At 43.2% G+C, this 72,089-nt stretch overlaps 2 protein-coding genes across 3 annotated transcripts; both read right to left on the bottom strand.

Annotated features, from left to right (window-relative positions):
• Nucleotides 1-39,769: 39,769 nt before the first annotated feature.
• Nucleotides 39,770-55,298, bottom strand: LOC106612968 (homeobox protein BarH-like 2). The gene is made up of 4 exons (XM_014214719.2): nt 54,856-55,298; nt 44,919-45,234; nt 41,729-41,813; nt 39,770-41,410 (listed from the first exon to the last, which is right to left on the bottom strand). Exons 1-4 carry the CDS (start codon nt 55,040-55,042, stop codon nt 41,111-41,113), a joined length of 888 nt encoding a protein of 295 aa, XP_014070194.1. The 5' UTR covers nt 55,043-55,298; the 3' UTR covers nt 39,770-41,110.
• Nucleotides 55,299-63,434: 8,136 nt separating this feature from the next.
• LOC100195238 (RNA-binding protein 7) lies at nt 63,435-66,020 on the bottom strand. 2 transcript variants are annotated; one of them, XM_014214720.2, is made up of 5 exons: nt 65,751-66,020; nt 65,113-65,275; nt 64,935-65,016; nt 64,741-64,816; nt 63,435-64,514 (listed from the first exon to the last, which is right to left on the bottom strand). In XM_014214720.2, the coding sequence occupies exons 1-5, from the start codon at nt 65,841-65,843 to the stop codon at nt 64,164-64,166; spliced, it is 765 nt and encodes a 254-aa protein (XP_014070195.1). In that variant the 5' UTR covers nt 65,844-66,020; the 3' UTR covers nt 63,435-64,163. The 2 variants fall into 2 exon arrangements, with proteins under 2 accessions (XP_014070195.1, XP_014070196.1); XM_014214721.2 differs by having other exon boundaries at nt 63,435-64,496; nt 65,751-65,952.
• Nucleotides 66,021-72,089: the final 6,069 nt, after the last annotated feature.

Below are 72,089 nucleotides of genomic sequence, written 5' to 3'. Positions count from 1 at the left end.
CACTGTATTTCTGATCAATCTGATGTTATTTTGATGGACAATAAATTGCTTTCTTTCAAAAACAAGGACATTTCTAATTGACCCCAAACTTTTGAACGGTAGTGTACCTCAATAGGCCCAGCCATGATTTATTTGCAGCAGAAGTTTAGCATTTCTGTCCCTCAGTGCACTAGCAGAAGATTGATTTACAAACTCATGTTCACACCCAGCCAGGGCCATCTATTATGTGTTGGCAGGCTTCCCGAAATGTCAAGCTTCACACAGATGCACAAGCATTGTGTTTTTTCAACCAATGCTGTAATTGTTTTTAATTTATAGACTTAGGATGCCTTTGAGGTGAATCCCAGGTTGCCAAAAAAAACTGTGAGGGGGTTCAGTGACGAGGGATTTGATTCCACGATCCAGTACATATATATTTTTTTATTTAGCTCGGCAAGTCAGAAGACATACTTATGCACAATGACGGCCTAGGAACAGTGGGTTAACTGTCTCGTTCAGGGGCAGAACAACAGATGTTTACCTTGTTTACCTTGCAACCTTTCGGTTACTAGCTCAATGCACTAACCATTAGGCTACCTGCCGCCCCATATAAGATATGTACTGTCTCATCCCATTAAGGTATGATTGAGGCTCTCTTAAAAAACATATTTACAGCCAGACAGGTGTCTCTATCCCCATGAATTCTTACACAAATGTTGCTATCTCTGTATGGTTAATTGGCCTTATGGTGTTTATCCCAGAGCTACAGACACACTTCTCTGTGTGTGTGAGTTAAACCTGGAGGGAATATCAATGTCACCCTCTGTCCGACAGTCTCTAGCACAACTCAATCTGAACAGATCCAACACAGCGTTGTTTTGCGGCTAATGTTGTTATGTCATAGTAGAATATACCTTGGGTAGCAGATGCATGTCTCTTCACCACTTGATGGGAAGCGCATCAACTATTTTGTCCCAAAAAAAGCAAATGGCCTTCAACTGCATTGCAGACCATTGTTGTCATCATTGCAAAATTGGCAGAGAGTAATTAACTTCCATTGGAAAAATGTGAACTTCACTATAGATGTCTTTCCACATGATAGCAATGCAGTTTCAAATATGTTTAATTACCAACTTTGCTGCAGTGGCAGTTATTGCAATATCAAAGCCAATCAAAAGCCACACTAATTAATATAATGACCGTATCAGGAGCTGTTTTCCTCCTGGAAAAAAAGATACTGTTGGTTGTGGTTTAGTTAGTGTACATGCAAAGTAAACGTCCCATGCACCTGCACGTGCTGGCATGCTTTGAAAGCCGCCCTCCCAGTGCATAAATGAGTGATTGAGCAGTGAAAGTTACAGTTGAAGGATACACCTAGGCATTTTGGAAGGGAGAACGTTTCATGTATTCATGAGCAGCCCCATGAACCTCGGGAGAAGCCCTCTCATCTGAATGGCTTTATTAGTGCCTTTGCGGTCATTTTAGCCCCCTTTTAAATGGAGCACCACTTAGCCGTGTGATGAAGTAGCTCTGAGCGCTCCACACCACGGCCGTGATGGTGACGACTGACATCGGCAGCAGCTGGGCCGACCGACGACATCCAGCCAAAAGCGTGAAGAAAGCAAGCGGGTGATGAGCTATGCACCTTCTCCACTTCTCTATGTTCAAGAGTATTGTCAAAAGCTCTTGAGAGGGAAGGACTTATGTCTGGTTAGTTAGAGCCAGCTGTTAGTTTTTGGCATGTTTAATAAGATGTTATTAAAGATGCTGTTTATGTCAAGAGCCTAACAAGTCTATTTATATGTTGTCCTGTTAATAGGAGGAAAGTATTTGTGAAATGACAAATTCCTTAAAAGTTTTCCTTGTTGTGCTACTCCCTTTGATCATTTGGCCTTGAGCACTTTCCTTGAGTATCTCACCGTGAGTGTCAATTTTCTTTATGATGTGAATGAATGAATGAATAATTGAATAAACAAATTAATGAATAAATTAATGAATGGGTTGCAGGCATTGGGTTATTTAGGTTATTTAGTTGGGTTGTTTTCTTTCAAATCTGCTGGGTTATTGAGATGTGACCCAGCGGATCAACTCAGAAGACTGGAGGCGTGGCTTAGTAGTGGCGTGTCATTCAGATAGTTATTTTTGGCCACCCGTGAGAGTAAATGTCATACCAGTTCATCTGTATCTCAATGTTGGTGTCACATCCTGACCCTAGAAATATGTCATTTTCTATAGTAGAGTGGGTCAGGGAGTGACAGGGGGTGTTTGGGTGTTTTTTTTTATGTTTTCTATTTCTATGTTTAGTTATAGTTTTCTATTTCTATGTTGGAGTTTTTTGGGATGATCTCCAATTAGAACCAGCTGCCTCTAATTGGAGATCATCCCAAAAAACTCCAACATAGAAATAGAAAACTAGAACTAAACATAGAAATAGAAAACATAGAAAAACCACCCAAAACACGCCCTGACCAACTCTACTATAGAAAATGACATCCTACTAGGGTCAGGACGTGACAGTTGGGATATATAAATAATAATGTTTGAATTACATAGAATATGTAAAGTGCAAAAATATATTCAAGGAAATTTAAATTTGCACTGCAGTGTACAAACTTAACATCCTGAATGGGAATGACATTTACTCTTACAGGTCCCTCCCCACAAAAAAAAGATCAAAAAGTTATGCCCTTAATAGGCCATGCCTCCTGAAAACAACATATGGATTAAATTAAAAAGACCCAGCTGCTAGGTCAACCCAACTGATGGTAAAAAAAGGATGGTTAAATTACACCATGTTTGGGTATTCCAAACAACCCAATATGTTGGGTTATTCACGCAACCCAACTGGCATAGGTTAAAATAACCCAGAGTTTGTTCGGTCCGATATTTACCCAGCGCTGGTTGGGTTGTTTTTACCACAGGATTTTCTTTTGAGTAGTATCTTACTCATGGCAGTCTCCATTACTGATCATGTTTTGCAACAGTTTGAAATAGCTTCTTGTCATGCTACGTGCCATGTTACCATTACCATTTTCATTGAAGTTGTGGAACATGGAGGGACTTGAGGAACTGTGACACTTGCATTGCAAGTGTTGAGGTGATTAAGGTCAGTCAGCTCTTGTCAAAGACGAGACAGAGGTGCTGAAACACACACATCTAAGCCTCTGTAATGATCTCTGTGGTCATACATACTCATTCCACCACTTCACATGTTATGCAAAGAAACACATCACAGGATGCTGTCCCTGTGTGTATGAATTTTGTGGTGTGACAGGGTGTGTGTGTTCTGTAAATGTGGCCCTGCACTTCTAAGGAATATCCCTGGTCTACCCGGTTGAGTGAAACTGCATCGAAACTGGAGCGCAGGTATCACTTCAGCAGAACAGGGAGACCTGCAAGGCCATGGTAACCAAGGACAGATTTCAGCACCACACGTTCAACTGCTTGACTCTTTTAGCATGTCTGTCATAAAAATTACACGCTGTAAGGAAGGTTGAAGGAACTCATGAAGTTAATATTTTATGCTACCAGCAGTAGTAAGAGCAAGGCCGTCTCAATTTGTTCTATAACTGTACAGGAAGGTCTTTTCCTGCAAAAGGTCAAAGTATGCAGTTAACCTTTCATTAGTAGACATGAACAATTTGTTGTCAGACAACAGGGGACAGGTTATTAAAACAGACATAATCATGATTCAGCAGTTTAGAGTGGCAGGTTCAATTGCAGACACCTCATTGTAATTTCCCCTCTACCTTTCCATAGATACGAACATACAGTAGTTCTGGAAATTATTCAGACTGTCATGATTCCGTAAGGCAGGAGGAAAAGGCAGAGTCAAATGCAGGAGACGTAGTCCAGTAGTGCCGTAGAACGGTATATTTATTTCACCGAAAAACCACTCGGCGTAACAAAAGGGCATAGAGTGTGCCCAGAGACCACACGGGAACACAGTAAACCCCGAGAAAACAAAGATACGCACGGGGCGCAGCCCGGCAACTATAACATTCCTCTAGCGAGAATCCGCTGGGGAAAAATGTGCAAAAACACAGAACGTTCACAGACCTGCCCGCTGACGAATAAACAATCCCGCAGAAAACACAAACCAAAAGGAACAAACTAAATACCCCCCCTACTAATTACAGAAAAGGAAACAGGTGCGGACTAAAACAGACAAAACACAACGAACACAGAAACATAGATCGGTGGCAGCTAGTAGACCGGCGACGACGACCGCCGAGCGCCGCCCGGCCGAGGAGGGGCACCATTTTCTGTGGATATTGTGACAGTACCCCTCCCCTGACGCGCGGCTCCCGCAGCGCGCCGATGCCGGCCTCGGGGACGGCCCGGAGGGCGAGGCGCCGGCCGGTCTGGACGGAGACGATGGAACTCCTGGAGCATAGTGGGATCCAAAATGTCCCCCACCGGAACCCAGCATCTCTCCTCTGGACCGTACCCCTCCCAGTCCACGAGGTACTGTAGGCCCCCTACCTGACGCCGGGAGTCCAGGATGGCCCGGACTGTGTACGCCGGGGGGGGCGGAGGGACCTCCCGCACCTCAGCGTCCTGTAGTGGACCAGCTACCACCGGCCTGAGTAGAGACACATGAAACGAGGGGTTAATACGGTAGTATGATGGGAGTTGCAACCTATAACACACCTTGTTAATTCTCCTCAGGACTTTGAACGGCCCCACAAATCGCGGACCCAGCTTCCAGCAGGGCAGGCGGGGGGGCAGGTTCTGGGTCGAGAGCCAGACTCTGTCTCCCGGATTATAAACGGGAGCCTCACTGCGGTGGCGGTCAGCGCTCTCTTTCTGTCGATCTATCGCTCGCCTCAGGCATTCCTGGACAGCCCTCCAGGTCTCCTGAGAGCGCTGTACCCATTCCTCCACCGCAGGAGCCTCCGTCTGGCTCTGCTGCCAGGGCACCAGGACCGGCTGATAACCTAACACAACCTGAAAAGGTGACAGGTTAGTAGAGGAGTGGCGCTGAGAGTTCTGGGCCATCTCGGCCCATGGCACGAACCTCGCCCACTCCCCTGGCCGGTCCTGGCAATACGACCGCAGGAACCTGCCCACATCCTGGTTAATGCGCTCTACCTGCCCATTACTCTCGGGGTGAAAACCCGAGGTCAGGTTGACCGAGACCCCCAGCCTCTCCATAAACAACCTCCACACCCTGGAAGTAAACTGGGGACCCCGATCAGATACGATGTCCTCGGGCACCCCGTAGTGCCGGAAGACATGGGTGAATAGGGCCTCCGCGGTCTGTAGGGCCATAGGAAGACTGGGTAATGGGAGCAGGCGGCACGACTTCGAGAACCGATCCACAACAACCAAGATGGTAGTGTTCCCCTGAGATGGCGGGAGATCCGTAAGGAAATCCACGGAGAGGTGAGACCAAGGTCGCTGTGGGACGGGGAGGGGCTGTAATTTCCCCCGAGGCAGGTGCCTAGGAGCCTTGCACTGGGCGCACACCGAACAGGAAGAGACATAGTGTCTTCCATCCTCAGCCAAGGTGGGCCACCAGTACTTTCCTTTCAGGCCTCGCACTGTCCGTTCCACTCCAGGATGACCCGAGGAGGGTAGAGTGTGAGCCCATCGGATCAGGCGATCGTGAACACCAAGCGGAACGAACTTCAGACCCGCGGGACATGAAGGGGGAGTGGGTTCCGCCTGAACCGCCCGCTCGATGTCCGCATCCACGTCCCATACCACCGGTGCCACTAGACAGGACGCTGGGAGTATGGGAGTCGGATCGATGGTCCGCTCCTCAGAGTCGTAGAGACGCGACAGTGCGTCGGCCTTCCGGTTCCGAGACCCCGGAATGTAGGAAAGGGTGAATTGGAACCTCGTAAAGAACATGGCCCACCTGGCCTGACGAGGATTAAGTCTCCTCGCTGCTCGGATGTACTCCAGGTTACGGTGGTCGGTCCAGATGAGAAAAGGGTGACGTGCCCCCTCAAGCCAATGTCTCCACACTTTCAAAGCCTTGACCACGGCCAACAACTCCCTGTCCCCCACGTCATAGTTGCGCTCCGCCGGACTCAGCTTCTTAGAAAAGAATGCACAGGGGCGGAGCTTCGGAGGAGCACCCGAGCGCTGCAACAGCACTGCTCCGACCCCAGCCTCGGACGCGTCCACCTCTACTATGAATGGCAAAGAGGGATCCGGACGCGCCAGCACCGGAGCGTCGGTAAACAGAACCTTCAAACGACGGAAGGCTCTGTCCGCCTCTGCCGACCACCGCAGTCGCACCGGACCCCCCTTCATCAGTGAGGTAATCGGAGCTGCCACCTGACCAAAACCCCGGATAAACCTCCGGTAATAATTGGCGAACCCCAAGAACCGCTGCATCTCCTTCACCGTGGTAGGGGTCGGCCAATTACGCACGGCCGTACCGCGGTCACATTCCATCACCACCCCTGTGGTGGAAATGCAATATCCCAGGAAAGAGACGGCTCATTTGGAGAACTCACATTTCTCAGCCTTGACGTATAGGTTATGCTCCAAGCACTTTGCGCACCAGAGCCACATGCGCGGCGCGTGTGGCGGAGAAGATCAGAATGTCATCGATGTACACCACCACACCCTGTCCGAGCATGTCTCTGAGAACCTCGTCCACAAAGGATTGGAAGACAGCGGGAGCATTTTATGACGAGGTACTCATAATGGCCAGATGTGGTACTAAATGCGGTTTTCCACTCGTCTCCCCCTCGGATACGCACCAGGTTATACGCGCCCCTGAGATCTAGTTTGGTGAAGAAGCGCGCCCTGTGAAATGACTCCACCGCCGTAGCAATGAGAGGTAGCGGGTAACTGAACCCCACTGTGATCGAATTTAGACCTCTATAGTCAATGCACGGGCGCAGACCTCCCTCCTTCTTCTTCACAAAAAAGAAGCTCGAGGAGACAGGGGATTTAGATGGCCGAATGTATCCCTGTCTCAAGGACTCATTTACATTTACATTTAAGTCATTTAGCAGACGCTCTTATCCAGAGCGACTTACAAATTGGTGCATTCACCTTATAATATCCAGTGGAACAACCACTTTACAATAGTGCATCTAAATCTTTTAAGGGGGGGGTTAGAAGGATTACTTTATCCTATCCCAGGTATTCCTTGAAGAGGTGGGGTTTCAGGTGTCTCCGGAAGGTGGTGATTGACTCCGCTGTCCTGGCGTCGTGAGGGAGCTTGTTCCACCATTGGGGTGCCAGAGCAGCGAACAGTTTTGACTGGGCTGAGCGGGAACTGTGCTTCCTCAGAGGTAGGGAGGCGAGCAGGCCAGAGGTGGATGAACGGAGTGCCCTTGTTTGGGTGTAGGGCCTGATCAGAGCCTGAAGGTACGGAGGTGCCGTTCCCCTCACAGCTCCGTAGGCAAGCACCATGGTCTTGTAGCGGATGCGAGCTTCGACTGGAAGCCAGTGGAGAGAGCGGAGGAGCGGGGTGACGTGAGAGAACTTGGGAAGGTTGAACACCAGACGGGCTGCGGCGTTCTGGATGAGTTGTAGGGGTTTAATGGCACAGGCAGGGAGCCCAGCCAACAGCGAGTTGCAATAATCCAGACGGGAGATGACAAGTGCCTGGATTAGGACCTGCGCCGCTTCCTGTGTGAGGCAGGGTCGTACTCTGCGAATGTTGTAGAGCATGAACCTACAGGATCGGGTCACCGCCTTGACTCAGCGACATATGTTTCCATAGCCACTGTCTCCTCCTGAGACAGAGGATACACGTGGCTTTTAGGAAGGACCGCGTCAGCCTGGAGGTTTATCGCACAATCCCCCTCTCGATGGGGTGGTAATTGGGTCGTCTTCGTCTTACTGAAGGCGATAGCCAAATCGGCATATTCAGAGGGAATGTGCACAGTAGAGACTTGGTCTGGACTCTCCACCGTGGTTGCACCGATGGAAACTCCTATACACCTACCTGAGCACTCCCTCGACCACCCCTTAAGAGCCCTCTGTCCCCACGAAATCTGAGGGTAGTGAGTGGCTAGCCAGGGGATACCCAGTACCACTGGAAACGCCGGGGAGTCAATGAGGAAGAGGCTGATACGTTCCACATGACCCCCCCACGTCGCCATAACCAGTGGTACAGTAGCCTCCCCCACTTGGCCGGACCCTAGTGGTCGACTGTCTAAGGCGTGCACAGGGAAGGGGTGGTCCAGCTGAACCAGGGGAATCCCTAACCTTTTAGCGACCCCACGGTCCATAAAACTCCCAGCTGCACCTGAATCGACTAGTGCCTTATACTGGAAGTGAGGGGAAAAATCGGGAAAACAAACTGAAAGGTACAGGTGGTCGACAGGGGGCTCTGGGTGTGGCTGGTGCTGACTCACCTGGTGGGTCGATGTGGTGCTCTGCCTGCCATCCGAACTCCCGGGGGGACCCCTCCAGCACCGGTCCGCAGTGTGTCCTCTGCGCCCGCAGTGGGTGCAGGAGAGGCCCCTCCCCCCGGGCCTCCTCGATGCAGCTCCTCCTATCTCCATGGGCTGTGGAGCAGGAGGGCTGGGAGGTGGAACGAACAGGCCCGACTGGAACGTCCCCGGGCAGCCAGCAGGTTGTCCAGTCTGATGGATAAATCCACCTGCTGGTCCAGTGTGATGGCGTGGTCCCTGCAGGCCAGCTCCCGGCGGACATCCTCTCGGAGACTGCAGCGATAAGAATCCATCAGGGCCCGCTCATTCCACCCTGACCCCGCGGCGAGAGTCCTGAACTCCAGGGCGAAGTCCTGAGCGCTCCTCGTCCCCTGTCTTAAGTGAAACAATCGCTCACCCGCCGCCTTGCCCTCCGGGGGATGATCGAATACCGCCCGGAAGCGGCGGGTGAACTCCGGGTAGTCACACCGAGCCGAGTCTGGGCCATCCCAAACCGCGTTGGCCCATTCCAGGGCTCTACCCGTAAGACAAGAGACGAGGGCGCTCACCTTTTCTTCGTCGGAGGGAGAGGGGCGAACGGTCGCCAGGTAGAGTTCAATCTGTAGTAAAAACGCCTTACATCCCGCAGCTGTCCCGTCAAACTCCCTCGGTGGCATAATCCGGATGCCGCTCGCGCACGCTTCAGGAGGGGTTGGTAGAGGCGCCGGCTGAGGAACCGGAGCTGGTCCGGTGATTGAAGCCCCTCTCTCCCAGTTCTCCAATCTGGCCAGTACTTGGTCCATCGCCGAGCCCAGGCGGTGGAGGAGGTTGGAGTGCTGTGACACCTGCTCTGCCACTGATGGTGCTTCCGCTCCTGCTGACTCCATATTTTTATTGGTGCGGGATTCTGTCATGATTCCGTAAGGCAGGAGGAAAAGGCAGAGTCAAACGCAGGAGACGTAGTCCAGTAGTGCCGTAGAACAGTATATTTATTGCACCGAAAAACCACTCGGTGTAACAAAAGGGCATAGGGTATGCCCAGATACCACACGGGAACACAGTAAACCCCGAGAAAACAAAGATACACACGGGGCGCAGCCCGGCAACTATAACATTCCTCTAGCGAGAATCTGCTGGGGAAAAATTTGCAAAAACACAGAACGTTCACAGACCTGCCCGCTGACGAATAAACAATCCCGCACAAAACACAAACCAAAAGGGACAAACTAAATACCCCCCCTACTAATTACAGAAAAGGAAACAGGTGCGGACTTAACCTCTTACATCTAGACGTTCCGCTAGCGGAACACCGACTCCAATATCCAATGATGGGCGTGGCGCGAAATACAAATTCCTCTAAAACCCGAAAACTTCCATTTTTCAAACATATGACTATTTTACAGCATTTTAAAGACAAGACTCTCGTTAATCTAACCACACTGTCCGATTTCAAAAAGGCTTTACAGCGAAAGCAAAACATTAGATTATGTCAGCAGAGTACCCAGCCAGAAATAATCAGACACCCATTTTTCAAGCTAGCATATAATGTCACAAAAACCCAGAAGACAGCTAAATGCAGCACTAACCTTTGATGATCTTCATCAGATGACACACCTAGGACATTATGTTATACAATACATGCATGTTTTGTTCAATCAAGTTCATATTTATATCAAAAACCAGCTTTTTACATTAGCATGTGACGTTCAGAACTAGCATACCCCCCGCAAACCTCCGGTGAATTTACTAAATTACTCACGATAAACGTTCACAAAAAACATAACAATTATTTTAAGAATTATAGATACAGAACTCCTCTATGCACTCGATATGTCCGATTTTAAAATAGCTTTTCGGTGAAAGCACATTTTACAATATTCTCAGTAGATAGCCCGGCATCACAGGGCTAGCTATTTAGACACCCACCAAGTTTAGCACTCATCAATATCAGATTTACTATTAGAAAAGTTTGATTACCTTTCCTGTTCTTCGTCAGAATGCACTCCCAGGACTTCTACTTCAATAACAAATGTTGGTTTGGTCCAAAATAATCCATCGTTATATCCAAACAGCGGCGTTTTGTTCGTGCGTTCTAGACACTATCCGAATGGTAAATAAGGGTCGCGCGCATGGCGCATTTCGTGACAAAAGATTTCTAAATATTTCATTACCGTACTTCGAAGCATGTCAACCGCTGTTTAAAATCAATTTTTATGCCATTTTTCTCGTAAAAAAGCGATAATATTCCGACCGGGAATCTGTGTTTCGGCAAATAAAGGGAAAAACAGAAAGACGGGGGCGGCCAGTGCACGAGCCTAAGCCCTTTGTCCTCTGATAGACCACTTAGCAAAAGCGCTCGTGTGTTTCAGCCAGGGCTTTGAATTACGTCATTCAGCTTTTTCCCGGGCTCTGAGAGACCATGTGAGCCATAGTAAGTGTCACGTTAGAGCAGAGATCCTTTGTAATGGATAGAGATGGCAAAGAAGTTCAAGAAATGGTCAGACAGGGTACTTCCTGTACAGAATCTTCTCACGTTTTGGTCTGCCAAATGAGTTCTGTTATACTCACAGACACCATTCAAACAGTTTTAGAAAGCTAATAATTATATGCATATTCTAGTTTCTGGGCAGGACTAATAATCAGATTAAATCGGGTACGTTTTTTATCCAGCCATGAAAATACTGCCCCCTAGCCATAACAGGTTAAACAGACAAAACACAACGAACACAGAAACATAGATCGGTGGCAGCTAGTAGACCGGCGACGACGACCGCCGAGCGCCGCCTGGCCGAGGAGGGGCACCATTTTCTGTGGATACTGTGACACAGACTCCTTCCCTTTTTCCTCATCAATCTAGACACAATATCCCATAACGACAAAGTGAAAACATGTTTTTAGAAATGTTTTATTAAATGTATATACATTATTTTCATAAGTATTCAGACCCTTTGCTATGAAAATCGAAATTGAGCTCAGGTGCATCCTGTTTCCATTGATCATCCTTGAGATGTTTCTACAACTTGATTGGAGTCCACCTGTGGTAAATTAAATTGATTCAGACGTGATTTCGAAAGGCACACACCTGTCTATATAAGGTCCCGCAGTCGTCAGTGCATGTCAGAGCAAAAACCAAGCCAAGAGGTCGAAGGAATTGCCCTCAGAGCTCCGAGACAGGATTGTGTCGAGGCACAGATCTGGGGAAGGGTACGAAAAAATGTCTTCAGCATTGAATGTCCCCAAGAACACAGCGGCCTCCATCATTCTTAAATGGAAGAAGTTTAGAACCACCAAGACTCTTCCTAGAGCTGTCCGCCCGGCGAAACTGAGCAATCAGGGGAGAAGGGCCTTGGTCAGGGAAGTGACCAAGAACCCGATGGTCACTCTGACAGAGCTCCAGAGTTCCTCTGTGAATATGGGAGAACCTTCCAGAAGGACAACCATCTCTGCAGCACTCCACCAATCAGGCCTTTATCGTAGAGTGGCCAAACAGAAGTCACTCCTCATTAAAAGGCACATGACAGCCCGCTTGGAGATTGCCAAAAGGCAACTAAAGGACTCTCAGACCATGAGAAACAAGATTCTCTGGTCTGATGAAACCAAGATTGAACTCTTTGAATTGAATGCCAAGCGTTATGTCTGGAGGAAACCTGGCACCATCCCTACTGTGACATAGTGGTGGCAGAATCATAATGTGGGGATGTTTTTAGGGGGCAGGAACTGGGAGACTAGTCAGGATCAAGGGAAAGATGAACGGAGCATATGATGAAAACCTGCTCCAGAGCGCTCAGGACCTCAGACTGGGGCGAAGGTTCACCTTCCAACAGGACATTGACCCTAAGCACACAGCCAAGACAACGCAGGAGTGGCTTCGGGACAGGTCTCTGAATGTCCTTGAGTGGCCCAGCCAGAGCCCGGACTTGAACACAATCAAACCTTTCTGGAGAGACCTGGAAATAGCTGTGCAGCAACGCTCCCCATCCAACCTGACAGAGCTTGAGAGGATCTGCAGAGAAGAATGGTAGAGCTCCCCAAATGCAGGTGTGCCAAGCTTGTAGCATCATTCCCAAGAAGACTCGAGGCTGTAATCACTGCCAAAGGTGCTTCAACAAAGTACTGAGTAAAGGATCTGAATAGTTATGTAAATGTCATTTAAATTTTTTTTGCAAAAATCTCTAAAAATCTTTTTTTACTTTGTCATTTTGGGGTACTGGGTGTAGATTTATGAGTGAAAAATATAATTTAATCAATTTTAGAAAAAGGCTGTAACGTAACAAAATGTGGAAAAAGTCAAGGGGTCTGAATACTTTCCTAAAGCACTGTAGATACAGTACATCTGTAACGATGTGCGATGAGAGTTGGGAAGTAAGCTCAGGGAGTGAGTGTTTTAATGAGAAAAAAAACGCAACATAATCCAAAACAAGAAACACAAACAAAGCACAGACATGAAACAGAAACAGAAACAATGATGCCTGGGGAAGGAACCAAGGGGAGTGATATATATAGGGTAGGTAATCATGGAGGTGATGTAGTCCAGGTGAGTGTCATATTGCGCTAATGAGCGTAATGATGGTGACAGGTGTGCACCTTAACGAGCAGCCTGGTGACCTAGAGGTCGAGAGAGAGCACACGTGACAGTACCCCCTCCCGACGAGCGGCTCCAGCCACAGGACGCCGACCAAGATGACGATCTCGGGGATCAAGAGCGGACCAGTCACCTCTGCTCAGGCACAGGAACCTGTCGATCCAGCTGAGGCGCAGGAGCATGGCGACCTAGAGCGCAGAGGAGAGAGAGCATACGTGACAGTACCCTCTCCCCAGCGCGTTCGGCTCCAGCTGCAGGACGCCAACCACAGGGAGGATCCTGGGGATCAGTAGCGGACCGGTCGCCTCCGCTGAGGCTCAGAAATCTGACTAATCGGCTGAGGATTGAGAGCCTGATGAGCCGGCTGAGACCTCCTTAGTTGCCTCGGTCCTGACGCCAGGACCTGACATCACCTCCAACACAAAAACAACTCCCTGAAGCTTTCCTTTGGTGAGGCGTCATTCTGTAACGATGTGCGCTGAGCATCGGGAAGCAAGTTCAGGGAGTGAGTTTTTAATAAAAAACGCAACATAATCCAAAACAAGGAACACAAACAACGCACAGACAAGAAACAGAAACAATGATGCCTGGGGAAGGAACCAAGGGGAGTTACATATATAGGGCAGGTATTCATGGAGGTGATGGAGTAGAAGTGAGTGTCATATTGCACTAATGTGCGTAACGGTGGTGACAGGTGTGCACCTTAACGAGCAGCCTGGTGACCTAGAGGTCGGAGAGGGAGCACACGTGACAACATCCATTGTGGGCAGCTGATATGTCTTGAACAAAGAAGACAAGCAGGTGATAGAATATGGTGATTGACAATTTATTTTCTATTTAACTGGCTCCATTATTTCATTCTCCAGATAGACGTGTTGTGGAAATCAGCATTGGCAATCCAGGAATGACAACATGACATGGTTCCCAAACTGACTGTGACACATGTCAATAATTTGTCCTGAGCACATAGTTTGCCTTACAATAACCTTAGCAGGAGAAGGAACAAAAATATTGGAAAATAACTAACTAGAGATGCTGGTATTTCACTGTCGGTGGATGATACAGGCCTAGTTCTGAAACTGGCTTCTATGCTCCAATTATTGGGCCCTTGTCCCTCCAGGCTTATTTACACAAACCACATCTCTTTCTCCACTCTCTTTGTTTTTGCCTGTTCCCTAGCAACCGCAGGTTGTTTTCCTGTACTATTACCTGTCTTGTTTTCCCTCTGACAAGCGTAGTACATCCTATTGCTTTATTCATTGCCCCATATTATTTAGTTTAAGGATGGTCAGATGCGTTACATCTTCTCTTGGGGTAGACAAAGCCTTTGTCTCCAACTCAGACCATCACTTCGTAGACAGATAGTGTGTGTTTAGCTCCTACCTTAAATACACATTACAAATGGAGCTGGAACAGGGGCTCTGTTTCACTAATTGCAGTATTTCAGGTACTTTGTGCCTTGTGATTAGATATTTTTACAAGATGTAGAACATAGAAGTAATAGTCTTATATCCTTTCAATTTAGTTAATAAAAATAGCTAAAACAGACTTGCCTTTGACAGACTTGTCTCTGGGATTTCACATTGAACCGCAGTACATTATTACTGAACTATTACAGTACATGCTTGCTCATTCTTCGCATGACTGTGAGTGCTGTCAGTGGACATGTGAACAAATCTTCTGAGAGAAAGGTTTTGCAAGACTGAGGTGTGGTCCTTGAAAGGTTGAGTATTTTTTTTATCCTAGACCTGTTCCCTGTCCAAAATGACCGCCCCATTATAGCTGATTATAAATCCATAATAATACATATATTATCGCCTAATGTTGTGTTAGATCTTTTTATCAACTTAAGTTCTTGTGAACATTACATGTTTTGAACTTCTATTTGCTATTTATGGCCTGTAGGCCTCATTGACCTGAGCTCATACAACTCGTTTTTGAGTAAAAAAAAAAGCATAATGTGTCACGACTTCCGCCGAAGTCGGGTGCTATCCTTGTTTGGGCGGCGCTCGGCGGTCGGCGTCGCCGGTCTTCTAGCCATCATCGATCCATTCTTCATTTTCCATGTATTTTGTCTTGTTTTTCCTCACACCTGGTTTCAATTCCCTCAGTTACTTGTTGTGTATTTAACCCTCTGTTCCCCCCATGTCTTTGTGTGGGATTGTTTATTGTAGTGCTTGTGCACGTTCCCCGTGAGCGCACAACGGGTTATTTTTGTGCCCATTTATCTTGTTGTTCTGGATGCCGTTGGTTTTGCTTAATAAATCTCCGGTTATTAGTTCTCCTCTCCTGATGCTGACTTCTCTGCTGCCAAATACGCACCCCGCTACATAATGTATGGATTATTTTGACTATAACCAATACTCAGATGAAACACACTGTGCTATTTATCACAGACTACTTTGTGTCAAAGTTTAACAAGTACTCTGTCCTCCTCACCAGTGTCACGATCAAAGATATGATCAAGAGCCTCACATACACCCTCTCCGAGCTGGGCATCTCCGGCGCGGCCCACGCTTGCATTGCGTCCTACCTGACAGGTCGCTCCTACCAGGTGGCGTGGCGAGAATCTGTCTCCGCACCACGTGCTCTCACCACTGGTGTCCCCCAGGGCTCTGTTCTAGGCCCACTCCTATTCTCGCTATACGCCAAGTCACTTGGCTCTGTCATATCCTCACATGGTCTCTCATATCATTGCTATGCAGATGACACACAATTAATCTTCTCCTTTCCCCCTTCTGACAACCAGGTGGTGAATTGCATCTCTGCATGTCTGGCAGACATATCAGTGTGGATGACGGATCACCACCTCAAGCTGAACCTCGGCAAGACGGAGCTGCTCTTCCTCCCGGGGAAGGACTGCCCGTTCCATGATCTCGCCATCACGGTTGACAACTCCCTTGTGTCCTCCTCCCAGAGTGCTAAGAGCCTCGGCGTGACCCTGGACAACACCCTGTCGTTCTCCGCTAACATCAAGGTGGTGACCCGATCCTGTAGGTTCATGCTCTACAACATTCGCAGAGTACGACCCTGCCTCACACAGGAAGCGGCACAGGTCCTAATCCAGGCACTTGTCATCTCCCGTCTGGATTACTGCAACTCGCTGTTGGCGGGGCTCCCTGCCTGTGCCATCAAACCCCTACAACTCATCCAGAACGCCGCAGCCCGTCTGGTGTTCAACCTTCCCAAGTTCTCTCACGTCACCCCGCTCCTCCGCACACTCCACTGGCTTCCAGTCGAAGCTCGCATCCGCTACAAGACCATGGTGCTTGCCTACGGAGCTGTGAGGGGAACGGCACCTCCGTACCTTCAGGCTTTGATCAGTCCCTACACCCAAAGAAGGACACTGCGTTCATCCACCTCTGGCCTGCTCGCCTCCCTACCTCTGCAGAAGCACAGTTCCCGCTCAGCCCAGTCAAAACTGTTCGCTGCTCTGGCACCCCAATGGTGGAACAAGCTCCCTCACGACGCCAGGACAGCGGAGTCAATGACCACCTTCCGTAGACACCTGAAACCCCACCTCTTTAAGGAATACCTGGGATAGGATATAGTAATCCTTCTAGCCCTCCCCCCCAAAAAATATATAGATGTACTATTGTAAAGTGGTTGTTCCACTGGATATCTTAAGGTGAATTCACCAATTTGTAAGTCGCTCTGGATAAGAGCGTCTGCTAAATGACGTAAATGTAAATGTAAATGTAATACAGTATATCGTTTGGTCATTGTGCTGCCACAGAATGAATTGTGAGCAAGGCCTCAAAAAAGCTTTATATGCCAGAGCTGATAGAGAAGTTCTATATATTATTGAAACAATGTTGCGATTGTTTGTGAGAATTCCAATAGGTGTGGTTCCTGTGGGGGAGAGATTCTATTGGGTAAAGGTTCCCGTGGGGTTTCCGTTTATGACAAAGTGTATGTGTATGTATGTGTGTGTGTGTGTGTGTGTGTGTGTGTGTGTGTGTGTGTGTGTGTGTGTGTGTGTGTGTGTGTGTGTGTGTGTGTGTGTGTGTGTGTGTGTGTGTGTGTGTGTGTGTGTGTGTGTGTTTGTGTGTGTGTGCTCAAACACACATGCATGTGGGGGTCTGGGAGAGGAATTGTGTCCATCTGATGAATGGGCATATGCCTGAACTCAGAGACAGCGGGGGTTCAATGTAGAACCCAGTTCCTACATTTGAATATAAAAATAGATTTTATCAAACAAATCTATACTACATTTTATCTCTGGGAGCCTCAGGATGACAAATCAGAGCAAGATTACTCAAAGTAAGTACATTATTTACCTTCAGAGGTGAATGTATCAAACCAGTTGCCGTGAAAAGATTTTTGTTGTTGTGCGCTCTCCTCAAACAATAGCATGGTCTTTTTTCACTGTAATAGCTACTGTAAATTGGACAGTGCAGTTATATTAACAAGAATGGAAGCTTTCTGACCACTAAGACATGTCTATGTCCTGGGAAGTTTGCTGTTACTTACAATGTCACATTAGCGCACGTTAGCAACAACCGTCCCGGGTATAGGGACACCGATCCCGTAGATCCTTAAGAGGTTTAAGCATGGCTGTATTTTCAGAAGTTATCTATAATCACTTAATAATGTGTCCTTCAAAGCCCCGCCATAGCAATATTCACGCACCATCTTTGTTTGCAACCTTGTGCCCTACTGTACATACACACTGCAAATTCCAAAATGGGAAGTGCCTGTGGAGTCTTATACTAGTAGGCTTCTACAGTACCCAAAACTATTCTGCGATTTTGTTTGACTCTGGGGAAAAAGGTACTGTGGATTCATTTAGATAAGAGTCTTTTGATTGTTTTGCTGCAGTGCCATTCTTGAGAAAGGAATGATCCCTCAAATGCTGAACAGTCAAATAACCCTATTACTGTTTCCTGGAATGTATCCCTACAAGTGAAATAGCTTTTAAGATGTGTACTTACTTTATGAATGATCATTCTTGCATGCTTCACTGGTGACACTGCACCACTGTATTAAGAGTAATTTGTGCTATTAGTCATGTCAATTACTTCTGTTTTACTAACTTATTATGACACAACTTTCTTGAAATTGTCTTTTTTATTGCTCGCTATTTCAAGATAATGACATATAACTGAATTACTGTATGTAATACACATAGTAAAATGCTTGCACAGATAATAAAGCAAGGCTTGCACTATGTTATGATGAATGCTAAAGACATATTTTGCCCGTTATGAGGTAATACTGTGAAATTCAAAGCACATTTCACATTACAGAAGGTACCTATTTTTAAGCAGAATTGCCTTTATCAGAGAGAAGAAAAAGCATATGGCTAATTTCAAAATAAATTAAGAACCAAGGTAATGTATTTATTTTCTTTTTATGAATGAGCCAAAATACAGCCTGTTGAGCTGGCTCAAATCGGGGGCTAAACTGCCTGTTCTGGGCAACTGTGTGGCAACAGGTGCTCCCCACTGTCTCCTCTGATGGATATCATAGCCAGGCTCTCCCTGGGATTCTCAGAGGCAGTGTAATCCAGCTAAATCTCCCTGTAATTTAGGAAGGATTGGGTTCTTCAGATGAGCTAGTGGAAACCTCCCTGGTTGTGTGGGAGTTCAACAGAACCAAATTTGGCCCTGCATGAAAAGCAGACACAGATTTCTTTTTACGTCTCTATAGCAATCCACCTTTGTCTGCATCCAGAACCATAGCCCGGGCTTCTACTGAAAAAAAACAACAGCTGGTGTACGTTTGCTACTGTTAGTCGTATTTAGTTTGTGTGCAGTCCTTAGAGATAGATCGACACTTGAGTGTACTGTATGTAAAGTGTATTATGTTTTGCCCACTGCAGTTTCTGAATATTATTTTCACAATTTATTCAGTCACCATAATGTTACATTCAAAACATGCCTACAGAGACCTACACACATCTTGTTTAAAAAAAATTATTAAATCAATTAACAGTAGATATAATCTTGTTTCCTTCCTTATCTTCAAGACAATCCTCCTTTGTATTGTAGTATTGCTGTTGGACAAAAGAGGAATGTGTAGAGCACAGTAGGTTTGACTTGTTCAGCTTGCTCAGTGGCAGGAAAGAGTTAAAGGGGACTGGTTTCTGAGGAGCAGGATGCTCTCTGCTGTCATGTGTTACAGTGTCATCAAGGCAACTCGCTCTGAGCTCACCCAGCAGGTTGCTGTCAGCGCACACATGCACCCAGACTAACATACACACACACACACACACACACACACACACACACACACACACACACACACACACACACACACACACACACACACACACACACACACACACACACACACACACACACACACACACACTGAGAGCCCAGCCAGGATTACTGTCAGATGGTGAGTACATCATGGCTGACTGAGCACTTGAATGTGGCAACAGTTTCCTTTCACCTGAGAAAGACAGAAGAGAAGGAGGAGAGGAAAAAGGAGTAATTGTGAAGGGTGATGAAGAAGATAGTTGTTTATTTATATAGAACATCTCTGCCAAGGGGAAAATAAGGTTTTTATTTCCCCACTGTGCCGTGGTGCTGGTAGATTTATTGCCTTAATAAAATAAAGAATTTGTAACAAGGATCCTTGTCTAATAACTATTGAGAAATTGAAAACCTTCTGAGATAGAGATCTACAATGAACAAGCATTTTTTTCCATGGGGATGGTGTGGGAGGTCTTCAGCCGACTTTGAGGTTTTAATGAAATTAAGAGAAAATAAATTATGTTCATACTGTGCCAGAGATGCCAGAGAGACCTTTGTTCTCAATTACCTCATCCTAATACTGCTCTTATGAATGATTTGTGTAAATGCATTTAATTTGATCATGTTTTGAATGTCGAATAATATTTTTGGTAAGTTATTGACTGACTTCATTTTAGATCATTGGGAAAACCTTTGTTGATGTTCTGCACAATAGAAAACATTGGTTCGTTAACACATCCTAGAGGTGTACCGATTATTACAACATAGAATTAGGAATTAGATTACTAATAATATTTGTATATAATCTCTATGTTGCCTTATTCGTTCATCTGGTTAAATACCATTTTTATATTAAGAAATGTATGGGGTGGAGCAGTGTCATCCGATACAGGATGAATATTATTGACATATAGGACGGGTATTATTAACATAGAGAACAGGCATTATTAACCTGTTGAGGGTAGGGGGCAGTATTGACACGGCTGGATAAAAAACGTACCCGATTTAATCTGGTTACTACTCCTGCCCAGTAATTACAATATGCATATAATTATTGGCTTTGGATAGAAAACACTCCAAAGTTTCTAAAACTGTTTGAATGGTGTCTGTGAGTATAACAGAACTCAAATGGCAGGTCAAAACCTGAGAGATTCCTTTACAGGAAGTGGCCTGATTTCGTCCCACCTACGTAACAGCCAGTGGAATCCCGTGGCGCGTTATTCAAATACCTTAGAAATGCTATTACTTCAATTTCTCAAACATATGACTATTTTACACCATTTTAAAGACAAGACTCTCATTAATCTAACCACACTGTCCGATTTCAAAAAGGCTTTACAACGAAAGCAAAACATTAGATTATGTCAGCAGAGTACCCAGCCAGAAATAATCAGACACCCATTTTTCAAGCTAGCATATAATGTCACAAAAACCCAGAAGACAGCTAAATGCAGCACTAACCTTTGATGATCTTCATCAGATGACAACCCTAGGACATTATGTTATACAATACATTCATGTTTTGTTCAATCAACATGTTTTGTTCAATCAAGTTCATATTTATATCAAAAACCAGCTTTTTACATTAGCATGTGACGTTCAGAACTAGCATACCCCCCGCAAACTTCCGGTGAATTTACTAAATTACTCACGATAAACGTTCACAAAAAATATAACAATTATTTTAAGAATTATAGATACAGAACTCCTCTATGCACTCGCTATGTCCGATTTTAAAATAGCTTTTCGGTGAAAGCACATTTTGCAATATTCTAAGTAGATAGCCCGGCATCACAGGGCTAGCTATTTAGACACCCAGCAAGTTTAGCACTCACCAAAGTCAAGTTTACTATAAGAAAAATGTTATTACCTTTGCTGTTCTTCATCAGAATGCACTCCCAGGACTTCTACTTCAATAAGAAATGTTGGTTTGGTTCAAAATAATCCATAGTTATATGCAAATAGCGGCGTTTTGTTCGTGCGTTCAAGACACTATCCGAAGTGTAAATAAGGGTCACGCGCACGACGCATTTCGTGACAAAAAAATTCAAAATATTCCATTACCGTACTTCGAAGCATGTCAACCGCTGTTTAAAATCAATTTTGATGCCATTTTTCTCGTAAAAAAGCGATAATATTCCGACCGGGAAAGCGTGTTTACGTTCAAAGAGAGAGAAAATAAAAGCATGGGATCCCCTCGTGCACGAGCCTGAGTCTCATAGTACTCTGACCGGCCACTATCCAAACGCGCTAATGTTTTTCAGACAGGGGCTGCCTCGATATCATTAAGCTTTTTCCCGGGTTCTGAGAGCCTATGGGAGCCGTAGGAAGTGTCACGTTACAGCAAAGATCCTCAGTTTTCAATAAACAGAGCCAAGAAGAACAAGAACTTGTCAGAGAGGGCACTTCCTGTAAGGAATCTTCTCAGGTTTTTGCCTGCCATATGAGTTCTGTTATACTCACAGACACCATTCAAACAGTTTTAGAAACTTTAGGGTGTTTTCTATCCAAAGCCAATAATTATATGCAAATTCTAGTTACTGGGCAGGACTAGTAACCAGATTAAATCGGGTACGTTTTTTTATCCGGCCGTGTCAATACTGCCCCCTAGCCCTAACAGGTTAAATAATAATTGGTACACACACTTCACCACAGTGTTCTCCACTCTATATAATATATGTTTATAGATGTGTTGTTTATTTGATGCATTGCTAAAATAAAGGTTCAATAAAATAAGTAATAAACTTGAGTTCTTACTGATTTTTATTTCTTTATCTCCAATAGTGGTGAAGACTGACTTCAAAGAGACAACATTCAAGTCCTCCATCCCCCACTTAGTCTGACTGCTGCTCTCTCTGGCTCCACAACAAATTCCCGCCTGGCCATCTAGAAGTGTGAATACCCAGCCAGCCGACAAGTAGAGGATGGTAAGTGCTTAACAGCAGAAAGAGACTTGGGACCAGCAGCACAATCTTGTGTGGGGGTTTTCTAAATACTGTAAAAAAATAAATATCTATACTTTGTGTGTGGTTTGTGGTGTGTTCACTTATGACATAAGATCAGTGTTGGCTGCTAACTTGGCCCTTATCTTATATATTTCACTTCTGTGTATGGAGACATTAGATCAGCATTCTTGTCACGTCTCCTGTTAGTACATTTTATGTAGGGAAGCTTTAATCCATAATGTATTACATTCCTGGGAGTATGCAAACTTCTAATTGTTATTAACATAGCATTTTTGTAGGTTTTCTATAGTTGTATCAATTTACCAATTTACCAATTCGGCCACTTGGAGGCCACTTGGGTACATTTGGGCAAATCGTGAAGGACACCTGGGTGACTTCATACTAAATGTCATGTAGCTTGCCCATTCTTGAAGTTATCAGTCTGAAACTTTGCACATACACTGTTTCCCTCTTGTGGACACCATCTAGCTGAATGTGTGGCTTTTCTCTTGCATTTCTTTTACCTTTTTACATTTCTTTGTATTTTCTTTTACCAGATCTAATGTGTTACATTCTCCTACATTAATTTCACATTTCCACATACTTCAAAGTGTTTGCTTTCAAATGGTATCAAGAATATGCATATCATTGCTTCAATGCCTGAGCTACAGGCAGTTAGATTTGGGTATATCATTTTAGGTGAACATTTATAGGATGAAGGAAAAAAAAGGAAACCGCACACTGATCTTGATAGTATCACTGATATTTAATAAGCTTACGTATTGGCCTAACGGCCTTCGTCAGAGCTTTTGTGAATTTTCTGAAAACAGCACCTCTATGTAGACCTAGCCCCACCCACATCCGTTCCACGTATGGAAAGGAGTTGGAGGCAAAGGAAAAATAAATAAGTGCTACCAAACATAACAATATGCATTTCACAAATATTACAAAAGTGTATAGACAAGATGCACCGAACACGTCCATAAAATCACAACGAGGACATAGCAAGTGAACATTTATAAAAAGCGGCTGATGCAGGACTGGTATAGAGGGAAAGTATTATTAACATAGAGAACAGGTATTATTAACATACTGTAGAGCACAGGTATTACATAAAGGACAGGTATTATTCACTGTTTATCTTAGCAACTGCTCTGTTTGTTTAACCCTGCACATACGACAATGTAGTGAAGTACATGTTGCATAATGAGCAAGCTAGCTATTTGGATGCGGGTGTGGGTGAATGTGTATACTTTATCAGGTGTCTCTTTCAACTAAATGTTTTACTTCGTCCAAGGTATTGGCGTTAAGCAAATAATTTCTGACATTGTGTCAGTCCTGGCAAAAACTTTGTCAATTGCTCTTCTGGGTCTTTGACTTGCTCTGGGCCTGTTGATAAAGAGTCATCAACCATTATTTTGCCTCCAAGGCCGTCAGTGAACAATCATCTATTGTGCCCTTCGTCACTGACCCACCTATAACATTAAAAAGACTATCAAAATACAAGATGTTCAACGGAGGTTAGGAATAGGAATATCGAAAGTCCTTCATATCACACTTTTTTTTAGGCAAGCATTTTAGAGGATACCCAACATACTTTGTGTGTGTATACTGAACAAAAATATAAACGCAACATCAAATCAAATCAAATGTTATGTAAGCAGAAGGCAGACGTTTTACGTGCCCCCAACCAATAGTTTTTTTTGTTTCTTTATCTGCGTTGTTTGTAACAACAATTTCAAAGATTTACTGAGTTCAGTTCATATAAGGAAATCAGTCAACTGACATACATTCATTAGGATCTAATCTATGGATTTCACATGACTGGGTTTACAGATGCATCTGGGAATACAGTTGCATCTGTTGGTCTCAGAAACCTTTTAAAAAAAGGTAGGGGTGTGGAACAGAACATCAGTCATTATCTGATGTGATAACCTTTTTGCCTCATGCAGCGTGGCACGTCTCTTTGAGTTGATCAGGCTGTTGATTGTGGCCTGTGGAATGTTGTCCCATTCTTCTTCCTTGGCTGTGCGAAGTTGCTGGATCTTGGCGGGAACTGGAACATGCTGTCGTACACATCGATCCAGAGCATCCTTAACATTCTCAATGGGTGAAATGAGTATGCAGGCCATGGAAGAAATGGGACATTTTCAGCCTTCAGGAATTGTATACAGATCCTTACGACATGGGGCTGTGCATTATCATGCTGATTAGGTAATGGCGGCGGACGAATGGCACGACAATGGGCCTCAGGATCTTATCACGGGATCTCTGTGCGTTCAAATTGCCATTGATAAAATGCAATTGTGTTTGTTGTCCATAGCTTATGCCTGCCCATACCATAACCCCACCTCTACCATTGGGCACTCTGATCACAATGCTGACATCATCAATCCGCTCACCCACACAATGCCATACACGTGGTCTGCCATTGTCAGGCCGGTTGGACATACTGCCAAATTCTCTAAAATGACTTTGGAGGTGGCTAATGGTAGATAAATGAACATTCAATTATCTGGCAACAGCCCTGGAGGACATTCCTGCAGTCAGCATGCCAATAGCACGCTCCCTCAAAACTTGAGACATCTGTGGCATTGTGTTGTGTGACAAAACTACACATTTTAGAGTGGCCTTTTATTGTCCCCAGCACAAGATGCACCTGTGTAATGATCATGCTGTTTAATCAGATTCTTGATATGCAACACCTACCAGGTATATGGATTATCTTGGCAAAGGAGAAATGCTCACTAACCGGGATGTAAACAAATTTGTGCACAAATTTTGAGAGAAAAAAGCTATTTGTGTGTATAGAACATTTCTGGGATCTTTTATTTCAGCTTATGAAACATGGGACCAACACTTTACATGTTGCATTTATATTTTGTTCATTGTATTTTGCATGCTTTATTGTCAATCAAGGGGTTGCCATGCAATGGGAGGAAAGAGCCTGCTGAAAAGAGGTACACGATAAGAGGACAATGTCCTCACGCCCACTCCATGTCATCCACAACCCTCCAAATTACGCAGGACGTCTTAGATGGCCTGCTATACCTACACTACAGTGTCTCTTGTCTTCACTACTGCCATACCAATCCCCTGACAGCAGCAGGCCCTAAGTAAACCGGACTTAAGTCATGGAAGTGGAGTCCCCAATGGCTGTTATTAGAGCAGCACACAAACACTAACTCTCCCGCCTCCCATGTCACAGCACTCAGATTTATGGCAGCTCTTCCTCTCGTCACTTCAACCTCCGTCCAGACTGTTGATGGGAAGGAGCAGCTCACACTTTGACAGCACGAAAGCACTTGTGTTGACACGACCTGAGTGATTTAGCACCATGAAATGCAGAGATATGGGGTTTAAATAACTATGGTAGACCCATCTGAGTGAGGCAGTCAAGGAAAGCAGAAGAGGTGGCCTTGAGTCTGAAGTGTATTCTTGACAGCACGGTTATCAGGCTCACTAGTGTAATTTACTGTGAAATTGATGACCACTTTACTTCTGTAGACTGTCCTATAATCTTTTGAGTGGTTTCAAGATGGTTTAATCAAATTCATGAAAACGCGATCATTTAAGAGATACAGTATATAAAATTATGTTTGTGTTTGTGGATGAATTCACTTGTACCAGGTGCCTTTTTATTAAGATTTGTGATTAGCTTTAAATTTCCATAAGTTTTTGCACTTTAAAAAAAGCTTTACAAATGTGTGTAATAACAAAGTAATAAACATAATCAAAAGTAATATAATTTCCAAAATTCTGAATGAAAATCAGTAGCAGTTGTGTTGCCTTTTAGCATCCCTGAAACTGGACCAGGTGAAGGTGAGAGGGGTCAAAGACAGATTTAGAGAGACTACGCCTGGATGTCTGACCTCGCACTCTTGTGCTCCGCTGGTTCAACTCGTAGATAAGAAGTGAAATTGAACAAACACACTTCCACACCTCTCTGTTGTCTTTCCCATGTCCACCGTGAAATCAGGAGGTCCTGGAGCAGGGAGTCCACATATCTTGTGTGATATGATACACTGAAGGGCCTGGGGATCACTCTCCCATCCTATTTTTTTTACACCAGATGTCCCAGAATGCCATTGCATATGAGGGGGTGGAGGATGAGAGAAAGTGTCCTCTCAGATGACTTGTCCATCTGTCAAGAGGATTGAGTTATAAAGAGTTGTGATATTGGGACTATTCGTTTCAAACAATTAACCCCCCAACTCTGAAGAAAATCCCCTTTGGTGGAAGAAAGATAGTGAAACTTTTTCTTTATTTCTTTTGATGACCATGAGATCACATCTAGCACAATGTTTCTCTCTCTCTCTCTCTCTCTCTCTCTCTCTCTCTCTCTCTCTCTCTCTCTCTCTCTCTCTCTCTCTCTCTCTCTCTCTCTCTTTCTCTCTCTCCCTCTATCATTCTTAAAGCCATTCGGGTGGACATTTTGTTAATCTTTCTTTTGTTCCCTACAGTCTAATCAGGAAGAACCTCGTCCCTGCATATTAGGGAAATCAAATCATTACCACCCACACCACAGGAAAGAAAAACATCATCATTCTCTGATGCATTTTCAGGCTGCTACTAGAGTGTATGTCACTATGCTTTTTCACATTAGCGTGGGTTACTTGTACTTTGATTTATTTAGGTTCAGAGACAGCGCAACTTAACTAATTGATTTATGTGTTAAATGTTTTGTTTCCTATTTTTGTCAAATGCTAAAATGATTTCCTTTCCTCACCATTAAAAAAATATATAATATAGTTATCATTTTCATCAGTGTGCCATTTCAATGATCAGTGATGAGAGCCTTTTTTGTCAGTTAAAGAAATGACGCGCACAAATCATCCACACTCAGACTCATACAACAACAAAGCAACTTATCCATGCCCTTTTGTTTCATCACCTTTAACCCTTGTGTGGTGTTCATGTTTTTGTTATTCACCTAATGTTCGTGGGTCTGATGGACCCACAACTTTATTGGGTTTTTAAAACAATACATAGTACTTAGATGTTGACTTATATCAATTACAAGCAATATAGACAGCATACATGGTTAATATTTTCCATTTACCTCCGCTCGATTACATTCATCAATAAAAGCGCTATTTGTTTTTTTAATAAAATGAGATTTTTGTAAACAAAAATCAATTATAATCAAAACATGGGTGGAATAAATCATGTTTATCTTGAACAAATATAAATGAAACAAAGTTTTCATCACTACTGATGTTTAATGCTTTGAACTGAACAAATTGGAAGGACAAATTTTACATATAGTATTTTAAGGAAATGATAAATAAGCCACATTGAACACAAATTAAGGCCGGTCTACACACCACAGAGTTTAACTGTGTGTGTGTTGCAAATGTATTTCTTGCGCTTAATACATGTGTACTGTGTCTTCCTGTCCTTCTTGGGTCCACACACATTGCAGCGCTTCTTCTTGTTGCTACCGGCTGCAATCTAGAATGATGAAAACACTTAGTTCATGAATTTTACTAACATCTCACTCACTCACATATATAGTTACAGCAGGCCAAGGTAGGAGAGTCAGACACACACACATGCAACAACATCACTCACACTTACTTCCGCTATTGGAGTTGTATGTTCTGTGGGTTGGGTGGATGGGGCACCAGCATCCTCCTCCTGAATCTTCTTCACGATGACTGCAGAAGCTGGGGTCCTTGGGATATGTTGCTTCCTCTGGATTTAAGGTCTTACCTATGCCTTGCCCAGCTCCTCAAGAAAGAGCCCTCTCTTCTGGAGCTTCTTTTTGTTCCAATCTGGGTTCAACGCCATCCAGGTGACAAACACGTTGTACGCCAAGATGTCCAAGAAGCTGAAGAATATCACAAGTGGCCAGCATAGGGTTCTTCTTTTGCAGTTGAGCCAGTCACCAGCTTGTCTAAATTGTCCACCCCTCCTTTTGTGGCATTGTAATCCATTTTAATTTCTGGTTTTTGATGTTCCTGGCCACAGATTCTCCCATCCCTATGCAGCGTACTCCTGAGTACAACATTTTTGCCTTTCTTTGGCACATAGGACACTAGGGACATGTCGGCAGTGAACACAAACTTAGAGGAATTGATTGGCTTGTTCTGTGTATTCAACAGCTAAGGTGGGAGCTCTGGCTGTCACGTCCTGGCCAGTATAAGGGTTAATTGGTATTGTAGTTTGGTCAGGACGTGGCAGAGGGTATTTGTTTTATGTGGTTCAGGGTGGTGTTTTTGTAGTAAGGGCATTTGATTTAGTATTCCGGGGTTTTGGGGCACTGTTTGAGTTTCACGTATTTCTATGTTGATCTAGTTAGTTGTATGTCTATGTTTGGTTAATTGGGGTGGACTTCCAATTGAAGGCAGCTGTGTGGTGTTGCCTTTGATTGGAAGTCCTATATTAGTTGGGTGTGTTTGTCTGTTTAATTGTGGGAGATTGTTCTGAGTTTAGCCTTGTGCCTTGCCAGACTGTTTTGTTGTTCGTGAGTTCGTTTTGTTGTTTTTGTGTTCATTTAGTTTGTAAATAAATACACACGATGAGCATACACATACCTGCTGCGTTTTGGTCCTCCATTACCGACGACAACCGTGACAATAGCTTGTTTATTCGAAGTGTTCCAACCATCGTCAGATTCCTCTTGAGGAGCTCCTGTCCCAGCTTGTGCGGTCCACCCACTTGTCCCACACTGACCTGATTGCAGCTATCTTGTCTCTCTGCCGCTGAGCTGGTCTGGTGTCTCGGTTATCGAAGCGGATAAAAAAAAATGGAAGTTTTCCAGAGACATTGTTGCATGGAAATGTTCTCTGCCAGTTTCTGCATCCCACAGGGATTCTGTGGATTCCCCATTGGATCCGAAAACACCAGCAAGGATAGGAACCCCAAAGTGTGCATGTAAATGAGTTTGGTCCATCTCTCTCCAAAAACCCGCCTTCCCTCCAATTTAGTGCAGTCCAGAATGGTTTTCTGGATGGTGTCTTCTTCAAAAGAAGACTATGTTCTGCACATAAGTAACCGCCATCCGCGTCGGCCCTGGTTGCATCCTCATCACATTGGCAGCCATGCGAGGTGGCTCATTCCATGAGCAAGAAGAACATTCAATTTCACCTTATTTCTTCTCCTGCAGGCTGCTGGTCCTGAGGCTGGCTGAGGGTCAACCTCATCTCCTTCTTCCAACTCACTGTCAGACTCCGAATTGAGAGAGACATGATCCTAATATTCAGAAAATTCTTCATCTTCAAAAGTGGAAGACGTTCCTTCCACACTAGCTTCTCTCTCTGCAAAAAATATTTCTAAGGCCCTCTGAGCAGAGATTATTTTTGCCATACTGATTGATTGTGGTAAGGAGCCACACATGCAAAGCTATTTATTTGTTGTGTCCCTCCCCCAATTTGCACCTGGCTGCGGTAGAGTGAGGGAAAATACAGCATTTTCTACAATGTATCGAAATAATGTATCAAATAAATGTATTGTAATAACATTGTGCAGGTTCCCGCAAGACATTGTGTAGTTTCACACACTACAAAGGGTAAAGAGTGCAAGAAAAGTGGGAGACAGGCAGAGAGGCAGACAGGCAGACTTACAGGGAGACACACAGGCAGGGAGACAGACAGGTTCTTGGTGCTATGTTGAAACAGCAGGCCCAGGGAGGTGGAAGACAGAGTGAAGGCACACAGCAAATATTTGTGTTTAATTTTTACTTGTTTTCACCTACACACACACTTTCCCACACTTTTATTACCCTCGGGTCCAGTGGCGGGGGGGGGTCAGGTTGAATTTGTATTTATTTTAGTAAACACTGAAAATGGGTCCCACAGACCCGAACACCACACAAGGGTTAAGCGCTTATGAAATCGTCCACAAGGGCATGGACACATGAGACCCAACTGCCGCCGCCGCCTCCCTCTCCTCCTCCCTCTCCTTCTCCTCCTCTTCCTGTGAGTCCTGAATACAGGGCGGCACGCCAGACCCAAGCAGATAACATCTTGAAGGAAACATTACAGTATTGCATGCTTAATGCAAATTACCCAAATGTTTATAGCAACCAGCACCACAACATGGGGAGGGCTGGGGTGCAGAGTGATGTGCTGGCAGGCTTTCTCTTCATGGTACTGTGGTTTCTGATGTTTTGGACAGCTACTCAAGAGGCATCTGACTCACCTGAGTGAGCCCTGTGCTGCGAGATAATGGAGGTTTTGTTTGGGGAGTGCAGCAGGAGAGCATAGAGAGAACACACGTACATACATATGCATACTGTATGATCAGATAACTATAGGCAGGCCTAGAGTCATATACTCATCAGCCACAATCACTGACACCTCCACACCATCATTTGCTATCCTATTCCTACTTGCTGCCATTGTCTCAAGTCCAACATTGCTTTAGACCCTTTTCTCAAGCTGGCAAGACCATAGCTTACATTTTCCATTATGTAACTAGAAGCAGCTGCAGTTTAATAAAGCTTGCGATAACTTTCCAATCGAAACTAATGCTTGTAAAACAAAATGGAATTTTAATGTTTTTTTTTTCACACAAAAAATCCTCCTCACCACGGCTATTGTGGTGCTGGAACATGGCAGTTTGAATTACTCCTACCTCTGGACTCATTAAACATGGATAACTTGTGTTTTACTGATGGTGCCACAGCATCCATCGCCTGTGCCAAGGGTCCCTTAAAAATATATGAAGCAGGTAATTGTAGTACAGTCAAATACAGTCTATAACGTAAAATAGACTTGTGTTTTTCGAACAGAAAAAAAGCAACATGTTACTTCTATGGTTAGTAATCCAAACGTGTAAATTATGGCGGCGGTCTAATAGAAATGTGTTTGAGATCTGTAGTGACATGCGCATAATAGGAGGGATGAATCATTCCTGCACTCTGGCTCACCTACAGGTGCTGTGTGTGCTTTGGGTGTTTGCGGTTAACCCTCTGTTTGTTTCAGTGCTAAGTGATGCATGCGACAGGCATGGGTGGCTCTGGACTTGTTTGTGAGCTGATGTGTTGGCCGCATCTCCTACACAGTAACATTGTTCTATACTTCATTGTGATCACCACCACAATCCCTCCACTCAACAGAAAGAACCTTCCTGTTCAAAGACCTGTCAATCACACAGCCAGGCACCACCCTTTGGCTGATGGCTGACCCCTGCCTCCTCTCTGACACCAGCCAGGCAGCATAGAGGAGCAGGAGCCCTTCACAACCACGCTGACATGTGTCTCTGTCAGAGCAGTCGACAGAGGAGACGGGAAATTTGCTGTGAAAATGAATAGACGCTCCTCACAGCCTGCCAATCACAAATATCCCTTTTTTTCCCCCTGTGCAAATATCATGAGACACATCACTCACCTGAGCTCCTTGATGCCCAACACAACACAGAATGGCTGACAATAAACCCGTCCATACACACCTTTCCAAGTGGAAAGAGGCTGTAACCATCCACCCCTAGCCAGGGAAAATTGTCTCTGTCAACACAGGAAAGTGTCCTAACTCAAGAGTGAGGATTCATGTCTGAAAACAAGAATAACCGCATTCAAAGAAAACTTGACTGAGAGGAAACAGTCTTTTGGGGAAGTTTTCTTTGGTAGCTCTACGAGGAGAGAACAATCAAGAGCCAGATTAAAACGTGACTGACTTTAGAGGGAGGGAGTCGTCTGACTGGCACGGTTCCTGACTGACTGTGGAGGGAGGGAGGGAGGGAGGGAGGGAGGAGGGAGGGAGGGAGGAGGGAGGGAGGGAGGGAGGGAGGGAGGGAGGGAGTTGTCTGACTGACATGGCTCCTGACAGACTGTGGAGGGAGGGTTTTGTCTGACTGACTGTGGAGGGAGGGAGGGAGGGAGTCGTCTGACTGCCACGGCTCCTGACTGACTGTGGAGGGAGGGTTTTGTCTGACTGACTGTGGAGGGAGGGAGGGAGGGAGTCGTCTGACTGCCACGGCTCCTGACTGACTGTGGAGGGAGGGAGGGAGGGAGGGAGGGAGTCGTCTGACTGACACGGCTCCTGACTGACTGTGGAGGGAGGGAGTCGTCTGACTGGCACGCCACCTGACTGACTGTGAAGGGAGGGAGTCATCTGACTGGCACGCCACCTGACTGACTGTTGAGGGAGGGAGGGAGTCGTCTGACTGACACGGCTCCTGACTGACTGTGGAGGGAGGGAGTCATCTGACTGGCACTGCTCCTGACTGACTGTGGAGGGAGGGAGTCGTCTGACTGGCACGCCACCTGACTGACTGTGAAGGGAGGGAGTCATATGACTGGCACTGCTCCTGACTGACTGTGGAGAGGGGGAGTCATCTGACTGGCACGCCACCTGACTGACTGTGAAGGGAGGGAGTCATCTGACTGGCACGCCACCTGACTGACTGTGAAGGGAGGGAGTCATCTGACTGGCACGCCACCTGACTGACTGTGGAGGGAGGGAGTCATCTGACTGGCACTGCTCCTGACTGACTGTGGAGAGGGGGAGTCATCTGACTGGCACGCCACCTGACTGACTGTGAGGGAGGGAGGGAGGGAGGGAGGGAGGAGGGAGGGAGGGAGGGAGGGAGGGAGGGAGGGAGGGAGGGAGTTGTCTGACTGACACAGCTCCTGACTGACTGTGGAGAGGGGGAGTCATCTGACTGGCACGCCACCTGACTGACTGTGAAGGGAGGGAGTCATCTGACTGGCACGCCACCTGACTGACTGTTGAGGGAGGGAGGGAGTCATCTGACTGGCACTGCTCCTGACTGACTGTGGAGGGAGGGAGTCATCTGACTGGCACTGCTCCTGACTGACTGTGCAGGGAGGGAGGGAGGGATCAGGGGAGGGAGGGAGTTGTCTGACTGACACAGATCCTGACTGACTGTGGAGAGAGGGAGTCATCTGACTGGCACGGCTCCTGACTGACTGTGGAGAGAGGGAGTCGTCTGACTGGCACGGCTCCTGACAAAACTATCGGCACATTTAATTTCTATTGGGCTCAGGAACTATGAAAAGGGCTTTCAACAAATACGTAATTGCGCAGCATTCCTGAAACTAAGTTGATCCCACATTACACAGTTGGTGGTGTTGCACTTTTTCCCCTCTCGCAGAGACATTTCCTTGGCTTTGACTACGGCTTCCCTTATAAACCTGCGTCTCGGTGTAAAATATAGATTACAAGCCTATTGAGCTTGGTTTTCATGTTGCCTAAATTAAGTGCATTAGGAGCTGTTCTTTATCATTAGAGAAAACCCTGAGTGAAATCCTGGCAAAGGGAAGGAGGTGACTGGGAGGGAGAAAAGGGGGCGAGGGAGTAAAGCCACTGCAACCAATATATGTTGCCATGGTCTCGTATTCACAGCCCCTGTTGCTGGAGCCTAATGTTGCCATGAAAGCTGTCTCCCCTTGCTCCATTGCTGAGAGGGTTTGAGGGTCTGTGTATCTTATGAAAGGAAAAACAATATAATACCAGAGGACTAAACCAGCCAATGGGGGGAGTTCCCAGAGGCCAGACCAGTCCGTGATAAAAAAATAATCACATAGGCCCTGGTGGCTTTTGTGTGTACGGGCCGCAGCCTACTCAGCTGTGCCTCAGGATGAGTTACGATCAAACTCTGAGTCTACTATGACAGTAACCACCACCATTTTAGCCTCCATGCCCTTTTAGTGTTGTCTATTAAATTTTACTGCCAGCCATGATAGTTTGCTTGATTGTTGCAGGGCACGATCTGCCTGGGAGACGAGTCATTAACGCCGGGGCTGGCCAGAGGGAGGGCTGGGATAAGTGGGATTGTTTTGGACCGATACCACTGAGCCGGTGATGATCAACTTCACTAACAATCCATTTGATATACACCACCGGTCAAAAGTTTTATAACACCTACTCATTCAAGAGTTTTTCTTTGTTTTTACTATTTTCTACATTGTAGAATAACAGTGAAAACATCAAAACTATGAAATAACACACATGGAATCATGTAGTTACCAAAAAAGTGCCCATTGAATTGATGACAGCTTTGCACACTCTTGGCATTCTTTCAACCAACTTCATGAGGTAGTCACCTGGAATGCATTTCAATTAACATGTGTGCCTTCTTAAAAGTTAATTTGTGGAATTTCTTTCATTCTTAATGCGTTTGAGCCAATCAGTTCTGTTGTGGTATAGGGGGGGTATATAGAAGATAGCCCTATTTGGTAAAATACCAAGTTCATATTATGGCAAGAACAGCTCAAATAACCAAAGAGAAATGACAGTCCATCATTACTTGAAGACATGAAGATCAATCAATCCAGAAAATGTCAAGAACTTTGAAAGTTTCTTCAGGTGCAGTCGCAAAAACCACCAAGTGCTACGATGAAACTGGCTCTCATGAGGACCGCCACAGGAATGGAAAACCTAGAGTTACCTCCGCTGCAGAGGATAAGTTCATTAGAGTTACCAGCCTCAGAAATTGCAGCCCAAATAAATGCTTCATAGACTTCAAGTAAAAGGCACATCTCAACATCAACTGTTCAGAGGAGACTGTGTGAATCAGGCCTTAATGGTCGAATTGCTGCAAAGAAACTACCACTAAAGGACACCAATAAGAAGAAGAGACTTGCTTGGGCCAAGAAACACGAGCAATGGACATTAGACCGGTGGAAATTTGTCCTTTGGTCTGGAGTCCAACATTTTTTTGTTGTTGTTGCAACCGCCGTGTCTTTGTGAGAAGCGGTGTGCATGAAAGGATGATCTCCGCATGTGTATTTCCCACCGAGAAGCATGGAGCAGCAGGTGTTATGATGTGGGGGTGCTTTGCTGGTGACATTGTCTGTGATTTATTTTGAATTCAAGGCACACTTAACAAGCATGTCTACCACAGCATTCTGCAGCGATATGCCATCCCATCTGGTTTGGGCTTAGTTGGACTATCATTTGTTTTTCAACACAATAATGACCTAACACACCTCCAGGCTGTGTAAAGGCTATTTGACCAAGAAAGAGAGTGATGGAGTGTTGCATCAGATTACCTGGCCTCCACAATCCCCCAATTGTGGAGATGAGTCGGACCGCAGAGGGAAGGAAAAGCAGCCAACAAATACTCAGCATATGTGGGAACTCCTTCAAGACTGTTGTAAAAGCATTCCAGGTGAAGCTGGTTGAGAGAATGCAAAGTGTGTGCAAATCTGTCATCAAGGCAAAGGGTGGCTGTTTGAAGAATCTGAAATATAAAATATATTTAGATGTTTGACACTTTTTTAGTTACTACATGATTCCTTATGTGTTATTTCATAGTTTTGATGTCTTCACTATTATTCTACAATGTAGAAAATAGTAAGAATAAAGAAAAACGCTTGAATGAGTAGCTGTTCTAAAACTTTTGACCGGTATTGTACCTGCAGCAAGAACGAGTCTGAGAGCCGGGAGGGAGGGAGGGAGGGAGCCAGCCAGCCAGCCAGGGCATTAGCTAGAGCAAGACGACAGGGCGGCGGACAGCACTGTAATCAGCATAGTATATACATTAGCTGGAGAAGAGATCGTAAAGTGGAGTAATAATTGATTTGGCTATACCAAGGTGTTGATGTTAAGAGGTTGACCTCTCTAGATGAAAGAACATGATTGCTTAACAACAGGAAAGGATACAAAGATAATCAAATTCATTGAGTTTTTGAAGTTTGCTGTTAGTTAATGAGGAAAACAGGAAATAGCTTATGCTCATTTAAAAATGCATCCTAATGATAATAAGCCTGTTTGAACTGATTGTAAAATACTTCGTCCTTTTTAGTAACAGTATCTGTCAAATACAACTGATACTGATGGTGAAAATTATATTTGAACGCCTAGCTTTATGAACATTTCGCAATCACGCTTGAATTGAAGTGTAACGGTCGTCGTACGTAATGGACCAAGGCGCAGCGGGTTGAGTGCTCGTCTTAACTTTATTAGAACACAAACGAAACAAAACGATCGAACAAACAGTATTGCAGGCTACACAAACAGCTATGCAACAACAACTTCCCACAACGGGACAGGTGAAAACAGGCTACCTAAGTATGACTCTCAATCAGCAACAGCGATGTACAGCTAGCTGTTCCTGATTGAGAGCCATACCAGGCCAACAAAGAAATACACAACATAGACAGAGCATAGAAATACCAAATATAGAACATAACCCAAAAACCCCGGAATACTCTAACCAAACACCCCTCTACATAAACACATATACTAACAAACCCCGAACCACATAAAACAAATACCCCCCTGCCACGTCCTGACCAAACTACAATAACAAATAACCCCAATAACAAATAACGTGACATGAAGTGGGGTGGACCAACACATATGTCATCCATATGGATGTTTATATACTTGTTCACGGTAATGTTCTCCTCTGCTGCTGTTGAAAACAATAGGGTGATTGTTCCTGTTGTCGGCAGGATCTCCCTCTATTGACTTTAGTACGCCTGCTGTGCCTCCTACCCTTGGTATTTAGAAATTGCTTCCCCTGTCATAACAGAGAAGGGACTAAAACACTGAGTGCACGCCTCAAATCAACAGGGCTAATTGTCTGCAGAGCGTGAGTTAAGATGACAGGTGAAGGTGCGCGATGGATGTTTACCGGGGGGGTTAGGATTGACACCAGCTCCACTCTTTATGACCTGAGTCTGAACCTGTGACAAAATGACAGGCTCTTTGTTTATTTATTTTTTTACCTTTATTTAACTAGGCAAGTCAGTTAAGAACAAATTCTTATTTACAGTGACGGCCTACCAAAAGGCAAAAGGCCTTAAAAAAAACTATAGGACAAAACACACATCACGACAAGAGAGACACCACAACACTACATAAAGAGAGACCTAAGACAACAACATAGCATGGCAGCAACACATGACAACACAGCATGATAGCAACACAACATGACAACAACATGGTAGCAACACAACATGGCAGCAGCACAACATGGTAGCAGCACAAAACATGGTACAAACATCATTGGGCACAGACAACACCGATTCTTCAATTAGACCTCTGGTGTTTTACCCAGGGCTGTTTTTGTAACCCTTCATTACCTCGCCATACAACAATTACCCAGCAGCAGTGCTCAGCTCCCTACCTGTGGAGACCTGCCGCTCCGCTTGGCTCAGCTCACAGCTCATACAACAGGCCTGCCTGCCTAGCTGGCTGCCAACCACAGCCTTTGTTTTCACAAGGCTTTAATAGGGACATGTTGCCCTCGGTTTCTGCAATTAAAACAGATCCACTGTACCTGCTCCAATCGATCTGTTTTTCTAGTTCTAATTCAACCAGGTGGCTTGGTTGAGTGAATCACTGCTCATTCACATCAACCTGGCTCTGACTGGCAAGTGGCGTACTACATTTAAATAGTCAAACATATACACTACCAATCGAAAGATTGGGGTCACTTAGAAATGTCCTTGTTATTGAAAGAAAAGCAAATTTTTTTGTCCATTAAAATAACATCAAATTGATCAGAAATACAGTGTAGACATTGTTAATGTTGTAAATGACTATTGTAGCTGGAAACGGCAGATTTTTTATGGAATATCTATGTTGGAGTACAGAGGCGCATTATCAGCAACCATCACTCCTGTGTTCCAATGGCACATTGTGTTAGCTAATCCAAGTTAGTCATTTTAAAAGGCTAATTGATCATTAGAAAACCATTTTGCAATTATGTTAGCACAGCTGAAAACTGTTGTCCTGATTAACCTGTTGGGGGCAGTATTTGCACGGCCGGATAAAAAACGTACCCGATTTAATCTGGTTACTACTCCTGCCCAGTAACTAGAATATGCATATAATTGTTTGGTTTGGATAGAAAACACCCTAAAGTTTCTAAAATTGTTTGAATGGTGTCTGTGAGTATAACAGAACTCATATGGCAGGCCAAAACCTGAGAAGATTCCAAACAGGAAGCGCCCTCTCTGACCATTTCTTGGCCTTCTTGATCATCTCTATCCAAAACAAAGGATCTCTGCTGTAACGTGACATTTTCTACGGCTCCCATAGGCTCTCAGAAGGCGCCAGAACGTTGAATGATGACTCTCCAGTCTCTGGCTGAAAAACAGTAGCGCATTTGGTAAGTGGTCGATCTGAGAACAATGAGTCCATTTTACTTTCTCTGTCTTTGAACGAAAACAACGACTCCCGGTCGGAATATTATCGCTTTTTTACAAGAAAAAACGCATAAAAATTGATTTTAAACAGCGTTTGACATGCTTCGAAGTACGGTAATGGAATATTTTGAAATTTTTTGTAACGAAACGCGCCGGGCGTGTCACCCTTCTTTACCCTTCGGATAGTGTCTTGAACGCACGAACGAAACACCGCTATTTGGATATACCTATGGATTATTTGGAACCAAACCAACATTTGTTGTTTAACTAGAAGTCCTGGGAGTGCATTCTGATGAAGAACAGCAAAGGTAATCCAATTTTTCTTATAGTAAATCTGAGTTTGGTGAGTGCCAAACTTGGTGGGTGTCAAAATAGCTAGCCTGTGATGGCCGGGCTATCTACTCAGAATATTGCAAAATGTGCTTTCACCGAAAAGCTATTTTAAAATCGGACACCGCGATTGCATAAAGGAGTGCTGTATCTATAATTCTTAAAATAATTGTTATGTTTTTTGTGAACGTTTATCGTGAGTAATTTAGTAAATTCACCGGAAGTGTTCGGTGGGAATGCTAGTCACATGCTAGTCACATGCTAATGTAAAAAGCTGGTTTTTGATATAAATATGAACTTGATTGAACAAAACATGCATGTATTGTATAACATAATGTCCTAGGAGTGTCATCTGATGAAGATCATCAAAGGTTAGTGCTGCATTTAGCTGTGGTTTTGGTTTTTGTGACATTATATGCTAGCTTGAAAAATGGGTATCTGATTATTTCTGGCTGGGTACTCTGCTGACATAATCTAATGTTTTGCTTTCGTTGTAAAGCCTTTTTGAAATCGGACAGTGTGGTTAGATTAATGAGAGTCTTGTCTTTAAAATGGTGTAAAATAGTCATATGTTTGAGAAATTGAAGTAATAGCATTTCTAAGGTATTTGAATATTGCGCCACGGGATTCCACTGGCTGTTGACAATGGAATGCTGCGTTTTGGTCCACTCTCTCTTCAGACAGCCGTTACAGAATTACCCACCACAAAAGGACCAAGCAGCGGAGGAAGGAGCAGCACCAGGAGAGCAGCATGATGGACTCATGGACGTGGGAACAAATCCTGGACGGAGAGGGACCATGGACTCAGGCTGGGGATTATCGCCTCCCGCAGTGGGAGATCGAAGCGTTAGTGTGTTTCACCTGACAGGACTGTTTGGCTGTCAGTTTCTTGTTTTTTGTAATTGTATAGTGTTCCGTTCAAGTATTAAATATGGCGAACACTAACTCCGCTGCGTTTTGGTCCACTCTCTCTTCAGACAGCCGTTACACATATCTATGACAAGCTTTTGTGTCAACTCAGCTCGAACCTCTTGCTGCATGTCGGCAGAGGGTTTCATGCATATGTGGTTGCATTGCATATCAGATCAAACCAAAGATTCCTTGTAGCATAGTGAGAGCATAAAGATATTTTTATGGATGAAGATTAAATAAGCCTAGGAGTACACTTCATTCTGGTTCAAATAGTGTTAAAATACAAATGTGGTTTCCTGAAAATCAACTAACCTTGGAGTCCATGCTTGTGGTCTGCTATTTAATGTTTTTAAAATAGTAATTCATATGATAATAATAATAATGGTGGACTTTCATCATTCATATGGAAATGATTGCCATTTTATTAAGTGTATATAAAAGCACAAAACACATGGTAAAAATAACAACATACAGAACAATCAGCATTTTGTTGTCCATGCCAAAACAACTATTCAGTAGCTTACCAACAAGCATTATTTACATCAGAAAAATACTGTACTAGTTTATATCAAACTAAAAATAGATTTTTTGTTTTAAAAAAGGAACTCTTTACAAATAGACATCTTTGGAAGGAAACAACAGGAGGCCAAAGCGGAAAATAAAAGTGTTGACAAGCAGCTGAAGACAGTTTTATGTGGGGAGTCTAAGGCAGAGTTGGAGGGGGGCTCCGTTGATGCAAAGGCCTGCGGGCTGAGAACCTCTCTAAAAGATTTTAAATGTTTGGCAGTTTCCTCGTTTCTTTGGCACAGGCTGTGATTTATTCAATTCTACAGTCTCTGACAGTTTAAGAGGCTTCCCTCGTGGCAGTAAAATCACTCTGCCCCAGAGTCAAAAGAGAAAGGTAAAGGATTCGATACACCCTATTTTTCTCCAAATTAAAATATAATAATTTACATATACTGCATATCATTATCTAACATATATTTTTCTTTCAAGAATATTGCTACAGTATGTTACAGTGCATGTCTTTATAGATACAAATTGAAATATATTGTTTTGGAAACATCAAATGCAAAAGGAACACAACATAATTAAACGAGACGATGCTGTGGCTCTGGGACAGAAATACAATTTCGTTCAAAGCTGTACAGAACAGGTACAACGGCAGTGTTAACTGTAATCCAGAGCATATAGTAATTATGTATTGTTTTTAATAAGCAAAAGTCAAACACTGTAAAATAACACTTAATTTATTATTAATAAACCTTGGTGTTTCTAGACTGATAAAACTTGTGATATCCTCTGAGAGAAAAAGGCACCATGACCAGTGTGGTCATTTTATGTTATGTTATAACTACAATACTTAGGCAAACTGTATAGCATGTGACTAAAGGAGTCCTCTCGCAGTAGAAAAAGCAGGTTTGAGGCTGGGGAGGTGACACTGTTCACACAGGGACAAAATGCACTGTACAATTCTGGATTTTTCATTTCTATGTATATGACTGACACTATATGTAAACTCGTTTTATTCCAGTATATGCCAAAAGTGATATGGCAAAACCCAAATGATCTACCGTACCTATGAAAGTCATCCAGTACAGTAAAACCTCAAACACGACTGAATAATCTACACCAGACAGGCTTTTTTCAGCGATCTTGAGCCACTACAGTAAGTGTTTCTGTATTCCAGTCAGCACCAGTCTTTAGCTGTTTCATTCATACATTAATAATTGTCTTATTTAGCTGGTGGCGTGTGTCTCTGACTGCATTGGGAGTGGCTGCTCTCGCTGAACTCGACCCTCGCTCACCGCCGTGAGATTGTGGGTCTCTCTTGCCCCGGCGACCGTGCTGAGGTTCTGGGGTTCCGATTGGGGAGCTTTTCCGTGGGCCAAGGCCTCTTCGGCTGCGATCCTCATCCTCTCATCCTCAGCCAGCCTGGCCAGCCTTTCCTCTGCCTCTATCTCCTCGGTGGTGGGGATGGAGTTCTTCTTGGGCCTGCCCTTGGGCTTGGTGGGGGCCTCCTGTCCTCCCTTCAGCACCTGGAGCAACGTATCCCACACAAACACAGACACATGGCTCAGTGGGGTTGTGATAAATGCTGGCTGCGGTCAAAGGCAACCATGGTTATTATAGTAATTAAGGGAAGATGTATGGCTCTGAACTGCCCCACGTACAGTCATTAATTTGGGGAGTTAACGATTTGAGACTTTTGTTCTCTGAGCTGCTGACCTGACTAGACTAGACTTTGGTGTCCCAGTCCCTCATCATGCCTCAAACCCAGACATTTCAACCCCTACCACTCCTTCTCTCTACACTGACCCAGGGTCATTGTTGTTATGGGTGTGTGGCACTCTCACCATTTTCTTCCACTTCATCCTTCTGTTCTGGTACCAGGTCTTCACCTGAAGTTGTGTGAGGCCTAGGGACTGGGCCAGGTCTAGTCTGCAGGGAAACAAAGACACACAGTATACACAGCAACTCAGTGTACATGTTTTTTAAACTTGAGTTCATTCTTTATAAGATGAAAAGCAGCAGGAGATAGACAACTGATTTACACAGAGAGGGTGTAGCTGGAGTAATCAAACTAAAATGAATGAGTTACTTTATCTTTCCAATCACCTGTTGACTATCCTGCCCTGAAATGCATGCCATCATCAGCTATATATATTGTATCATCTAGGTGGCGTTCCCTTTGGAGACCAGCTTGCATCCTAACCATGACTTTATAACCACATTCTGGCATGGTGCATCAAAGTACTGTAGTCTCTTTGATACACCCTCTTATGGTCCAGAGAGAGACTTTACACCTGCAGCATATAGGATAACCCTTATTGAACATCTGTAAGGGAGTTCAGTTATCCAATCAAAGCATCTGTATCTGGATGTTCAGGGGGGTATGGAATCCTGGACACTTCCACCACATGTTCTGATCCATGACTAATAAGGATATTGGTTGGCGTGTAACATGATATCCCAGGAAGGGGGTCAGTGAAAGACGGATCAGCCTACAGAGGGAGGGGGCTTTATCTGGTTTTTGAAATCTCAAGTCCTTCACACTCAAATGAGTGGAACTGGCTTTCATTTGATGTAAAGAGAGAGAGAGAGAGAGAGAGAGAGAGAGAGAGAGAGAGAGAGAGAGAGAGAGGGGGTGTGGGAGGGAGAGGGAGAGAGAGAGAGAGAGAGAGACTAGATTACTACTGATCCATCAGCTTACCCTCTGATCTTGTCTCCTCTTCCTATCTTCTCATCCTCCCTTCTTTCCCGCCCTCACCATGTCTATCTGACCTGATTTGAAAGTATTACATAGAGGGAACTTCAGTCCATACAACTGTAGACAGTATAGACAGCCGCACGGCCTCAATGATTGAGTGCAGAAGAAAAGTGTGTGTGCATACTTTTTTTAAAAACACTCTACACCAAAAAATACAGGCAAACCGCCCAGTGGAGGAACTGGAGGCAAAGAAAGTAATTTCAGGAGGGGAAAGCACCCCAGTTATTTATGGTCATTAGTCTTCTATGGAGGGAAACCACACACTTACAGCAACAGACTCCCATACAGTACTGTAGAATGACTCTGTGCTGGAGGCACTTACAAGTCCTCTGTTTGCTGTTGAAGTCTCTAACCTGTATCAGCAGGGATTTTAGTTGCAGCTTAATGCATAATGATAATGATGATGATGCTGATTGTACTAATCTCAATTAAATAAAATCATTATTGCCTAATGATTTAAATCATTACAGTCTGTGGTGTGGTGTTAGGGGCTTTTTATATGCTGTTTTCCTCAGAGCACTGTCTCAGTCAAAGACCACAGTGTCTCCAAGCCAAGAAATAGCTAAAGAAAAAAAGCAGAGACAAGGAGTTATCTTTGGATCATAACAAAGTGAACTGGGGAGCACGCCACACTTGTGATGTGGGCTTTGAAAGGGGATTTTCTCTGTTTATGTTTTCCATCCAGCTGTGGGTTTAACTAGTTCATCACAGCCAGTGGGAATTTGATTATTGGCATTATACAGATTTGTCAGTGAGGGCAGGGTGGGTCGTTTGGATCACCGCTGGGCTGTTGTAGTCTACCTCAGCCTGCCTGGGAGTTCACAGGGGAGGTGTGGTGTGGCTCATTGGCTAGAACAGAGAAGTGTGATTTGCATTGAAGAAGAGATGCATTGTGGGAGTTTTCCCCAGGATGAGATGTGTATAAACAGGTTAGTTGATAACTTCACAACAATAATGCGCATATTTCAACATGGCAGAACGCCGTGTGTTGTTGTGATTCTGGATGGCCAGATAGCTAGCAAAAATAACAAGAAGCTGCCATGTGGGGAATCGTAGTTGGCTTGTTTCAGCTAGTTTCAGCTTGTTCTTGATACCATGTTTTGTTTTGACGTGTTTTTACTGATGTCACGTCTATGCTAATATGGCTAGCTAGCTAATCAACAACTGTAACGATGTGTTTTAGAGACAACAAGTGCTCATCCTACAAATGTATTTATGTTTTCAATAAACATTGGAGACTAAAGATAGTTTACATGTTGTCAACAATCTAAGCCAACCCCGCCTGTTTTGCCTCATAAATCCCCAACAGGGTTGATAACAAACATGCTCTCCCAATTCTTTTTCAGATTCTTCAGGGCCAAGGAGAAGGAACAGGCAGGTTTTAAAATAGTAAAGTTCCAGTAAATACAGTGGTGCCTTTTTAGTACAAATCTACAACAATATAAAAAATAACTGACCATTTTCAAAGCATTTTGTGGCTGTTGAGTTTTAGTAAAATAATGATTTATCTTCTCGCTCTGAACAAGCTGTTGTAACCATGTGTTGCTGAGGTTTACTAGCTGTCTGGTGTTCTTGTTGCTCGACCGAAGGAAAATCTGAGGTTTATGGCTCAATATTAACTTGGGTTATAATGGAAATACGTCCGGTAGGCCAAATCTGAAAGTAGGGTTTAAAATAAAATGGAAAATGTATTATGGCCGTATGTCAGGTCTCGAAAATGACCCAGGGGCTGGAACCTACGACATGGATATTAACATGAATATTACCTCATCTAAATACAGTGTATAAAGCTAAATGCATTTTATATACACCTGCACATATATTACATGATTGGCAGTCAATCAATGGAGTATATTTCTGTTTGCTTGTGTTGGCAGATGTCCCGATTTTCTTGAATAGAGCAGTGTTTCTTTGTTGAGGCTTTCAAAAGCTTATGGTTAAAACGTTACTCTTGTCTCCACTAGACTGCTGAGGTAATGCCTGGATTAGAGAACTTAACATTACATGACACATTACCCAGGACATACATCAAAATGTTATGATGTTGATGCTGAACCTCTAGTCAGCTATTGCATTTGTTTTATGTTTTATGAAGTTTGGTTGCTTTCACAGAATTTGTTCATTTTCACCAGCTTGAGTGTCACCGAATGAAATACGGTATGACATTTGAGAGGTAGTATAACACTGATCTATCAGGAGGTAGCTTCTTTCAAGTAACCAATCAGACTCTGCTTTCATTTTGGCCTATCAGTGGTGAGATGCAATACGATACTGACCTATCAGGGGTGGAGAGGTACTTCTGTTTCTGGAACTTCTTCTCCAGGCCCATGAGCTGCAGCTCAGTGAAGATGGTGCGGCTGCGTCTAGGCTTCTTCAGCCGGGGGGTGCTGTGCTCCGTGTCTGACTCGCTGCTGATGCTGACAGGTGTCTTGCTGTGGGAGGGCTCGGAGACCCGGGAGTGGTGCTGGGGGGAGAGCAGGGTCAGGTTGGGAACCCGGCCAGGGGAGGAGGGCTGGGAAAGGTGAGGGGGCAGGTTGGGGGGCTGCCGCGTGATGACTGAGAGGAGGGGGTAGGCCCGCAGTGAGGAGGACCCTAAAAAAGCAAAAAGAGAGATAGGTCAGAGGCAGGGTAAAATGCAGAGCAATAAATACAATTGTACTTTTAAATTCTTATTTTTAGTAGTGGTTTTATTTGGTACTGTATGCATCACCACGGATGGTAGTTTTTATAGACCTGTAATAATCATTTAGACTGGGTTCTTTTAAATTGCTCTTTTTTTATGAAAAGTGATTTGACCTCTTTGATGTAGAAGGTTTTGATCTTAATGACGCACTGTGTGTTTTACTCTGCTACTCTGAACCCACCAATAAAAAAATTCCTTGGCCAGATAAATTATGTGTCTTTGCCACCCTGAACACACACACACACACACACACACACACACACACACACACACACACACACACACACACACACACACACACACACACACACACACACACACACACACACACACACACACACACACACACAAGGATGTAAATCCAAAGTGACTATGCCCCTCGCCGTTTAACTCTCTCCCCCATGATTCCTCTCTCTCTCTCGTCTTGCTCTCCGCCCACCCCCCACCTCTCTCTATCTCTTTATCTATGCAGACAGAAGCAGCGAGACGCCAGAATCAATAAAAAGTAACAAATGTCTGGGGTGGCCACCCACTGGAGCCAAGACCAAGGACGGCGCTCCAGCATAAACATAATATCTGGTGGAAAAAACCTTATGGCTTCAAATAAACAGCAGATCCCCATGGCATAATTTACGACTGAACTAAGACTGACATAGAAACTAATGCTCTGTCTGCTATGTGGCAGGAGAGAGGGATGTGCATAGGAAGAAGTTATAGAGAGAGATAAAATACAATGACGGAGTAGAGAGGACATTATGCTGTCACATTACATACACAGTATACTCTTTCCCCTTGTGTGTTCCTCACTGCCTGTGGTGGATCTGCCTCTCTTATCTCTCCACCAATACATAGACAAGCTATATTATTCAAACCCAACACACACAACACAACTGAGAGGATACACCCAGGCAGACCGTTGTCTTAAATTTGTATCCCCTTTCTCTGACATTTTCAGTAATGTTCAGCAGTTATGGGAGCTGGTGTGGGGTTGGTTGGTCTGGGAGGTAATTGAGCATGGCACTGGGGGGGGGTCTACCATATCTACATCCCCCATTCTCTCAGACAGCACCTCGGGCTCATCCCTATATATATGACATCACGCAAGACATCATCGCAGGGCACTGAGCTCATCACTAATCGTTCACCTCGGAGAATCGTTGCTACTGCTGCTGTCTGGACATGATGCCTCCTTCCCTCCACAACGCTCTCTCTCTTTTTCTCTTTCTCTCTTTCGTTCTCTTTCGCTCTCTTTCTGTTTCTCTCCTATATTACCTCTGTCTTTGATGCTGAGATTGTGACAAACTGAGGGGAACTGTGCAGATGTCCTAACTTGTTTTTTATTAAATGGCATATTTATCTCTGTTACATTTTAACACATATATCTGTCTTTCAGAAATATATTTGTATTATTATGGAATAATACAAAATACACAGAAATATCATAACATAATAAGTCCAAGTGATGAATTGTTCCTGTCACTTTAAATGAGAAGATTGATTGAAAAGCAAGAACGGAAACATCTTGATTTCTTTCACGTTCTTCAGGAAATCTCCTGTCAATGCAGAGCTTGAGGTTGTCTTTAGAGTTGTGACAGCTGTGTCTTTTGGATGCTTGTCAGAAGGGAAAAATCAGACCTCATGATGACTTTCCACTGACAACTGAGCTGGCTTCCTGAGCCCAGATCTGACACATTGTTGACAAGGGCCAATGCCCGGTCAAAAGCCTACAAATAAACCATTTGTGTAGCAGGGAGAGCGCACTCTGTCCATGCTAAAGCACACTGATACTCTTGACAAGCACAATCGGAATGATCGGACTGGCAATGTGCTTGTGCTAGTCATTACAGAATAAATACTTCCTAATAATAGATCAAGAATAGGCTGGAAACATTTGATACACACATGCCTGTTTATCATGCAGTATCGATAATGTAATCGTTATTGAAGTTTTTAAAAATGTAGATTTTTAGAGTTTAAATTACATTATATACAGTACCAGTCAGAAGTTTGGACACACCTACTCATTGAAGGGTTTTTCTTTATTTTTCCTCTTATCTACATTGTTGAATAATAGTGAAGAGATCAAAACTATGTAACAACACATATGGAATCATGTAGTAACCAAACAAGTGTTAAACAAATCTAAATATATTTTAGATTTTAGATTCTTCAAAGTAGCCACCCTTTGCCTTAATATCAGCTTTGCACACTCTTGGCATTCTCTTAACCAGCTTCAACTGGAAAGCTTTTCCAACAGTCTTGAAGGAGTTCCCACATATGCTGAGCACTTGTTGGCTGCTTTTCCTTCACTCTGCGGTCCAACTCATCCCAAACCATCTCAATTGAGTTGAGGTCGGATGATTGTGGAGGCTAGGTCATCTGATGCAGCACTCCATCACTTTCCTTCTTGGTCAAATAGCCCTAACACAGCCTGGAGGTGGGTTGGGCCATTGTCCTGTTGAAAAACAAATTATAATCTCACTAAGCGCAAACCAGATGGGATGGCGTATCGCTGCAGAATGTTGTGGTAGCCATGCTGGTTAAGTGTGTCTTGAATTCTAAATAAATCACAGACCATGTCACCAGCAAAGCTTCTCCATGTTTCTCGGTGGAAACCACACATGCGGAGATCATTCGTTCACCTACTCTGCGTTTCACAAAGACACTGCGGTTAGAACCAAAAATCTCATATTTGGACTCATCAGACCAAAGGACAGATTTCCACCGGTATAATCTCCATTATATGTGTTTCCAAGCAAGTCTCTTATTATTATTGGTGTCCATTAGTAGTGTTTTATTTCCATCAATACAACCATGAAGGCCTGATTCACGCAGTCTCCTCTGAACAGTTGATGTTGAGATACTTGAACTCTGTGAGGCATTTATTTTGGCAAACATTTTTGAGGTGCAGCTAACTCGAATAAACTTTTCCTCTGCAGCAGAGGTAACTCTGGGTCTTCCTTTCCTGTGGCGGTCCTCATGAGAGTTAATTTCATCAAAGTGCTTGATGGTTTTTGCGACTGCACTTGAAGAAACTTTCAAAGTTCTTGAAATTTTCCAGATTGACTGACCTTCATGTCTTCAAGTAATGATGGACTGCCGTTTCTCTTAGCTTGTTTGAGCTGGTCTTGCCATAATATGGGCTTGGTCTTTTACCAAATAGGGCTGTCTTCTGTATACCACCTACAGTGAGGGAAAAACGTATTTGATCCCCTGCTGATTTTGTACGTTTGCCTACTGACAAAGAAATGATCAGTCTATAATTTTAATGGTAGGTTTATTTGAACAGTGAGAGACAGAATAACAACAAAAAAATCCAGTAAAACGCATTTAAAAAATGTTATAAATTGATTTGCTTTTTAATGAGGGAAATAGGTATTTGAACCCCTCTCAAGTAGAAAGATTTCTGGCTCCCAGGAGTCTTTTATACAGGTAACGAGCTGAGATTAGGAGCACACTCTTAAAGGGAGTGCTCCTACTCTCAGCTTGTTACCTGTATAAAAGACACCTGTCCAAAGAAGCAATCAATCAATCAGATTCCAAACTCTCCACCATGGCCAAGACCAAAGAGCTCTCCCAGGATGTCAGGGACAAGATTGTAGACCTACACAAAGCTGGAATGGGCTACAAGACCATCGCGAAGCAGCTTGGTGAGAAGGTGACAACAGTTGGTGCGATTATTCGCAAATGGAAGAAACACAAAAGAACTGTCAATCTCCCTCGGCCTGGGGCTCCATGCAAGATCTCACCTCGTGGAGTTGCAATGATCATGAGAACGGTGAGGAATCAGCCCAGAACTACACGGGAGGATCTTGTCAATGATCTCAAGGCAGCTGGGACCATAGTCACCAAGAAAACAATTGGTAACACACTACGCCATGAAGGACTGAAATCCTGCAGCGTCCGCAAGGTCCCCCTGCTCAAGAAAGCACATATACATGCCTGTCTGAAGTTTGCCAGTGAACATCTGAATGATTCAGAGGACAACTGGGTGAAAGTGTTGTGGTCAGATGAGACCAAAATGGAGCTCTTTGGCATCAACTCAACTCGCCGTGTTTGGAGGAGGAGGAATACTGCCTATGACCCCAAGAACACCATCCCCACTGTCAAACATGGAGGTGGAAACATTATGCTTTAGGGGTGTTTCTGCTAAGGGGACAGGACAACTTCACCGCATCAAAGGGACGATGGACGGGGCAATGTACCGTCAAATCTTGGGTGAGAACCTCCTTCCCTCAGCCAGGGCATTGAAAATGGGTCGTGGATGGGTATTCCAGCATGACAATGACCCAAAACACATGGCCAAGGCAACAAAGGAGTGGCTCAAGAAGAAGCACATTAAGGTTCTGGAGTGGCCTAGCCAGTCTCCAGACCTTAATCCGATAGAAAATCTGTGGAGGGAGCTGAAGGTTCGAGTTGCCAAACGTCAGCCTCAAAACCTTAATGACTTGGAGAAGATCTGCAAAGAGGAGTGGGACAAAATCCCTCCTGAGATGTGTGCAAACCTGGTGGCCAACTACAAGAAACGTCTGACCTCTGTGATTGCCAACAAGGGTTTTGCCACCAAGTACTAAGTCATGTTTTGCAGAGGGGTCAAATACTTATTTCCCTCATTAAAATGCAAATCAATTTGTAACATTTTTGACATGTGTTTTTCTGGATTTTTTTGTTGTTATTCTGTCTCTCACTGTTCAAATAAGCCTACCATTAAAATGATAGACTGATCATTTCTTTGTCAGTGGGCAAACGTACAAAATCAGCAGGGGATCAAATACTTTTTTCCCTCACTGTACCTTGTCACAACACAACTGATTGGTTTAAACGCATTATGAATGAAAGATATTGCACTTATTAACTTAAGAAGGCACACCTGTTGAAATGAAATGCATTCCAGGTGACTACCTCATGAAGCTGATTGAGAGAATGCCAAGAGTGTGCAAAGCTGTCATCAAGACAAAGGGTGGCTACTTTGAAGAATCTCAAGTATAAAATATATTTTGATTTGTTTAACACTTTTTTCATTACTACATGATTCCATATGTGTTATTTCATAGTTTTGATGTCTTCACAATTATTCTACAATGTAGAAAATAGTAAAAATAAAGAAAAACCCTTGAATGAGTAGGTGTATGCAAACTTTTAACTGGTACTGTTTATCATTTGAAGGCTTTGACAATGGCAGTTACTCAGTAGAATGAGTCACCATTTTACTGTTTGCAGTGAAATCTCCAGCAACAAGCTCTTTGGTTGTTTGCTTTTTACTCCTTATTTTCTGCACCTTTTCTCTTTGTTTAATTGCATTCCAAGATGATGATTCAAGACTTGGCACTCAAGGCCAAATGAACCTACAGCAACATGTATTGCTTTGGGTACATCATGTGGTGACAGGTTGAGAAGTGTTACATTAGACATATATTTCTTCACTCAACAGCCATCTTGCCAAGCCAGCCCAAGTCAAACACTGCAGGGATGGGATGGGCAACAGGGTATGCTGCTTTTTAATCTGTTTCAACTCTCACAGATCAGACCAGTTAAGTGCCAATTTCAACTCAAATTTGGGTTTCATGAGATGTTTTGATGTTTCTTGAATGTTATGTGTAGTGTTGTGATGCTATTTTCTCATTTTCAATACGACGGCATTGTGTGTGCAGTGCAGCGTGCAGTGCAATCTACTGTAAAAATGTGTGTGTGTGTGTGTGTGTGTGTGTGTGTGTGTGTGTGTGTGTGTGTGTGTGTGTGTGTGTGTGTGTGTGTGTGTGTGTGTGTGTGTGTGTGTGTGTGTGTGTGTGTGTGTGTGTGTGTTAACAGAGACATGATCCTACTCCTCAAGCTAGCCTCATGGTTAATAGCAGGCCTTATTGTCTGTGGTGGATTAACTGTTAAAATGGTATGAAAACCCTTGGCTCTCCCTGCTTTCTTCCCTAAACCCTCAGCGGTGGCATAGGACTATGCTGCAGTACCTGGGCAACTCGAGGTCCACACCCTCCTATTTGGCCGTTTTTCATCGCTCTGTCATGTGAGATTACGCTGGAGTAGATCTTTATCTCTCTCACCTCCTTACAGAAATCCAACTAAAAGCCTTGCCCTGGGTTCTGCTGAGAGATAAGACTCCAAATGAAATATTGTAACCTGCCATTACACTGTTCACTGCTCCCCAGCAAGGTAATGTTCTGCTGAAGGTCAGGTCTGTCTAGCAGGTCTATCACTCCTGTAGTTTTACAAGGCACAAAACGAGAGCAGAGAATACGCTCTGAGCTCATCAACTGGTTTTACTGTGTACACTGTCGTAAGGGCATTTGGCTTGGCACAGGTAAATGGACCGTTGTGAAACATAAAGCAGGGAGCAGAGAGGCGTGATCTGTGACAGACAAAATCATCACAGAACAGAGGGGGTTGCCGGATCAAAGAGAGGAGTAATCGCTTTGTTGACATGTTGAGTGGCATCCTACTAGTTGATGCCATATTACATCAAGAACAAACAAACAGCTGTTAATTTGGGTAAAAGCCCTCCAGGCCTCACAGCCTGGTTTGTTGCCTGCCCAGCACCACTGTCCTATAGCAGCCTCTACTGGTAACTGCTGGAGCAGAAGCTCCACACTGTAAAAATATAGAGTCCACTTTCACTGATGGGGACCACATCGGGCCAATGGCCTTTCACTGGCCCTGGGCCTATAAGCCTGCCAGCTTCTATATTGAGCGTTACAAGCCATTGAAGTGCAGGACTATACTGTGTCTCACACCTCCTCAGCTACGAATAAGTGGTGGTGGGCTGGTTACTCTATCCATCCATCACAGGGTTGCCAAAACCCTTTATAGTGCCCTCTGGCACACACCTAAACCACACATCGCCTGCTATTTATACCTTTGTCACTGTCATCATCAAATTGCAGCGGCTATTATTTCATAGTTTAGGCAATTATCATAATAGTTACTTGAGAGAGCAGTAGTCAATGTTGTTTTGACTCATAACAGCAGGATAACCCATTAAGAATGGATTTAGAAATGCTGCTGCAATTGAAGGACAAAAATGTGATAGTCTTTCATGCCAAATGCATTTTAGGAAAATGTATTTATCAATTCCCTGTATAATTATAACACAGTGGTGAAAGTTTTTATGACTGACTGCAGAACAACAGTAATTGTGTTTAAATTACAGTTAGTAAGCCGTGATAAGTGGGAAGAAAAAGGAGTTGATGTTGATGATGATTTAGAGAAATCAAATCAAATCGAATCAAATGTATTTATATAGCCGTTCTTACATCAACTGATATCTCAAAGTGCTGTACAGAAACCCAGCCTAAAAACCCCAAACAGCAAGCAATGCAGGTGTAGAAGCACAATGGCTAGGAAAAACTCCCTAGAAAGGCCAAAACCTAGGAAGAAACCTAGAGAGGAACCAGGCTATGAGGGGTGGCCAGTCCTCTTCTGGCTGTGCCAGGTGGAGATTATAACAGCACATGGCCAAGATGTTCAAATGTTCATAAATGACCAGCATGGTCAAATAATAATAATCATAGTAGTTGTCGAGGGTGCAACAAGTCAGCAACTCAAGAGTAAGTGTCAGTTGGCGTTTTCATAGCCGATCTTTGAGAGTCTCTCAACCGCTCCTGCTGTCTCTAGAGAGTTGAAAACAGCAGGTCTGGAACAGGTAGCACGTCCGGTGAACAGGTCAAGTGCTGCTAGATGATTTGTAAACAAAGCATTATCTGTGTCTTCACACTTTGTGACAATGTTTTGTTTTGTGCTTTTTCAAATCTGCTTGTATTGATTAAGGAAGAACATGCAATAATTATTTGTTTTGATTGGCCTTTCGGGATACTGAATGAAGAATGAAGGTAGTCTTCCTCAATGAAACAGTTGGATGAAGTGCACGTAACCCATGAAATTATGAGTTGTGCTGCAATTTACGAGATGACAATTGCAATGAATCTCTCTTCACAAAGCAACATACTTCTATGAATAAAGGTCATTGGGCCTGACTTGCACACTTTATCAGCATACTGTAAACTTTCATGGTGTTTGCACAATCAACTGTAGTGTCAGGCAGACAAATGTCCATCAGTGATGACATACTAACCTTGCCCTTAACCACCATGTACCTGCCCTCACCAATATCAAACCGTGGAACTCTGGCCACATCTTGCACCCCCATATACACAGAAAGAGAGTTAGGTAGAGGGCATTGCCCATGCTTCAGTAAATGCAAAGTGGCAGCAGTAAAAGTAATTAGGCAAGGCTCTGGGTTTAGCACAGCGCCCACATGAATCCTTCTGAATGAGGACAAGTGGCCTAGTGGTTACGGCTCTAGAAACCAAAAGCCTGCTGTTCAACTAAGTGCAGGGTTGGTTGTTGTGTGTTCTGAGTTTATGTGTCTTTTGTCAGAAGAGAATATGTTAAGTTAACAGTGTCAACATAATTAACGGGGAACCAGGTTTCACTTTACAAACCGCCTTGATTACAACACTGGGACTTGGTTCATCCTGTATCTTTAACATGAACATAAAAGACTGATGCTGATAATGATCTGAATGTCAGAGTAATACAGTAGACTAATAGTCTAGACTGATTGGAGGGATTTGCTGATTGCTTGTGAGACAGTGTATTGAGGAATTGTTAAATAAATGTTATAGGTCCCAGTGCATTAGGTTTTAATTGTGAATGAAATAACATGGAAATTACTGTTAAACTGTGAAATAATGTTTTGGGTTGGAAATGGATTCAATCATATCTGCTGTTTTAAAAGGAAATTAAAACTTTCAAGTCTAACAAATAAGTTACTAAAACACTGGGGTCTAAATTAAATCTACTGTACATGTTGCATTTATTTGGTGTTTTTGATTTCATAATTTCACAGGTTAAAGTTACATGACAAAATCTCTGTAAATAGCAGGCTATCACAATAGTATTCACCATAATATAGACCTTTGATCAATATAGACCTATATAGGCCTAACACGAATATAAAGGACCACCATGAGTAAAAGTACAAGTCAGGCCAGTCGCCTGAATTCATTTTACACATGGTCCATGTCTATAGCATTGTTGTCTTGCATTGTTAAACATTCATTGACAATCATGACGTCTAATGTGATTCTGGACCTCTCCCTGTTCCTTATTTGCTTATATTCGAGTAGATTTATCGAAAATAAAGTCATGCAAATGCAGCTCAATTTCTCTAAAGCTGTTATTTGACATGTAATAGATTCTGCACAGGTGTGTTGCGTCATGTTATGGTCTCTACTGAAAATTGAATGTAAGATATTTGGTCAATACTCCTAATATAATCATTAGCCTTATGTATTTCGTGATATGAGTAGACACATGATGGACGATAGCCTGAACGTTACAGAAGAATAAGAAGAATATGCCTATAACTCACTTTGTTCATGATAAACAAAATCAGATGTAGTTTTAATACAATGATGATTAGCATTCACTGCATGCATAGAAATATTATATATAAACCATTAACACCATTATGCATTCATCAGCATCCCTTGATTTGACAGAGTTCAAGCATATTCACTTACCCGAACATGAGTGCAGAGGTTTAGGCCTAACGACGAGTGAAGGGCATACTGAGTAAAGAGAAAGCTTCTCAAAGTAATCACAAGTTTCCTTGGAAAGAATTTCGTCAATCATAAAAGTCTTGTAGCGACGCCTGGCTGCTTTCAGCTGTACCGGGGAGGAGAGTCTCAACTCGGCTTGACAGTGCATGATTTCCCGATGTGCTTGGCTTTCGCACTGTGCCCAAATATGAACTCAAAATATCAAAATGAAACCAGTTCAAACTTGAGAGTTGGGTGTCTTCAAGCGATTTATTGGTGCATTTTAGTTTTCCGTTTTCGGAACAGGCTTGCTTTGTTCTATCCCTGAGCAGCACTAACTGCAGTTGCCTTCAACTTGAGCCGCGCAGTGCGCTTCAGAGTGGTTATTATGAGCTGAGTACAATGTGCCCGGACGCGCGGCTATATATAAACGATCTCCCCATACACATCTTTACTGCATGACAGTGCAGATGTCAATCAACGTCTCTCTCGCTCTCTCTCCCTCTCTCGCACTGTCCCTCTCTCTCTCCCACTATTCAATTCAATTCAAGGCGCTTTATTGGCATGAAAACACATGTTAACATTGTCAAAGCAAGTGAAGTAGATAATATACAAAAGTGAAATAAACAATAAAAATGAACAGTAAACATTACTCTCGCGTAAGTTCCATACGAATAAAGACATTACAAATGTCATATTATGTATATATACAGTGTTGTGACGATGTGCAAATGATTAAAGTACAAAAGGGAAAATAAATCAACATAAGTATGGTTTGTATTTACATTGGTGTTTGTTCTTCACTGGTTGCCCTTTTCTTGTGGCAACAGGTCACAACTTTTGCTGTTGTGATGGCACACTATGGTATTTCACCCAGTAGATATGGGAGTTTATCAAAATCGGGTTCGTTTTCGAATTCTTTGTAGATCTGCGTAATCTGAGGGAAATATGTGTCTCTAATATGGTCTAATATGGTCTAATACGCACTATCTCTCTATGACTTACAGACACACTCTCTCTCTCCCTCAACCGCTCTCGCTCTCTCAGCGCAGCCCAAACCGGTCTCGCTCCTTTGGTCTTCCCTATATCCAGTCTAATTGCACAAGGAGTTTAAAAACTTTACAGTAGGAACATTAGCCATATTATACAATATCTCAGATGACCATTGGAGGTATTATTATTATTATCATTAGCATTATTATTATCTGCTTTAGTATTAGGCCTAACCTTTTATCAGCTAATTATTGTGTTCATATTATTTCACGAAAATCAATAGGACTACTGATTTTGAGACGCAACTCTCAATCTCGGAAATTACCTGGATGTGCGTAGTTAATTGTAATAGAGAAGTGTGTAGACTACTAAATAGAATGAATTGAAATGTTTGGTCATACAAAAGCATGATATTTTGTCACAAGCTTCAGGCCTATTATGTTAGGCCCAACTGGTGGGATTACAATGAATGTATAGGTAACCTACGTACGCATGTAGTCTATTTGATGCATTTGGGCTCACACACAAATAAAAAATACACTATTATTATTGTAATAGCTATTCTTTAAAATCAATCAAGGGATAATAAAAACTACTATAAACGACTATACTAACTGGTGGGAATAAAATGAATTAATGTATATGTAGGCTACGTAGGAATGAATGTATTTAATCAATTTGGGCTTACACATCAATCAAAATCATATTATTATTATTATTATAGTAGCTATTCTTTAAAAGCAATTAAGGGATAAGAAAAACGACTATAAACGACTATTAACGAACAGTAACACTAAACATGTTTTGCAGTACAACGCTGATTGCAGACTACCGCGAGTATAATTGTTGTGAGTTGAAAGAGAACCTTTTAGCCTTTGTAATTTCTTATGCACTTGTTTTACGATCGTCTTTTCTATTCCAAATTTACTTTCGCAGCCTAACACAATAACACACTAAAGGTATTTTTTTAAATGGTAATAGCAGATTATTATTATTATTATTGTATTGTTGTTATTGTGCCGTTAACTGTTTGGTTATTTGTTTATTATGCCGTTATAACGATTTGTAGTCCTATTTGTCAACGAATTTGACGTTAAAACCAAAAAGCTATGGCATGGATATATTTTCAAGGTAAGTAAGCAGCCGACATTTCAAACATAAAGACTCAAACATAAAGATGCGTTTTAAGTAAGGTTATGTTCCTTTTTACCTGCAAAGAAAAATGACGTCATTCAAATATGTATTATTTACCCTCAATTTAACTTCTGGCTTTATTACTATCAAGTGTTGTCGAATACCTACCTACTGGCTATAGGATAACTGCCTAAAAGCGAATACCTATCTATTTGTCAATGAAACAGGGAGAGGACTAGGCAATTACTGATTCGTTTGTGTTTGTGGGTAACTGCCAAGATATAGGCCTACTGTCTTTCACATTTTAACTTTTGGGTCTTGTAAATGTAATTTAACTAAAATAATCTAGATTATTTACTTGATTTCACCAGGAAATAAACAGTTGTAGGCTATATATCAACTGCTGGGCCATCGAAAGTAATTACAGAAAATTGGGCAAAGTATACAAGAACACTGATAAATCAGTAGGCTTAGAGAAATACATTGTATTTTATTGGTGGGTCTTATATGACCCTGCAACAGTTTAGGCATATGTCAGAAATAGTTTTATACGTGACTGATAACAATACTCCAACCGATGCTAAAATGTCCAATAAAATAAACTATTATCTTACTCATAAAGTGAGTTAATTAATATCAACGCCCAAAAGTCCATTATAACCTATTTTCATTACTAGTTACAGATGCAAGGGAAACTAGTAATCACTCACACATCAATTGACAAGTGTGATTCCTTAGCTGGGAGGCTGCATATTTTCCGTATGTTTTCCAATATGCCTTCAGGGGCTTCGTTATGGTTGGACGAGGAAACTTAAACAGTGCTCCACCTTTGGTCTCAGTGGAACGTTTAAAATGTATTCCTGCTGAAGTATCAGAAACTGAGATTGTAATACAACATATGTAATTAAAAGTTACAGATAGGCTAAAATGAAAATGTAGGCTCATATATCACCCGATTGCTTTCCTGAAACGGTTCAGATAACCAACTCAATGTGCAGTTCAATGGACATTATGTACATTTCAGATGGCTCATTTTATTATGTGTTTAAGCAGAAGAAAGACCACAGCAGCGCTAACATCAGACGATAGTGTCAAGTTTACACTTTGAAATTGTGGCATGAACATAAATTATTGTCATTTTCCCAAGCCGTGGGGGTAAATATAACTCCCAGCCAGTGGCGTGTATTCATGGATGCCAAGGCAAGCCATGCTTCCACCCAAAAAATGGACTAAGAAAAAATACATGAATAATAGTTTAACTTTGGTCTCTGTGTTTCATAATGTTCCTTCAGTTCGCAAGAGGATGAATGTATCTCACAGGAAAAAGCATCCGAGCGAGCGAAACAGCGCCCCTCTGTCTCTCTATGTGTAGCCCATCTATCTGATGCGGTCTGGTCCAAACGAGTATGACATTGTTGCCGCCGGTAGCGTCGAAGGCAAGGAAAGCCAGCGAGCTTCTGGCCTCTCTTGACAAAAAAGTATACACTTTTGCCAATCAGCGTTGAGCTAAACCGAGCGAGCTGAGAATGGTAGTGGGGTACCAAAAAAAGAGTGTCAAGGGAAACCAGTTTGGATTTCGCTTCACTCCTATCAAATCCCATTTAGAGCACACCTCATTGACAGAGAAGCTTGAATTGTTACATCTTGTTGTGTTTTTGTTCTCCGGTGGCTAGCTAGCAGCCAGCTAGCTAAAATTGTCCCTTTCCTAAATTAGACATGGATGGAGATAAGGATTTTGAGTTATTTCTCCGTACTGGCCAATGATTATAACGGCGCTTCTGATCCAACCATTAATTCATATATTGTTGTACCCCTGGCCTGAGAGGATGGAAGTGCAATATGTAACTAGATGTAGAAAGCGAATGTTAACTAGCTAACGTTGCCGATGATTGGAATGTTAGGATAGCGAGCAAACATTTTAGCCAGGTAGCCTAGGCCAATAAAAAATAAAAGCGTGTACTCTATGACCGTTTCGTCAACATTAAAGAGGAGGATGACATCGGCTTTTCTCTACAAGTAGGGTGAGGCAACATCTGTTTTACTTGCACGAACGCGCACACACACAAATCAGAGCCATGGACAGCCACATCATATTTAGCTTATGTTGCTTGGACTAAATCGTTTTTTGTCCAAGCATCTTTTGTCACTGTATTCGACTAATGTAACGAACCGGCTCGTAGGCCATAACAAGGAGAGAGACAACGCGGAGATACATAAATAACAAAAATACATGTATTAAATAAAGTAACCTATATACAAAATAAAAATGGTGTGTGTGTAAGTGAGTGGATGCGTGCATAAATGGTGATAATGAGTGGTGTTGAGAGGTGCCAAAATAAACTAACACAAAGAAGTCCCAAAATGCCACAACAGCAAAAAAACATTGTCTGCGTGGAGTCTCTCGGCGTTTCCCATTTCGCTGACGACCCTCACAGCTCCGCCCACCGACATCCTATTAAGGAAAACAAGAGCAGAGAGAAAGAATTCGGCAGACATAGTGGGAGGATGATGTTGAAGTTGAAATGGTGCTGGAATAGTGGAGGCAGCTCCTGTTTTCTTTGCGATTTGGCATTACTCTCTGTGGTTTTAAATCAATAGTTGTTGATTTGCCCGCTTGCTTGGCCATGCTGTACATCATGCTGTAGTTCATGTAACTGTCTGTTACTGTACATACAATATGCTTTATGGACTTCACTGGAGAGAGGTTGCTATCCGGTTTTTGATAAAACAAAGGTGTGGTTGCATTTATTCTGCCACTGTGTCTTATTGTCTCCGCCTTTAGGCATGCGGAAAGTATTCGGACCTTTGACTTTTTCCACATTTTGTAACATTACAGCCATATTCTAAAATTGATTAAATTGTATGTTTCCCTCATCAATCTACAGACAATACCCCATAACGACAAAGCAAAAATAGAGTTTAGAAATGTTTGCAAATTTATATGGAGAAAAAACCCGGAATTATTACATTTACATAAATATTCAGACCCTTTACTCAATACTTTGTTGAAGCACCTTTGCCAGAGATTACAGCCTCAAGTCTTATTGAGTATGACGCTACAAGCTTGGCACATCTGTATTTGGGGAGTTTTTCTCATTCTTCTCTGCAGATCCTCTCAAGCACTGTCAGGTTGGATGGTGAGCATCACTGCACAGCTATTTTCAGGTCTATCCAGAGATGTTTAATCGGGTTCAAGTCTGGGCTCTGGCTGGGCCACTCAAGGACATTCAGAGACTTGTCCCGAAGCTACTCCTGCGTTGTCTTGGCTGTGTGCTTAGGGTCGATGTCCTGTTGGAAGGTGAACCTTCGCTCCAGTTTGAGGTCCTGAGTTCTCTGGAGCATGTTTTCATCAAGGATCTCTCTGTACTTTGCTCCGTTTATCTTTGCTTCGATCCTGACTAATCTCCTAGTCCCTGCCCGCTGAAAAACATCCCCACAGCATGATGATGCTACCGCCATGCTTCACCATAGGGATGGTGCCAGGTTTCTTCCAGACATGATGCTTGGCATTCAGGGCAAAGAGTTTAATCTTGGTTTCATCAGACCAGAGAAACTCCAAGTGGGCTGTCATGTGCCTTTTACTGAGGAGTGGCTACCATCTGGCCACTCTACCATAAAGGCAGAGTTCTGTCTTACTATCCAGGTCTGTGCCCAAACAATTTGAGCTTCTACTTTAAAAAATCCACCTCTCCAGAAACAAGTCTCTCACCGTTGCCGCTTGCTATAGACCACCTTCTGCCCCCAGCTGTGCCCTGGACACCATATGTAATTGATTGCCCCCCATCTATCTTTAGAGCTTGTGCTGCTAGGTAACCTAAACGGGGACATGCTTAACACCCCAGGCCAACCTACATTTTATGCTTGATGCCCTCAATCTCACACAAATTATCAATGAACCTAGCAGGTACAACCCCAAATCCGTACATATGGGGCACCATCATAAATATCATCCGAACCAACCTTCCCTCCAAATACACCTCTGCTGCCTTCAACCAGGATCTCAGCGATCACTGCCTCATTGCCGGCGTCCGTAATGGGTGTGCGGTCAAACGACCGCCCCTCATCACTGTCAAACGCTCCCTTAAACACTTCAGGAAGCAGGCCTTTCTTATCGACCTGGCCCGGGTATCCTGGAAGGATATTGACCTCATCCCGTCAGTAGAGGATGCCTGGTTATTCTTTAAAAGTGCTTTCCTCACCATCTTAAATAAGCATGCCCCATTAAAAAAATGTAGAACCAGAGAAGCATATCTTGTTTCTTATTTAAAAAATAACCAGTCAAGAGGATATAGACTGCTCAAGAGGTATGCTTAGATATGCAGAAAAAAGTGTACATATTTTTTTACATGAACGTAATGATTATGGCTCTAGATTGCAGGAAAAAGCTGTTTCAAGTGTTTGAAAAATGCACAATTCTAAAAATGTACAGATGGTGCCGGACCAGACAGCCCAGCCATCCTCACACACTTTGTGCCCCCTCAGATTTTTGGGGTGCATGATGCGCCTTTATATAGAAGCACACCCCTTTCCCTTCCCTCCCTGCAGCCCAGGAGCCTGCTTCCATCAACTCAAATCCTTGCACTCAGGTTGCAGGGTTCATTGGTGCCAAAGTATCCAAACCCCCAATGTACCCAAACCCCACTGACCCCCCCGCCCCCCGCCATCCAGTCTCCCAACTTTAAAGACAGCAGCAGCCTCTCACAGTTGTTCTCATCTTTTCCCTTTGATCAAGCCATCAAACCCAAAAGAGCTAAATTTTTCCCATGCAGAGCTCCATGTTTTCTTCCCCATAATCCTTCACACTTTGAACATGGCGGCAGTAATCTACATAGGGTCTGCAGTAGCGGTGCATGGGTAAAATCACTGGGGAAGCCAACTGCACCCACCAAAAAAAGACATATTACAACCTATGTCGAAACAGCCTTTTCCTGCAATCTAGAGCCATAATCATTAAGTTCATGTAAAAAATGTGCATTTTTTTCTGCATATCTAAGCATACCTCTTGAGCAGTCTATATCCTCGACTGGTTATTTTTTAAATAAGAAACAAGATATGCTTCTCTGCTAAAATCTGGGTAAAAGGTTGAAAGGAATGTGAGTCTTAAGTACATTTAGTAATTGCCTGTTTTTCTAATGTCTACCAACCTTGCCAGTAGGCATGCCAGCTAAGATAGTTTGAGAATAGCTATTCTAACTGGATTGATAGCCTGAAATGGATTATTGGTATCTTGGGAACCTATCTGGGCTAAAGTCAACTTCATAAAATTGCTAGGTGGCAGTATCATAGAGGAACAATAACAAAAATATAAATGTTTTGTTGTTAAACAGGACAAATCTGAGGCAGTATGTACCCGTGCCCCCTATGGTCATGACGCATCCGTCTATAAATCCACACAGGAGCGGCCACTGACTGTGCCTCTAATCCGTCTGCTCTAGTGCTAGAGACGCCAAGCAGATCAATCAATTAAAACAGTTAGGCCCCAGCCAGCAGGGGTAATTACAGCCTTTCCAGTACTGCCTGTGACAGGGAACTGAGGACACTCTTCATTAGAGCCACTTCCAAGCATCGGAGCAGAATCTGACACTTGCCAGATTAAGCAAGACAAAGAGTTTAGTGTAGTGGGAGCAAATGCACCTCCACCTTTGGACCCAGAGCTTTATTGGGGATGTACATCTTGATACACAACGGGAGCAGTTGTTAGCGGCCTAAGCACTTTTGGAAGGGTATTTATGACCTCAACGTGGACATTGAGGGATTTCGGCAGGCACTTTGTTGTAAGCAAACTTTTTCAAAGGGCATCACATACAGCAGGGCCACTAATTGTAACATGAGGTTTCAAGCCTGGGCTGAAACAATGACCAAAGTAGAACTAATTCCATGGCTGAACAATTGTTTTAAATCATATCCAAAGGTGACCAGGCATTAAAGCTACAGCCTACCATATGTCAGAAATAACACCTCATTTGATTGCTCAAGTGATGAAAAGGTGACACTTCAATGGGACATGTCAGCAATGATATGATTGTCCCACCATATATTGTCCCACCATTCTCCATCTTGACAAGTTAGTTTGCATAGTAAAGTTACACAATGTGAAATAGATTCTATGTAAACAGTTAGGCGACAAAGCTATAAACCTTCACTTGAATGAGCATACCAAATAGAGTAGACTACAAATCAGTTGTCTTGGTCATCTTCCTGAGTCAATAAAGAGGTGTGTGTGGCACAACCTGCAGATTACTTTCTAACCCACTGCATAAGCATATTGGTTAGACATGGTCCATTAAAGACAGATGAGTCAGGCAGGTGTGCGTGGTTCACATCTGTGATCTTAAGCACGTCTGTAAAAAGTACCAGTTGTAGCAACATTTCAATGGATGTTTTCAGAGTAATGCTTTTCCTGTAAACAGAAGACCAAAAAAATTAAAATAAAATAAGTGTAGACAAATTATTTTTATGCCAATATTTCATGAAAATATCTAGTGTCACATGTACATGGAATCTGTTGTGTATCTTACAATTGTAAACTACTCCAATTTAAAATAGACTAATCCAAAAATCACATTTGCAATTTAAAGTTGTAACATAAGAAACAAATGTCACAGTAAATTTCAGCCTATAGAGTGCTGCGGGTGGAATTAGATTATATAGCTGAAATAGTACCAAATACCTGAGCAATTGACCACAAACAGTTGAGCACCATACCTTGTAGAAATGAAATACCAAGTCTTGACAAATGGCTCAGCTTTTCAAACCAAAAAATGGACAACCGCCCCTTCTAAGGGGTATAATGATCAGTTTTGATAGATTTAACAATTCTCCAATTCTCCAGGGGATGGTATGAAAATATATTTCATCTCCCAATACATTTTTTTTACAATTTGTCACAGTAAAACAATTGGAAAACCTCATGGGTAATTAAAAAAATGATTGTTTTTACTTGGACACAGTCCAGTGTATTTAAAAAAAAAAGTCATTATCCTAAACATATGACTAACAGATTGTTTAAAAACAATGCATCTCCTGAGCTTGTAATTGTGTTTTTTTTTCTCTCAATATGATCAGGATTTGCACAATGAGTGTGGCATCCTGTAAAATTATAAAATATAGGTCATTTAAAGTGAAAAATAGTCACAATAATCCTTAAAAGTTTCCATAGTCCATCAGTATCGTCTCCACCGACCATCTCTGGAGCCGTCCCGCCACCTGTCATCTCTGCTACGGCCGCCTCCGCTGCTCCCGCTCCTGTCATCATGGTGATAGTGTTCACCTCGCTGGTCATCTCGCTGGCGCCGGTTGGAGCCAGTTTCAGAGCCTCCTGGGTAGCGCTGTTCCCTGCCGCTGTCCTGCTGGTACCCCTGCCTGTTGCCTCGAGGTGAGGAGCTGTCCTGTTGCCAGGACCCACCACCTCCACTCTGTAGCTGCTGTGGTGGCTGCCCCAGAAGCCCGATCCCGCCGGCTGGGAAGCCTCCATTCACGCCCAGGAACTGCTGCATCTGCCACATGTTGTTCATCTGTTGAAATCACTTTTACTGATCCATGTCAACTGGTTAAATGATCATGATACAGGCCACCATGGAGTACTGTGTCATATGCTCAGGATACACAGTAAAATTAAATTGTTACTTGCAGGTTCACATCGCAACAATGTGACATAAGTGTCACTACTGGAGACGAGGATAGTGCGTAATTGAATGGCTTGACAAGAGTAATGGTCAGTGTGGATGAAGGTATGCTCACCATTGCCTGTCTCTGCAGACTATCAGGAGAGGAGAAAGACCTCTGGATGGACCCCAGGTCTGGGCTCTTGTCATATCTGCACAAGAAACATGGCATTCCATAACACAGACAAATAGAGGCTATTGATGCACAATACATTCCCTACATATGGATACTAACATTGTTGGAGGATTTTGCATTATGTTACAACATACCTGCCCCCAGCCCCATGTGGATTGGGAGTATTCACAGGGCTTTGGTTCTGGGAGTTCCCTGGGCTGTTAATGTGACTGCTTCCTATAAATATTTATCCAAATAATGACATCTCAATTGCAGGCAGACCCAAGTAAAACATTAACAAATACATTTATATGATTAGTAAGGGGTTTACACCTGCTCTGAACTGTATTTTGAGAGTTCTTCCGAATAGAGTTGCCCCATTGAGCAGGTTCATGCCATAGGGTACAGACACCTCATGCTTGAAACAGACAAACCCAAACGCTTTCTGTTTTCCATCATTGTCTTTTGGGATTTTCACTTTGAACATAGGTCCTGCCTGCATCAAAGAGAACACAAAACAGACGATGAAGAACACAACTGTAAAATAAGTTTGCCACTGTGCTCGCGGACTTGGTGTGCTAGCTCTGGTCCACGCGGATGCATCGGATCTGCACTGCATGTGCATCCGGGGCCTGCGCAAGTGTTTTATTTTGTGTTTTGGAGAAACGAAAGCTGGGGATCTATGAAAGGCGACAAATCAGAGGCAACTTATAGTTGTCGTACAATGGACCAGAGCTAGAGATGTGTTCGCTAATATAGCTAACTAACGTCGTTGCTGCATACTAGTAGGTAGTTAGCTAAGGCTGAATGAACTATATTGATCTGGATAGCTAGATAATTACACGGGTCAGAAGCTTCCACATCATTATTTGTCGAAAAAGTTAGAGAAATTATCGCAATTAATTTAGCTAGCTGACATTAGCTAGCTAACATTAGCTATATCGTAGCTAGTTAGTTCAAAGCTACTGCACCTGTAAAAAGAGCTCGAATAAAAGTTCTTCCGTCACTTTTGGATCTAAATTTCCAACAAAGAGAGTCCGGTCTGCTTCATCCGCTACTCCCATTTCGCTTTAATTATATCTAATGCAGTTTATCCGGATGTCAACAATTTACAAGGCGCGATTTTTATACAGTTGATCCGTGGTACGACCGTAAAGTAAAACTGCCATCATTCGTCAACTCGAGTTGCAATAACCATCATGTTTTGCGACATATGCCGTTGAGCTCCTGTAAAAAAAAAAAAGGCATGCCATCAAATAAACCAGTGGTGGAAAAATTACCTAATTGTCATATTACAGTAAAAGTAAAGATTGAAAATAACTGAAGTGAAAGTCACCCAGTAAAATCCTACTTGAGTGAAAGTAAAAAAAGATTTGGTTTTACATATACTTAAGTATCAAAAGTAAATGTAATTGTTAAGATATACTTAATTATCAAAAGTAAAAGTATAAATCATTTCAAATTCCTTATATTAAGCAAACCAGATGGCACCATTTTCTAGTTTTTATTTTTATTTACAGATAGCCAGGGGCACTCTCCAACAGTCAGACATAATTTAAAAACAAAGCATGTGTTTAGTGAGTCCGCCAGATCAGAGACAGTAGGGATAACCAGGGATATTCTCTTGGTAAGTGTGTGCATTAGACCATTTTCCTGTCCTGCTAAGCATTGACAATTAAATTAGTACTTTTGGGTGTCAGGGACAATGTATGGTACATACTTTTCTTTAGGAATGTAGTGAAATAAAAGTAGTCAAAAATATAAATAGCAAAGTACTTTACCCCACTGCAAATAACATGTAATTAGTTGAGTACACATGAGCCTCACCCCCATTAGCTTCCTGTCAAGTTTGTATTTACTGAATGTTACAACACGCGGAACATCATGCAAGGATTCCTGAGCCTCCCTGGATCTTTCTCTCTTTCTCTCTCGCACCTGCTGTCTCGTCCTCTAAATGCTCGGCTATGAAGCCAACTGACATTTACTCCTTAGGTGCTGACCTGATGCACCCTCTATAACCACTGTGATTATTATTTGACCCCTTTGGTCATCTATGAACATCTTGAAGAACGATCTACCCTTAATGGCCATGTACTCTTAGAATCTCCACCGGCACAGCCAGAAGAGGACTGGCCACCTCTCAGAGCCTGGTTCCTCTCTAGGTTGTCTTCCTAGGTTCCTGCCTTTCTAGGGAGTTTTTCCCTTTCACCGTGCTTCTTCATCTGCATTGCTTGCTCTTTGGGGTTTTAGGCTGGGTATCTGTATAGCACTTTGTGACATCTGCTGATGTAAAAAGGGCTTTATAAATACATTTGATTGATTGATTGATTGATTGATTGATTGATTGATTGATTGATTGATTGATTGATTGATTGATTGATTGATTGATTGATTTGATTGACTGTCCCCAGCTGTCCGATATGCCGGTGGGCAAGGTGTGAAACCAATACACTGGTGATAACTCATCCTGGCCTCAGAGTCATATGAAATATACTTTAAGACAGCTTAACTGCTCCAAGACTTAAGACACCTACTAATGGTCTATAAAGAAAGGAAAGTAGGGAAGTTGGTCAGGGAGGAGGGGTGGGCGTAATCCGGACCTTCTAGCAATCTAAAGGTTTTGTTTTCTAGTCGTGTCGGGGAATCAAATCAAATTTTATTTGTCACATTTGGGGTAAAAAAAAAGGTAGCCTAACAGTGAAATGCTTATGTACAGGTCCTTTTCCAACAATGCAGAGTTAAGATAAAGATATATATATATATCTTAACTCTGCATATCTATCTATCTATCTATCTATATCTATCTATCTATCTATCTATCTATCTATCTATCTATCTATCTATCTATCTATCTATCTATCTATCTATCTATCTATCTATCTATCTATCTATCTATCTATCTATCTATCTATCTATCTATCTATATATTTTAAATAGTGACATGAGAAATTAATTTACAGTGAATACAACGGTAACATTTTAGCTAACCATTCTCCTAACCCTTATTCTAAATGTAACCCAATTCACCTAACCTGCTACGTAATTCACCTAACCAAATTTGTTTTAGATCCCCTAATCTTTCACATAAGTTATCCAAACCTTTATTGTTAGTTCACCTAACCACCTACCTAAATTCTACCCCTAATTCTCCTTTGTTGTGATGCAACAAGCAACCTGGTCTCAGAGAAAGACATATAATACTATACATCCTCCAAGATGTATGAAACATTAACATTATCCAATTAGTATGTTATTGAACGACCAGTTAAGACCTATGATAATATGAAATCAAATTGTATTAGTCACTTGCGCCGAATACAACAGGTGTAGACCTTACAGTGAAATGCTTACTTACGAGCCCTTAACCAACAATGCAGTTAAAAAAATACGGATAAGGATAAGAAATAAAAGTAACAAGTAATTAAAGAGCAGCAGTAAAATAACAATAGCGAAACTATATACAGGGGGGTACCGGCACCGCTTAATGGAAGTAATATGTGGATGTACAGTTGAAGTCGGAAGTTTACATACACCTTAGCCAAACACATTTAAACTTAGTTTTTCACAATTCCTGACATTTAATCCTAGTAAAAATTCTCTGTCTTAGGATCACCACTTTATTTTAAGAATGTGAAATGTCAGAATAATTGTCACGTCCTGACCAGCAGGTGGAGTAGGTGTATACGTTTTGGTCAGGGCGTGGCAGAAGAAGTTGTGTTTTCTATGTTCTGTCTAGGTTGGGTGTTTCTATGTAGAGTTCATTGGGGTGGACTTCCAATTGAAGGCAGCTGTGTGGTGTTGCCTTTGATTGGAAGTCCTATATTAGTTGGGTGTGTTTGTGGGGAATTGTTTGTGAGCACTGTGTTATTTAGCCTGCTACACTGTTGTGAGTCGTGAGTACTGTTTATTGTTTTTGTTCTGTGGATGCTTTACATTTTTTCATTAAAAAGAATGAGTATCCATATACCCGCTGCATTTTGGTCTTCCCTGCAACACCACGATGAGTTTCGTGACAATAATAGTAGAGAATGATTTATTTCAGCTTTTATTTCTTTCATCACATTCCCAGTGGGTCAGAAGTTTACGTACACTCAATTAGTATTTGGTAGCATTGCCTTTAAATTGTTTAACGTGGATCAAAGGTTTCAGGTAGCCTTCCACAAGCTTCCCACAATAAATTGTGTGAATTTTGGCCAATTCCTCCTGACAGAACTGAGTCAGGTTTGTATGCCTCCTTGCTCGCACCAGCTTTTTCAGTTCTGCCCACAAATGTTCTATAGGATTGAGGTCAAGGTTTGTGATGGCCACTCCAATACCTTGACTTTGTCCTTAAACCATTTTGCCACAACTTTGGAAGTATGCTTGGGGTCATTGTCCATTTGGAAAACCCATTTGCGACCAAGCTTTAACTTCCTGACTGATGTCTTGATGTTGCTTCAATATATCCACATCATTTTCCTACCTCATGATACCATCTATTTTGTGAAGTGCACCAGTCCCTCCTGCTGCAAAGCACCCCCACAACATGATGCTGCCACCCACGTGCTTCACGGTTGGGTTGGTGTTCTTTGGCTTGCAAGCCTCCCCCTTTTTCCTCCAAACGTAACGATGGTCAAACAGTTTAATTTTTGTTTCATCAGACTAAAGGACATTTCTCCAAAAAGTACCATCTTTGTCCCCATGTGCAGTTGCAAACCGTAGTCTGGCTTTTTTGTGGCGGTTTTGGAGCAGTGACTTCTTCCTTGCTGAGCGGCCTTTCTGGTTAAGTCGATATAGGACTCGTTTTACTGTGGATATAGATAGTTTTGTACCTGTTTCCAGCATCTTCACAAGGTCCTTTGCTGTTGTTCTGGGATTGATTTGCACTTTTCACACCAAAGTACGTTCATCTCTAGGAGACAGAACGTGTCTCCTTCCTGAGTGGTATGATGGCTGCGTGGTTCCATGGTGTTTATACTTACTTACTATTGTTTGTACAGATTAACGTGGTACCTATAGGCATTTGGAAGTTGCTCCCAAGGATGAACCAGACTTGTGGAGGTCTACAATTTATTTTCTGAGGTCTTGGCTGATTATTTTGATTTTCCCATGATGTTAAGCAAAAAGGCACTGATTTTGAAGGTAGGCCTTGAAATACATCCACAGATGCACCTCCAGTTCACTCAAATGATGTCAGAAGCTTCTAAAGCCATGACATAATTTTCTGGAGTTTTCCAAGCTGTTTAAAGGCACAGTCAACTAAGTGTATGTAAACTTCTGACCCACTGGAATTGTGATACAGTGAATTATAAGTGAAATAATCTGTCTGAACAATTGTTGGAAAAATGACTTGGCATGCACAAAGTTGATGTCCTAAATGACTTGCCAAAACTATTGTTTGTTAACAAGACATTTGTGGAGTGGTTGAAAAACAAGTTTTAATGACTCCAACCTAAGTGTATGTAAACTTCTGACTTCAACTGTACGTAGAGTTATTAAAGTGACTATGCATAGATGATAACAGAGAGCAGCAGTGGTGTAAAAGAGAGGGAGGGCGGGGGGGGTCAATGCAAATAGTCTGGGTAGCCATTCGATTATATGGAGTCTTATGGCTTGGGGGTAGAAGCTGTTTAGAAGCCTATTGGACTTAGACTTGGCGCTCCGGTAGCAGAGAGAACAGTCTATGACTAGGGTTGCTGGAGTCTTTGACACTTTTTGGGCCTTCCTCTGACACCGCCTGGTATAGAGGTCCTGGATGGCAGGAAGCTTGGTCCCAGTGATCTACTGGGACGTTCGCACTACCCTTTGTAGTGCCTTGTGGTCGGAGGCCGAGCAGTTGCCATACCAGGCAGTGATGCAACCAGTCAGGATGCTCTCGATGGTGCAGCTGTAGAACCTTTTGAGGATCTGAGGACCAATGCCAAATCTTTTCAGTCTCTTGAGGCGGAATATGTTTTGTTGTGCCCTCTTCACAACTGTCTTGGTGATCTTGGACCATGTTAGTTGGTGACCAAGGAACTTGAAGCTCTCAACCTGCTCCACTACAGCCCCGTCGATGAGAATGAGGTCGTGCTCGGTCCTCTTTTTACTGTAGTCCACAATCATCTCCTTTGTCTTGATCACGTTGAGGGAGAGGTTGTTGTCCTGGCACCACACAGCCAGGTCTCTGACCTCTTCCCTATAGGCTGTCAAGTCATTGTCATTGGCAAACTTAATGATGGTGTTGCAGTTGTGCCTGGCTCGTGCAGTCATGCGTGAACAGGGAGTACAGGAAGGGACTGAGCAATATACATCCTCTAATTCGTATGACATTGTGCGACATATCATACTAAATGGAGTGTCACAGATTTACATGCTGATGAATGCGAATTGCCATGGGACCACGTTGCCTAACTTCATCTGTAGATCGCTGACATTTCCTGCAGCAAGTGCCTATCCTTACTAACAGCTCTATAGAGTAGAGAGGGTGATGATTCAGACATACTGTAATAGTGTGCCCTCCTCCCACTCTGTCCACAGGTCTCCTCATCCCCTTGGAAGTCGATGTGCATGCTGATAAGAATTTCCTGGACATGTACATTCCTCAGTCCAGTGCATGCGATCGGATCACTTACTCAAGTACACTGCGAGGTATGCCCCTGGCCTTGTGGGGATGGCAGCATCATAGTGTCGAGGTCAAATGAGCCATGTGAAAAGCTTGACTTCCTCCCTAATCAGATGGCACTTGAACTGTGTGTGGCTGCTATATTAATTAGTTTCATTAAAAGTCTAATTTCCCCCATGCCTGGACAAATCCCATAGAGATTGTGATTGTGGCTGGGTATAAGGACTACACTGGAAAGATAGAAGAGTAGAATATCAATGGGACTCTTTTGAAGGCTGTTCTTATTTACAGGATCCCCACTAGAGCATTCATTTTCACAGGATTTATAGCTGTCATTCATAATGTGGCAGTAAAATACACTGCTGAAAAAAATAAAGGGAACACTTAAACAACACAATGTAACTCGAAGTAAATCACACTTCTGTGAAATCAAACTGTCCACTTAGGAAGCAACACTGATTGACAATAGATTTCACATGCTGTTGTGCAAATGGAATAGACAACAGGTGGAAATTATAGGCAATTAGCAAGACACCCCCAATAAAGGAGTGGTTCTGCAGGTGGGGACCACAGACCACTTCTCAGTTCCTATGCTTCCTGGCTGATGTTTTGGTCACTTTTGAATGCTGGCGGTGCTTTCACTCTAGTGGTAGCATGAGACGGAGTCTACAACCCACACAAGTGTCTCAGGTAGTGCAGCTCATCCAGGATGGCACATCAATGCAAG

Source organism: Salmo salar, chromosome ssa09, assembly GCF_905237065.1.
Source record: "Salmo salar chromosome ssa09, Ssal_v3.1, whole genome shotgun sequence".
Classification (NCBI taxonomy): domain Eukaryota; kingdom Metazoa; phylum Chordata; class Actinopteri; order Salmoniformes; family Salmonidae; genus Salmo; species Salmo salar.
This window is presented reverse-complemented; position numbering and strand designations above follow the sequence as displayed.

Excerpts from the sequence above, each read along its gene's own strand:
- LOC106612968 (XM_014214719.2), bottom strand. The coding sequence starts at position 55,042 with ATGCACTGTCAAGCCGAGTTGAGACTCTCCTCCCCGGTACAGCTGAAA. Across the intron at positions 45,235-54,855 it reads ACCTCTGCACTCATGTTCGG|GGTCCTCCTCACTGCGGGCC; the intron begins GTAAGTGAATAT and ends TTGCTTTTTTAG. Across the intron at positions 41,411-41,728 it reads GGATGAAGTGGAAGAAAATG|GTGCTGAAGGGAGGACAGGA; the intron begins GTGAGAGTGCCA and ends ACGTTGCTCCAG.
- LOC100195238 (XM_014214720.2), bottom strand. The coding sequence starts at position 65,843 with ATGGGAGTAGCGGATGAAGCAGACCGGACTCTCTTTGTTGGAAATTTA. Across the intron at positions 65,276-65,750 it reads TATTCGAGCTCTTTTTACAG|GCAGGACCTATGTTCAAAGT; the intron begins GTGCAGTAGCTT and ends TCTTTGATGCAG. Across the intron at positions 64,817-64,934 it reads CCACATGGGGCTGGGGGCAG|ATATGACAAGAGCCCAGACC; the intron begins GTATGTTGTAAC and ends TTTCTTGTGCAG.